The sequence below is a fragment of the Synchiropus splendidus genome, chromosome 11, assembly GCF_027744825.2.
Source record: "Synchiropus splendidus isolate RoL2022-P1 chromosome 11, RoL_Sspl_1.0, whole genome shotgun sequence".
NCBI classification, from domain to species: Eukaryota; Metazoa; Chordata; class Actinopteri; order Syngnathiformes; family Callionymidae; genus Synchiropus; species Synchiropus splendidus.
In genome coordinates, this window is record NC_071344.1 from 1,236,688 (window position 1) to 1,307,433 (window position 70,746).

At 44.7% G+C, this 70,746-nt stretch overlaps 4 protein-coding genes across 11 annotated transcripts in view; 2 read left to right on the top strand and 2 right to left on the bottom strand.

Annotated features, from left to right (window-relative positions):
• Positions 1-772, bottom strand: part of asb12b (ankyrin repeat and SOCS box-containing 12b) — a 4,067-nt gene extending 3,295 nt beyond the window's left edge. Inside the window, exons 1-2 of the mRNA XM_053879503.1 lie at positions 679-772; positions 1-74 (exon numbers count right to left, since the gene is read on the bottom strand). The exon at positions 1-74 is cut by the window's left edge and continues 358 nt beyond it. The gene's annotated coding sequence lies outside the window, so the exon portion shown is untranslated. The remainder of the gene's footprint in view (positions 75-678) is intronic.
• A 2,211-nt stretch (positions 773-2,983) lies between these two features.
• On the bottom strand, positions 2,984-14,083 carry zc4h2 (zinc finger, C4H2 domain containing). The gene is made up of 6 exons (XM_053880027.1): positions 14,065-14,083; positions 13,129-13,236; positions 12,394-12,565; positions 12,143-12,315; positions 6,997-7,159; positions 2,984-3,497 (listed from the first exon to the last, which is right to left on the bottom strand). The coding sequence occupies exons 2-6, from the start codon at positions 13,179-13,181 to the stop codon at positions 3,384-3,386; spliced, it is 675 nt and encodes a 224-aa protein (XP_053736002.1). The 5' UTR covers positions 13,182-13,236; positions 14,065-14,083; the 3' UTR covers positions 2,984-3,383.
• Positions 14,084-17,010: 2,927 nt separating this feature from the next.
• Positions 17,011-32,632, top strand: LOC128767624 (moesin-like). Of its 3 annotated transcripts, none has more exons than XM_053879795.1 (15): positions 17,043-17,134; positions 17,459-17,506; positions 17,675-17,758; positions 17,830-17,925; positions 19,404-19,526; positions 20,771-20,922; positions 20,992-21,075; positions 21,141-21,287; positions 22,376-22,472; positions 23,787-23,950; positions 24,093-24,223; positions 24,334-24,494; positions 26,048-26,140; positions 27,668-27,826; positions 32,241-32,632. In XM_053879795.1, exons 1-15 carry the CDS (start codon positions 17,126-17,128, stop codon positions 32,403-32,405), a joined length of 1,713 nt encoding a protein of 570 aa, XP_053735770.1. In that variant the 5' UTR covers positions 17,043-17,125; the 3' UTR covers positions 32,406-32,632. The 3 variants fall into 3 exon arrangements, with proteins under 3 accessions (XP_053735769.1, XP_053735770.1, XP_053735768.1); XM_053879793.1 differs by having other exon boundaries at positions 17,044-17,134; positions 27,593-27,826; XM_053879794.1 differs by lacking the exon at positions 17,459-17,506 and having other exon boundaries at positions 17,011-17,134; positions 27,593-27,826.
• Positions 32,633-35,270: 2,638 nt separating this feature from the next.
• LOC128767033 (progesterone receptor-like) lies at positions 35,271-47,577 on the top strand. 6 transcript variants are annotated; one of them, XR_008416073.1, is made up of 11 exons: positions 35,271-36,421; positions 36,985-37,121; positions 37,270-37,404; positions 37,756-37,896; positions 38,496-38,687; positions 39,053-39,197; positions 41,094-41,224; positions 41,365-41,516; positions 44,929-45,118; positions 45,774-45,837; positions 45,917-47,577. XR_008416073.1 is itself a non-coding variant. In XM_053878723.1 (10 exons), the coding sequence occupies exons 1-9, from the start codon at positions 35,598-35,600 to the stop codon at positions 45,091-45,093; spliced, it is 2,022 nt and encodes a 673-aa protein (XP_053734698.1). In that variant the 5' UTR covers positions 35,271-35,597; the 3' UTR covers positions 45,094-45,118; positions 45,774-47,577. The 6 variants fall into 6 exon arrangements, 4 of the variants coding, with proteins under 4 accessions (XP_053734698.1, XP_053734697.1, XP_053734700.1 ...); XR_008416072.1 differs by having other exon boundaries at positions 44,929-45,837; XM_053878723.1 differs by having other exon boundaries at positions 45,774-47,577.
• Positions 47,578-70,746: the final 23,169 nt, after the last annotated feature.

Sequence of the window (70,746 nt, forward strand, 5' to 3'; positions counted from 1 at the left end):
GAGCAAGGAACCCGGGGCGTGTTTGGCAGTGGTCAGTACCTGTGGGTCAGGTCTGGTGCAGGGCAAACACGAGGCTGAGAAACAAATCGTGGAGAATCATTCATCCAGACTTTGGTGGACTTTAAATTAGCATTGCTCCTGCGGGACCACAGAGATGAGCCTCGAGTTGGAGCCGTGGTGCCGTGTATTTGACTTGATAGACAAAACTACAGGTAGTTCGTCATCTCAGTTTCCCAACGTGTTAAGAGTCGGAGCTGAGAATCCCGAGGATCCCGAACGCAACAGTGGTGGAGCTCCTGTGTGGATTTATGCGTTTCCTCCAGGGACTCAGGTTTCCTCCCACTCTCCAAAACATGCAGGTTGTTTACCAACTGGAGTGGGTGTTAGTTTAGGGGGAGTGAAGCCCAGGCGGCTGGGGCCTCGGGTCAGGACTCTTGAGGGTCATTTCTGTGGGCCTTCCCAAAGCCACCTTCAACCAGAGAGCCCTCGAACCTTTAGACTTTGAAAAGAAGGATGCTCCAAAGCCTCAAGAAGCTCAGTAAAGCCCCTGGTGAGAGCAGCCAGAGAGGAGGCCCCCAGACGCCCGGCTCACCGGAGCAAGGATCGTCCGTGTTGACACATGCAGACACACATCTCAGGTAACAAACAGTCACTTCAGGCCAAACCCTGGCAACTCACCTGTTTGACGTCGCCTCCTCTGGAAGAGAAAGTTTGAAGAGAGACTTTGAAGAGACACAGACTGGAAATCCTCCAAGGGGAGCGCAGAAAAAGCGCTGCGTAAGTGTGTGTGACTTGGGAGGGCGAGAGCTTCTGAGGGGCAGGGGGCTAATTTTAGGCCACAGATGGGGCCTGGACTTCCATTCTTGGAGTGGTGAGGCCCAGTTTTATAATTAGAAAGGTGTTAGATCAGTGACTGTGAGGACAGATGGGCTCCCGGCTTGAACAAAGAGAAACGGATCATCATAACGGGACACACCAGCTCCCTTCACTAGAGAACCAGGTGACGCGTCCCATTCTCACCGAGGGGAAAACAGTGCCACTATTTTCATGCTGCAGTCATGAACCAAACCTGTGTACAACAGCAAAAAAAAAAAAAATTGAAAAATGTATTTTAATAAAGAGGGAAGTAATATATACATAGGTTTGAAGATGGCAATATAGTTCGTGTCATTATATATATATATATATATATATATATATATAAACTAATAATAAATAGGCATGAAATATATTTATAATGCTGTTAATCATACTAGTTAAAAAGAACAACAGTGTTTACAAAATTGGGTTGATATATATATATATATATATATACATACACACACACAATAGGGAATAACAGTTAAAAATATTTTAATATGTAAAACATAAATAATTAAAATAAAATGAATAAAAAATAGTCCAATAATAAATTAAGAATATTAAAATATATAACAATAATTAAAATAAAGATACTAAAACAAAAATATTAAAATAAAAATCTTTAAAAAAAAAAGCAGGGAACTACAACTATGGAACAACTAAACACAACTAACATTGTAATTGTGCAGCCCTGTACTCCAAGCTTCTGCTGTAAACAGAGCAAATGTCTGGTGTTTTTTCTGCTTATCGTGACTCCTTCACTTCCTCCGTCAGCTGCAGGAGCTCCGGAGCTGGTCAGCTGTTCCTTTCCCAGGTTTTAGCAAGGACTGGCATTCCTCCTGGCGACAGGAGGAATCTCTCCGCTTGATCCAGTTCCTCCACCACACAAGTTCCAAACACACCACCATTGGTCCCAGTCTTCTGTTGTTCTGACACAAACTGGACTCTTCAAACACTGACCTTTCAAAATCAGGTGACATGTTTGGCACAGAAATATGATCTGCTCTAACTGTTATGATCCGGCCCCGATTTTAATCTACAAAACAACATCAACAAACAAACGTGGGAGAGACGGAAACCAAGAGCGGTTCAGTGCTTCCAGATGCAGTTGAGAGGACACCGACGACAGGCACCACTTCATGTTTTGGGACAGTGGGAGAGCAGCAGATGAAGTCCACAGAAGAGACCGCAGCGGTCGCCCACCGAACACTTTTCAGATGAACGACTTCATTCTGTAAATCCCACATTTAAATGACCCTCTCCAACAGAAAGGGCGAGTCCTTGCTTCGCCACTAGAGGGCGGTGAAAGCCCACTCCCGAGAGTTCAGCCAACGAGGAGGGAGTGGTTGTTGGTGTTTGTTTTCAACAGTGAATATCTTATCGTTATTGCTGCTGGTGCAACTTCAAACAGGTTCTTTAAGTGGAGAACAGGAGTGGAAACGCAGAGGAAGGCCAGCAAAGTGCTGCAGCTGTGAGGCGGGAGGAGTCAGAGGGGGAGAAGCGGCGAGGAAGACCCACCCCGCCGCTGATGATCACAACTCAGGGGGAGACAAACTTCACCAGCTGTGAACTGAATCTCAAGCACTTGTTGTGTCTTGACGGCGGCTCCATCAATCTGCCCTTGAGAACTTCTTATCAGGAAGTGGAAGACACAACTGTCAAGTTCCAAACAGACCAAACATTAGCGGCCGCAGATTTAAATATTTGCCACCAATAACCATCAGGGGACGGTAAACAAAAAGCCCCCGCTCCGGCTCTGCTGCAACCCCCGCGCTGGATGTTGGGTGGAACCGCTTGGTGGAAATATGCAGGTCACAGCAACCTGGCGTCGCTATAGCAACGGTGAAAGAACGTGGAGTTGCCCTGGCAACAGATGAAATGAGGGGTTACCCTGACAAAAACACTACAGGAACTCATTTAGCAAGACCTCGCTGTCCTTTTCCAGACAGATAGCTGCAGACGTGACGGGCGCAGTACGAGCGTGTGTGCGCACAGAGCGGCCATGTCGTCCGAGTCATGCGCCTTCCTGTTTATCTGTTCGGCATCAGCTCCAGCGCAGGATTGTTTAGAATGAAGAGTAAAGCCGCCTGCGTCGCTCTGTTCGACAGTGACTCCAGTCAAGTACAAAAAAAAAAAAAAAGAGCTTTTACTGACTCAGTATTAAAGTTACACACAGTATGTTCAATGAAAATGCCCTTTCCTTCCAGTTACACTGTAAACATTTAAAGGTTTCGCTTAGCAATAATTAATGGCAAAACAATACAGTCATGGCAGCATGCAACTAGAAATACAGTACGATAGCCGACGAGAAAACCACACACGGAATTGGGGGCGACATTATTGCAGGGACATTTTACCGACTACAAGGGTCATCACACATCAAAGCACTGATAAAAACACGACTGGGTGGGAGCCTCCATCTGTCGCAGGTGGAGACGGACGGAGTAATACTTGTTGTTGTTCAGAAGCAGGGGTCTGGTGTTTCAGCTGCCGAGCACCTCGATCCACTCTCCTCCAGCCCTCTACTCGTCCGGCTTCCTCTTGGGCTTCTTGGGGTTGCGGGAGCGACTCTTAGCCTTGCACAGGGGGCAGATAGGAGCGTTGCGATGGATCTGCTGGTGGCAGGACAGGCAAGCCTGGGGAGGGGGCGGGGCGAGGTTTGTCAGGCGAAATGTTGCATCACAGCTCAAACATTTTTCTCCACAAGACATCGGACTTCCTCTGTGACGGACGCTCTCGCATGCGACAGCAGAGTTTGGTCAGTTGTGACCACCATGCTGAGATACAGCGGTCTGCTCTCCTACACGCACAGCTCCTCCTTTTCCACACGCAGACTTCACCTTCAGAAAGCCGTCACCAGACGCCGCATTGTGGTGGTTATTCACAGATTCTCCAATGTTTCTTCATTGATTCTGCAGCACCACCTGTCTCTCATCTAAAAGCTGTGTCGGCTTGAGCTAGTTTGGCTTGACTTTTCCACACTATTGCCTGGTGGACGGCCATAAGAGGCAGCGCCCTGGGCGCTGGCTGCCTCCGTAAAATAGAACCAAATGAGCCACCAAACTCTGCGTTTAGCATCCAGTGGCCTGGCGGAGTAAAGCCCCACCATGACAGGGGAACGTCTAAGGGTCTATCATCGACTAGATTAGAAGATTACATTTCTTCAACATAAATCATCAGCAATACAATGAAAGATTCTGACTAGGATTACTGTAATATTTGTAACAAATTCGTGAATGAAATTATTCATTAATAACCAGTAATAGTGACCTTTATTAACTGCTGCTAATAAATGTTTGACAGAAGTACATTATTTATGGCAAGATCGGAATTTAATCAACAAATACATCAACTTTATCAATAAAAAATGGTTTGTTTTAGTGAACAACATGGTAATACCAAAGCAAAACTAAAGGAAAAAATGATGAACTGCAATGCACATTCATCCATCTTTCTTTTGTTCAACTAAGAAACATCTGGAGAAACAAGTCCTACACTCAAGACCCCGATACACTATATTCAACAGAAGGCAGTTGCATAGTACATAGTGAAGCCAAGCCTCAGGCTGAGCCACTGAACCGCAGCTATCCTTGTGCAGTCTCTAAGAAGCTCCTCATTAACATTGGGTATCTGAGCCATGAGTTAAACCCGAGTCCGCTCCCCAACACGAGGACGGACTAAATCCAGACGCACTGACAGACAGGACAATCCAGTCAGAGATGAAACGGCAGCCTGTGTTGATGCTCTGGTTCGGAATGGAGCAACAAAGCTCAGTGTGAATGTCAACAGGTATCAGTCACGCAACAGAATCATCACAATGTTGGATTCAAACTCCATTCTGGGTTGGAAATGTCTTGGAATCCTTCAGTGAGTGCATGCTGGGAATAGAGCCCATGAGATTCCAGCAACAGATTTAGCGTTGTACGACTGTCATCACAGCAAGTTTGGGCTCTAACAAGAGGGACACTCCGCCGCTGCGCTTCATGGGGACAGCCTGGAGCTGGTCACCCATCCGGACACTAAAGACGGAGAATCTCTTCGAAACTCATGCACTGGGAATGTGACTTGGTCTGAGTGTACAGTCACGTCTGTCAAGTTGAAAAAAGTGGTGCATGAAACCATCAAGAGCAGCTAGTGTCAGGATCTTAGACCTGACATTGGCGGACATTTGAGTCCTAAAACATTTGTTTCTATCTTAGTAAAAAGAGCAAATAGTCCAGGAGCAAATTAACAACAGGCAGGAAACAACAAACTACTTGCCCCTTTCTGGCTCACCCGATTGGTTGGAGCTTTCTAGCAAACTACAGCCACCTAACAATGCAAATGAAAAATAACGTGGTAAGAACTCTTCTGTTTAAAAGGCAGCTGTCAGAGTCCAGTTCCTTCAACCCTACACAGGTTGCCAGACAGTTTGTCGTTATTTGTGCTTCTATACAAAAGTTGGCCAAATCTTGCAGATCACTGTTTACTCTTCTCACACCGTTGGCTCCAAGTGTTTGGCGAGCAGTTGGAATCAAATGTTGTGTGACCAAATGCAAAAGAGAAGGACAACAACACAACGGACGATAAGAATCACATTGTTACCAAGGCATGTTTCGGTCCCGAGGTACAGAAGGCGGGACGAGTCTGAGTGCGTCCTTTCAACTGTATGTTCATTCTAGAGTTCAGGCAGTTTGACTCGAATGTGCTTACGCCAACAAGGGTTAGCTAGATGAGCACATTCGTAACTCTTGTGTCCTGTAAGGTATTTTTTATGTCCTTTTGTTTGTTTTGAGGACAGGCATCAGCTGGTATCTACATATTTTTAAGGAGGACATTTGGCTGAGAGCACGGGCAAGGCTACTGCAACTATATTGCTTGGACTAAAAATAAATCATAATATAAATAAATAATCTTGGCTGTCATTAAGCCAAGAGCTCCAAAACTTAGTCCCTTTTAAAAGGCATTTTACTCAGATTCATTAATTATTGTATACAACACCGATATTAAAAGAATAAAGGTCGTCAAATTCACTTATTTTACTATTTGTCCCAATAAATAAAAATTTAATTTTCAGGAGAAAATAGTTGAGAGGAATCATCTAGTATATTTTCAGGAGTTCGGAGGAACAATTCACACAATTCCAAACATTTTTTTGGCTTACACACCGTGTCAAACTGTCATTGTGCCCCACTGAGTCATGAACCCGCCTGGCGGTGGTGTCAAACAGTGGGGGTACATGGACTCAGCTCTAACAGTCAGGGCTTGTTTAAAAAAAGAAAGGAAAAGAAAAAGCAACCTTTTGACAGAAGAAATTACAGCGGACTCGTCCTCACAGGCATCTGGCTCGCCATCAATTTGGGACTTAATCAGAGCGGTCTGTCATCAGGATGCAGTAATCCTTCTCAATAGCGAGTTTACTCACGTCTCAAAGACGACGGCGGACACATGGCCAGGTTATAAAGGGAGTGAGGAGGAGTGAGTCAGAAGAACCACAGTCTGTTTTCAAACTTCAGCAATAATAATAGTGACACTTCTGTTGCTCGTGTTTAATGGACAAAAGTATTCAAAGAAAAAGGAGAGTTGTTTTCCACTTTTACTCCTGACTATGAGAATATGGTTTTCAATACAAAAACGTTCTGAAAAGTGGTTGAGTCTACTCCATTCACGACCAACAAAGTCAGCACAGCGAATTTCCCGCCAAAAATGATCATAGAGCATAGCACAAGATAAGGTTAAACGCAAAGCAAATTTTTTAATTGAGTTTTTCCGGCGTAAAGAAAGCTTTACTGCATTTATTGACGACACAGCAGCAGCAAAGTTTGGAACTTTAAAGGGGCAGATGTTGACATATGGAACCCTGAAGCAAGATTCACAATATAAAAGTAAATTTAAATTGAAATATATTCTTCTGTATTGTCTAGAAACGCTTATTCTGACTTTAACATTTTCTGCCTAAGACCTGAGCTGTAGACTGTGTAGTCGGGACATAGTGAGATGGCTGGCATTTCCCTACGAGGTCATGAAGGGGCCTCAATAACCTGTAGCTCTTTTGGAAGTGATTCTTCTGAAGTATTAGTGAAAACCATTGCCACTTCTCTCGCTATTGATCTCCAGCATCCAAAACCACTGCAGTCTTTACAGTCAGGCTCGTACCTTCATGGGCGGAGGTTGCTGTCTGAAGGTGGCCGTCTGCCGAGCGTCCTGCTTCCTGGAAACCTGGAGTTGCTGTGCAGCTGCAGCGGCGGCCGCGAGGGACTCGGGGATGGCGGGCTCGTGAGGCTCCTTCTGCCACTCCGCTTTCTGCTTCTCAAAGTAACTGTTGCAAAGAAAGAAAAGACAGAAACCTGGCTAGCTGTGGTTCTTATTAAGAGCACATGACTGATGTCAGCCTTGAGGAGATACGTCTCTCCTCCAGCGCAGACAGATGAGGAGTGACGGTGCAAAGAGGGAAGCTGAGAAGCAGAATATTATAGTAATGACCATATTTAAGGTACGACGCTGAGCCAGAGTAGTCATTGTGCAAGTGTTTGTCTGCAATTGAGTGTTTCAGTGTGTGTGGGCTCGGGAGGCCTGGGAACAAGATCTGGCCTTGGACTTTATACCCGACTGGCCGACGTTCAAAAAAAAGAAGAAAAAAAAGTGATATCCTATTTCATTATACTCTGGTTCCCTTCAGAAAAGCTTTGTGATGAAGTAGGAGTCTGAGCATTCACAGGACTAATTTAAAGGCCTGTATTTCCTGCCTCAAATAAAAGCCCATTTCCAGGCACCACATGAAGCACCATTTGGCCATGAGTTCATTAAACATGATCAAAGTGGCTCATGTTTAAATAGTGAGCAGTCGTAGATGATTTTCATCCAATTACTGAGGTGAAGAGCGCTGCTAACATCTCACCTTCACACAGTATTGGAAAATGTTCCTCACACCCAACAGGACTATGAGGTGTGATTTCATTTACTTGAAAGCTGATCCATCGCACCTGAAAATACATTTACAGTCGCTATGATGTAAAATTACTCTAGAATTACTTTCCCCGGCAGCAAAAGATGTGCAATTGATAATTTTTGCAGCCCAGTAGATACAATCATCGGTGTCCGGCTGGGCGGAGGAAAAGGGAAGAATCTCCAGGAACATCAAGGGGCGCCTCTGCGAGCAGGGGAGAGGGAAAGTACCACCTGGACTTAAATGAACCCATCTTGGAAGCTCCCGCAGCCAAGATGAGACGCCCGCCTGCCAAGGAGTTCTGTCACCGTGAGCCGGAGCCTTGGTGATCGCCGCTGACTTTAATTTAAAACTCTCTGTTTTTCTTCTTGTTTTTACAGCTGCATGACTTAGCACTACTGTGTAGGATGATGTTTGTGCAGAGTCTGACACCATCAAACTGTTTTCGCTCCCCTAAATATATAAGAAATGTGGATGTTTTGCGTTCATACTTTTGCCAGGATGATGCCTGATAAAGTTTTTAATCAGATGCTTTTTATTCGCGGTGAAAACTTTTGAGTGCTTTTTGCGATTAAGCGGATGTTTTTGAAAGCTAAGACATGTCAAGCCGCAACACGGGGTAAATATTTACTTGAATCCATAAATTGGTGTACCATATACCTCTTGATACACTGGAGCAGCAACGCTGCACTCTGATACAGGATGAAGTCGGAGGGGTGGTGGTGCAAAGGTGGATCCAAAATACTAATCAGATAGAGCCTACTTAAAATAATGCCATGGCTCAGAGGGGTTCACGCAATTTCAAGCAGATGGACGTGGTTCATAAGTGGTACAGAGAAAGTAAATACTGGAAGGCAATATTTGCATGTTTCCACAACCACACAAATTCTGGAATATAACTGAAGCGTTTTCGCAAACATCACCTTGTTTGTGGAAATGTTCTTTTTTTTTGGAGTTTGCTGAACAGGCATTTTTGCAATTGATTTACACCTGGCACTAGATGCACCATCAAAACAAGACACACATACTCAATAAATGAGGTAATATTCGGTCTAATTTTCTGGTGGATTATTTGGTCAAATTAAAGCCCAAATGTTCTTCCTCTGAGTGCACTTGGTTGAAGGCCATACACAGTTAAAGGCCATCCATTTTGAACCCGGTCACACAAAAACAAATCTGAGTATCTATGTAGTATTAGAATAAAAAACAATGAATCAGAATCCAGATTCGACACATTTAACGTTGCTACTTGCAGCACTCTGATTCCCATTTATAGTAAATAGTCCCGTCGTGACATCAGCAACACTTGATGGATGTGATCTGCCATCCGTGTGGTCTGGCAGTCAGCCTCCTCAGTGTTGTGGATAACAAGGACATTTTAGAAGCAAAATGGTTTACTGCTTCCTGGCTTGAAAATACAGTTATGAGTGATGCTTGTGGAATTAAAGTGAGGGAGTGAGTCTGACTGGGTTTAGGAAGTAGATTTACAGACTTATTGAAAGGTTCTCAGTTCTCATTTTTTATCTTAACTTGGCATGAACTGCAGCTAGCATCGCCGTAGTCTGAAAAACAGTTATGGCTTACTCTTGCGTCGTTGTCCAAAGGAGTGCAATTTAACAATTATCTATATTCAAGTCATTTTTCCAGCTATTTAAATGTGTTAATCCCAATAATGACAACTAATCCCACTTTGGACTATGAGTGTTGATGTAGCATATTCTCGTCCATGCTTGGTTTTTAATGTTGACCGTATCCTTTATTACAGGATCAGTTAAGCTGAAAAAGTGGTTGAAATGAGCAGCAACAAGTTTGACTACTATAAACAGAACACGATTCCAAACAGCTCTTCGCTGATGAACTTAGCATTATCAAACTCAAATTGTTGACATAAACAAACATTGGTAATAGTGACAGTTGTATATTTTCTTCAGTAGAGGTCTTTGTGCGAGCACTTTCACATTTTATTGGAAAAAAAAAAAAACAACCGGAAATGAAGAAAAATGTTTTAAAATTAGGATTATTGTTTTGTTCCTGGTGTAGTTCTAACTGAATACACATGTTGAATGAATACAAATAATCAGAATTGGTGTCTACAGGGTGACTGTACTTTGTGGGCAAACTGAAGAGGAAATTCTAAACGTTGGTCCAAAGAATGGAAGCAAGTTACCTAAGAACTGTAGCTCTCCCCTTCTCAATCTCAATCTGTAATGCTGCACATGGTATATGTAGTGTATATTCAAATGGTTGGCAATGTCAACCTTATAAAATGCAGTATAAATTAATCTGTAACAGTTACAACCTGAATTGTTATGTTACATTTTCTGTGAGGTGAATACAAGCAGGTACCATGTTCTGTGGCTCCCTTGTCGCAACCAGTATCAAAAGCTGGTGTTTTCCCACGACAGAAACAGGCCACAGATCAAAGGTGCGCAGAGGCCCAATCATTTTTAATAAGAATAAAAGAACTACAGTTCCATCAGGGTTGCCATTGGCTTCCCTAAAGCAGTCGTTTATGTCGCGAATGTGTTTGCTATTTACATGTATCCATGGAATAGAAAGTGGAAGCCAGTCGGAAGTAACACAAACAAATTCATAATAAAAATAGTTTATGTCCTGTTATTGCACTGATGCAATATCAATCATGTTTGCGTCACAATGCACAGAGCAAATGACCTTTTTCAACAGCACTAGTCAGTGACCCCAAATCGATTTCCACCTTTTAAGAACAACAAAAGACATATAAATCATGGGCAGAGCCCTACAAAACCTGATATGATTCCACTTGCACTGCATGTTTTCCTTCTCCTCGTGCAGAGACAAAAAGTTACCGTATCGTATTTCCCATCTATGCTGGTATGATTCTTAATTCCTCTTGTAAGTCCCTATACATTGTCAAAATAAATGTGCGTCCCAACAGAGGGTGTAAAGTAATAAAACGTATTTGAAAGTATTCTGAAGAACAACTTTGGCAAACCACCAAGGGCTAAAAAGACTTTCCAAAATGTCAGTTACATCCTTCAAAACATACCTACGAATGAATAATACAACATAAACTAAACCTCCCAGCCTGCCAGAGTATAATCAACACTTCCACATCCACAAAAAATATCACTAGCAAATGATAGAACATGGCTGCAGCCCTAACCTGGATCAGACTAATGATGATTGCCCAGGGGTGAAAGCAGAATCTGCCAACAGCTGCGTTGAAGATCAGGTCATTTAAGAGGCTGCTATGCAAGTTGGGGTGCCACTAGCTTTCCATCCAAGGTGATGAAAAGTTCAAACTGACACTTGCTATGAGATGCTGACCCTTCTTCTTTTACTGTATCAAGGGCCGTTTCTATAATGAGCAATTAATAACGTCTGTATGTGACAAGGGAAAGCAGATCTGAGTCTCAAGAGGCACCAAAGCCAGCCAGAGGGAAGAGTGCCGGAACCAAACCACACCGCAGATGTGCATTCAGCGGAGAGACAGATCATATTCATTGGCAGGTTCTTCCTTAGGTCATCCAGTTAATTAAGACTCATAATAACTGAGTCTGAAGCCAATATTCAAATACAAATGTGAAGCATGGTAAAATATGAACATTTTAATTCATTTGGATTTTCTTATTTTTTATTATACCATGATCATTTATTTACCTTTCTAATATTTATTCCACACCTTAAATGATGCACTCTGGAATACTTTTAATAGGTAAACAATGATTTCAATTATGGCGGAGGAAAAATCTTATGACCCCCCCCCCTCCCGAGTATGAATTAGTGCTTATTATTATTTATAAAACAAAACAGCAGGAGTTTTTTAAAATCAGAAGGAACTTTTGAGCATTAAAAGCTAAATTGGTTTAACTCTACCGTGCCATTCAGCAAATACGTCAAACAAAGAGTTGAATGAGACGAAACAAAAGCAAGCTTAGCGTTTCAAAGATCAAATAAAAATTTCCAGATCCGACCACAAATGAAAGAAGTGCTTAAGTCGATTTAAGCATAAGACAATAACTCTTATTACTTCAAGATGATATTTCGAGATGTGACCCAGTGCAAACCTCAGCAAGACAACAACACAACCGTCCAAGGCATTTTTTTGGGGTGAAAATAACATTGTTAAAGCATTTATTACTATTTTTTAAATCAATGTAGATTGAGAAAAAAATTCTGATGCCAAACCACTTTTGTCCAATAAATATTCCAGAAGAAGCCTCGACCCATTTAGATAAATGAATGTTAATATGTTTCATGATCATTGCTGATGTGTAATGTGAACAGATCAAATCGGTCAACGATATGTTATATTGCTCTTGTAATATTTTCTTTTTCATTGTAAAGACTGACAGCCTGCACGTGTATACTCACTCAAGCGAGAGCTTCTCCTCTTCTTCGTTCAGGTTGGGGAGTCTGTGTAGACCTAAGGTCATCCTCAGGGCGTCAACATGCTCCTTCAGAGGTTTGTACTCGTCATGGAGACGCCGGGTGGTTTCTAACAACTTGTTCAAGTCATTCTCTGACTGTTTGATGGTGCTCTCCATCTACGGGGAACAAAACATGATGATAACCACGTTTGAGATGCGCAGCGTTACCTTTGCATTTGTTCAACACTCGCTCACCACATTGATATCGGCATGAATAAGTCGTAGCTCCTCCACGTGAGCCATCTTCTCCTGCAGAAGCAGATCCATCTCCTGTTTATACTCTTTCAGATGCTTCTCTTCAGACTCCAGAGCCTCAAACTCCATCTTCAACCGAGACTTGATCTTCTGCATCTGAATGGTCTTGTTCCTGTATCCCACAGAGACGAAAACATTGCTTCAGCGAGAAGACAAGACCCCCACCACAACTACCGGTTTATAGTCCAGCTACAATAAGATCCAACGTCATCATCGATCACCACTTGCGAAGAGAGCGCACTTGGTAATACGTGATGTCCTGACATCCATACGAGTGCGTGGAAGCGTTTTATTTGAATGGCCGCAGCGAAAGCAAACACATGTAGTTGTTTCCTGTGTTTCTCAGTGAATGACAGAGAGGCTAAAGGCTAACACTAGCTCGGAGTGATGATTAGCGGCACATCTGGTCTTTTACTGCAACACATCTGTATCCTCGACGGAGCCAGGCACCAAAACATTCCCATAAACAAGACTTTAAGTATGGTGGGTTTTATTTACAAGCCCGTAGCTATTGTTGGCGTGTCTGGATGGGTAGAATCTAACAAGCGTTGAAAGAGAGAGCCGTTCACGGGGGGGCTACTTAGCACAGCGGCTAACACGAGCTAACAAAAGCGAAGACACCGGCCAGGTGTTCCGGTAGGACAGCGGCTTAGTCGGTACACTTTTATCACCAACCTGACTTCCAGGATGTTTTCCAGTTTGCACATGATTTCTTGTTCGTCCCCCATGGCTCCGAAATTGAGGTCGGATCGGCTGAGGTCCCGCCAGGCCGCGGTGGTCTCCCTGCGGATCAAAACACAATAGGTGGCGTGAGCGCGCACGGGGGGCGCGCGCCCGCACACCGAGCATGTGACTGCAGAATTAATCGCGATTCATTTCGTTTGTTTTTCCCAAGCGTCTTCAAATCGCACCTTTTAGCCATTACACTTTTAGATAGTTAACCGTGTTTATTGACAAGATGCTTGGAAATGAGTCGAAAACCTGTCGTTAGATTCCGATGAAACTGCGAACAGTCACGCACATCATTTAGATGGAATCGTTGCTTTCAGACCGACACAACAGCATTTGAACAGGTTGTGTAAAACAACTCACAGTGATTTATCGAGACAACGATCATATTACATTTTGTTTGCAGACACATCAGAGAAAAATGAATTATCCAGGGACATTTCCTCCAAAGCGCCCAAACAGCTCTTTCAGTGTTGCGCTCCAAATCCTGAAATCTGTGTGGGTAGGATATGTGTCGTGAATCTGGAGTGCTTTTGGTGGCGCTCACATGCCAAAAAAAAAACAAAAAAAAAGTCATGCGAGTAACGTTTACTCAGCACTAACCCAAAATTCAGCAACAATATGTTCACAGCACAAGTGTCTCCCTCATCATATTAAGGTTCAATCAATCCACCTTTCTTTTGATTTCAAAGGAACAATATTGTCATTGTTTTCTGCTAAATGCGCAGCCTCATCTTAATAGTTGAACTGAGCTGCATTTTTTGGAGCGAGCGTGGCTGCGGGTGCTCTGTAATGGACTGGTGACCTTTTCGTTTTGCCCAGGTACCTTTCTCAGGTGCATCAAAAAAGTAAGAAAGGGTTGTGACATTAAATCAAAAGTACCTTCAGACACACAAAATCCAAGCGCCACTCAACATATGTCTTTTGACAAACATCGGTGCATCCATTTTCCTCAGCTTATTTGCCAGTGGGGCGCGGGGACAGCAGCCGGAGTCAAGAAGCTTAGAATCCTGTGGAGAAAACAGAGGTCAGATCAATGACATCACAGTTCAACTCTGAGTTCCTCTCGTCCACTCTTCTACAGAAGCGGTGTCAGTCTTTGGAAGCTAATGACCAGCGGTGAGAGTAGGAATGTCAGAGAGGTAAATCCCTCATAAGAACAAAGAAAAGATTTCAACATGACACAGGTTACTCCAGAACGTATGTGTATCTCTCCCCTCTTCTCTCTCATATTCTCTTCCTCAATCTAAAGGTGTCAGGTCAGTGAGGACAAAAAACACTCGCTGGGTTGCAGACGTGACCATTATTTACCAGACTCTTAATGCTCGAGGGATTCAGTTTGTCAGCTGATTCATAGATGCCGCGCACAAATTAGAAAGCCAAAAACAAAAATCTGTTTGTTATTTCCAGGAATTTCCCCATGAGCACAGGCAGAATCGTAAACGTAAAACAAACCAGGTGATTGGAGAAGAAGAAGAAAAAAAAACTTTTCTAGTGGTTCAAAGTCATGAAAAAAAAAAGCTTTGGCGTAAACAACATTGAGCAAAAGTCTAAACAACAATCAGCTGTTGTCAGGTATGAGTTGAAGTGTAGTGTTCAGTGAAGCGGACAGAGCAATATTTACCTGGGTTTGCAAACGGCGCCCTGAGACGACCTCACGGAGGGAAAGGAACCAAACAGGCCGCTCCTATGTGACACAAAAGGGTCGTCCACAGCGGCAGGTGACCGGTTTCGTGTCGCCTGGCTTGGGACATTGGTTACAGCAGATGTGTCCCGAGGTCACGAGGGAACTGAATTTGAAGCTCAGCACTTACCTCCCCCCTCTGACCACCTGAAGCACAGGCGAAGGATTAAGCAGATCATTCATTCACTGTTGACCATTCTGAAAAAAAACAACGACTTACAGCTACAACTCTACTTCCATTTTTTGATGGTGTTAGCAGTCATAGTTTGCTATTTGCTCGACAGTGACCTGGTCATTTGCCAGACATGAAATCGAATTGAAGCGGGGTTGAAACAAGAATGTTTTGTTGTGTGTGGGAACGCAACTGAAACAAACCTGAGAAGTGCACTCAGCGCAATTCGTCTTCGCTCAACCTGAAAATGGACATTTATATACCTAAAAACATCTGTTTTCCAAGGAAAAGTTGAAATTGAGCACTATGAGGCAGTAAGTCGACAGGCTTGAACCACGATCCGTCCAATTTTTCCCACTCTTCCTTGCAATGTAGGTTGAACATCACCTCAGCTTATCCTTCCTTCAACTGCCTTTGAGTCCGAGGACGCTGGAACATGACTGGTTTATTCTCTCCCCTCCTCCAAACCTTTCTTTCTAAAATGGTGAACAAAGTCAAATCACAATGAGGCAGCGTAGTAAATCAGAGAACTGTCAAGTCAAAGGCCCGTAGGGGACACAGAGTTGCTGAATGACGGCAGGAATTCACATTCTAATATTATCATATCTATAATATCCCTGCAATCGAGCAGCAATTTAGTGAGCAGGAAAACAAAACTTTGCTCTTCTTTCGAGGGAACCAGTGGGGAAATGGGGATTGACTCACTCTTCTGGAGAGCTGACAGTTTCCATACACCCTTCCCAAGCACGCCGTAATTTTCGCAGGTATTTGGATACAAATAACCAAATGATGAGCGGGCTAAAACAGAGCAATGAAGTATGTACGTGCGCCACACTTGTTCAACCTGAAATCCTTAATCCACCTCAGGCTGGGGGAGAACAGGACACGTGCAAGTCTCCAGCAGTTCCGACTGTAGCTCAGGAGGTCAAAGCAACCCAGGCAGCCCAGCAGTCGCTACCTCAACAGCATAGGTGTGGACTGGTGCCATCACTCCCAACACAAATTGTTTCCTGCCTCTTTGGCCAGCGGCCAGATTCACTGCAACCGGAAAAACAGATGACATAATAGTTGGAAGCCTGTGAGTGTATTATGTAAAAACGTTCAAGAGTGTTGGATGCTGTCATGAGACTTGGAATACCTGCAGCAGCGTTTATGGTTTTTCATATGTTGGAGTTAGAGATGACACGCAGTTTCACTTAAGGAGTCGCAGTTTATAGTGGCAATGCCTTGAGTGTAAAGGCGTAGCTCCTGGTTGATTATTAGTGTGTGAGGATCCAGAGCAAGGCCAAGAAGATTTATTTATTGTGTTAACATGATCCCAAATAATCATAATAGTAACAAATAAAGACAAACGTGTAACTGCAAATGGAGACAATGACAGTAATAGCCATTGTGCTATGAAATAAAAATACGGAAAAGAAATAAATTAATTAAAATTAAAATCTGACAAATCCCAGATAAACAATGTAATTCATATGTAATGCGATAAAAAAAACAATAGAAATTTGATATGACTGACTTTTTAAAATGTAACTTCATTTAATTCTCATGAAATCAGTGATTATGAGAGACACATGTTTTCTGTGAAAAAAGGACCGATTTGAAAGAAGAAAGGGACCATATTTCAATGCTGAAGGTAATAAATAATGACATACACAGGCATGGAGCTGTGGTTATTGTTGGTCACACCAGTGTAGGGCTTTAAAAGTCATCAATGAAATCTTAAAGTCAAAAATCCAAAAATAAGTCGAAACAGTATTGAATGGAAAAATACAGAGGAAGGTTGTATGAACCCAAATCCAGCATTTAGGAAAGCTTCATTCTCTTAAATAAAATGATCTGTGTATTCAAGCACTTCTTGACGGTGAACCCCAGCTGACGGTTGCATATGTTGAAGGTGCGTCGACGAGCAGAGCAGTTCTGCTCGAACTGCCCTCGGATTAAACACACAATAACAATGGTCCGTTTTCAGTCCCGTCTAATCCGTGCTGGTATTGCAAGCAGTTTCATATGACTGCGTGGAGAAAGGGACCACTGCAAGCCACTCTCTGACCAAGCCTTCTCTGCTGCTGAGTAGAAAAACACAAATGTCAACTGTAAGTACCAATATTTATTGTTCACATCTTGAATTTTGTTGCGTTTTGGCTGAGGATGTTTCGCCACTGCGGAGGAGACTTTTGATCCAAGAGAAACCAGCGGGAGTTTAACACACTGCAGTCTGTAGGTTGGATTGTGGTTGGATGAACAAAGACTTTGTGTGAGTGGTGTCAGCTGTCTAATAATGTTCTGGTAGCTCCCTGTCTGTGCTGATGATGTTTTTCGACGCGGCTGCAACTGTTTTGACCCGCTTGACTGACAGTCGACCCAGTATTCTCAATCAAGTCTAAAACCTTGTCTTGGGCTTCGTTTCTTGATTGTAGTCCCCACCAACCACTTGTGATTGGATGCTGCTGGTTGAACAGAAGAATGTAAGAAACACTCTCTCTTTTGTTGGATATTTTTGCTGTCAAAGAGGCGATTGTCGTCTCCACTTTATCCAGCCCGAACACTTGCTGATTCCATCTCAAGAGGCGCAAATGTTCGCCTCCTGGCGACGTGTCCAGCTCGTGTTGAAGTCTGGGTATTTTCCCTGACAGATAAATGTTCGGGTTACGACCATGGATGCTGAGCTGGAGTTCGCCATCCTGCCCAGCACCACCGGCAAGCAGCTCTTTGATCAGGTAGAGAGCGCAGCTGCACTCATCTGTATCTACGGCTTATGTCACCTTGTTTGTGCTGCGGTGCTTTTCAGATTGTGAAAACTATTGGACTGAGGGAAACCTGGTTCTTTGGACTCCAGTACCAGGACAGCAAAGGCTTCTCCACCTGGCTCAAGCTGACCAAGAGGGTGAGGATGACAGCTGAATGATGTTGGAATCTTCAAGATTCATTTCTATTCCCAAGTTACCGAGTAGCGTAGGCAGCCAAACCTGCCCAAAGTGCCATGGTTTCACCAGGAATGAAAGGCCATTAGCATCATGTTTTGTCCGTCCGAATGTACCAGCAGACAAAAGGTGGATGGATGAGATAAAAGCTAGAAGACGGATGGATGGACATGATAAAAACCAAGGAGATGGCTGGATGATGGATGGATGGATGGACAGATGAGATAAAAGCTAGAAGACGGATGGATGGACAAGAGAAAAACCTAGGAGATGGCTGGATGATGGATGGATGGATGGATGGACGGATGAGATAAAAGCTAAAAGATGGATGAATGGACAAGAGAAAAACCTAGGAGATGGCTGGATGATGGATGGATGGACAGATGAGATAAATGCTAGAGGACGGATGGATGGACAAGAGAAAAACCTAGGAGATGGCTGGATGATGGATGGATGGACAGATGAGATAAATGCTAGAAGACGGATGGATGGACAAGAGAAAAACCTAGGAGATGGCTGGATGATGGATGGATGGACAGATGAGATAAAAGCTAGAAGATGGATGGATGGACAAGAGAAAAACCTAGGAGATGGCTGGATGATGGATGGATGGATGGATGGATGGACGGATGAGATAAAAGCTAAAAGATGGATGAATGGACAAGAGAAAAACCTAGGAGATGGCTGGATGATGGATGGATGGACAGATGAGATAAATGCTAGAAGACGGATGGATGGACAAGAGAAAAACCTAGGAGATGGCTGGATGATGGATGGATGGATGGATGGATGGACGGATGAGATAAAAGCTAAAAGATGGATGAATGGACAAGAGAAAAACCTAGGAGATGGCTGGATGATGGATGGATGGACAGATGAGATAAATGCTAGAAGACGGATGGATGGACAAGAGAAAAACCTAGGAGATGGCTGGATGATGGATGGATGGACAGATGAGATAAATGCTAGAAGACGGATGGATGGACAAGAGAAAAACCTAGGAGATGGCTGGATGATGGATGGATGGATCTGACTTCTGCTGTGTTTTATTGTTTTGCAGTTTTCATCCAAAAATGCAGTGAGTCAGTCATATTTAATTTCCAGCAGCTGTATGAATGATGCAATGACAGATTTTTTTGGTTCTGAAATTCATTACAAGTTTTCAAGTGGCCATCTGGTCCACATGTGTATTGTCAGTTTGGAACTGGCGGGCGGCCCTGGAGGACATTAGTGGTAGCCACACCATTTCAGCACCAAACCTTTAAGAGTAGAAACACTGAGGACTCGGGTTCATTGCTTCGTTGAGGATGAGCCGAGTCCCTGGTGGCTGTATCGAGCTGTCAATATAAACATGGCTGTGATGAGGAATTTAATCCTTCAGCGACACCTCATCCAAGCTAATGAGCTGCCACTCCGCCACTAATCCCCCGGCTGATCCCAGGTGACCGCCCAAGACGTGAAGAGGCACAATCCTCTGCTGATCAAGTTCAGGGCCAAGTTCTACCCCGAGGATGTCGCCGAAGAACTGATCCAGGAGGCCACGCAGCGGCTCTTCTTCCTGCAGGTCCGTGACACACGCTGCGCGCCTGCTTTCAGGTGCACCCCATGTGTACGAGCAACCAAGTGATACGGTATACTCGGAGAAGAAGCTGGTCACATGCACAACTTCCAGCTGTTTTTAAACTCGATGCGCCTTCACACACTTTCACCACAGAACCATGGCAGGAGGGAGGGACGGATCCTTGTAGGACGCCAAAGACTGTCTGCACCGCGGAGCTAATAGAGGCTAACAGAGCTAACCTGATGTGTCTCACTTCACAACTTTATTCATACTCACGGACTGTTTGCTTTATTGGTTTCAAAGTTAGCGAAAACAAAATAAATGTGCTCCAAAATGTGAAGAGAGAAAGAACAATTGTTTTTATGAATCTAGTTCAGGAAAAGGAGGCTAAGGATTTGTCTGGAAACTCAAAAGTACAATGAAATCATGCAAAAGAGAAGTGATAAAATCCAAACAGCTATTTAAAGCAAGTAAATAAATCAATAACATGAATGAATTCATCATGATGAGTCACATTTTAATGTGTGACACCAGAATGATGCATTTTAGGTTGACGCTGTGCAGCTTAAACATCAGGGTGGACTCGCTCCAGTCATGAGCTGCTTAAAGTACTACGGATCTGTGTTTGAAACTTAAATTGACCTTCCGTCAGTGTGACCGACTTATTCTGGATGTTTAGGTTACGACATCACACGGAAAAACATGCTCTGTGACAGAACGTTTATACGCAATTCATTTATTATTTACATCAATTACTGACGTTCTGTCCCTGTAATGAATGAATTGAAATAAGCACATGAATATCCCAGCGCTAATATCCATACATGGAATAAGGACATGGTTCATGTATGGTGGAAAAAAGCACGATGGCATGACAGTACATGACTGAGCTTCAATATTGAATATTGTCAGCTCCAATAATTCATATCTCATTTCAGAATTTAATAATATGAATTGTATCTTTCAATTTAAAGTAGCACAAACATACTTGTACTAGCATTTTACTCATTTCATCTACTACGCAGTTAGTCCAAAAGCTAATTTGAAAAGGATGTTTTAGTGAACTGGTTACAGCTGAATTGAGCCGTCCCGTGTGCCTAGCAAGGTAAAAGTACTGCGGTTGAAAATAGAAAAACAAGTGTTCACGACGGCTGAAAAGATAGATCCCAGTGAATGAGCACTGAGCCCCGGTCTGAGACTCTCTGCCTTTAAGACCAACAGAACCAGGAGGCTTGGCTGTGTTGCAGGTGAAAGAGAGCATCCTGAATGACGACATCTACTGCCCGCCTGAGACGGCGGTGCTGCTGGCCTCCTACGCGGTCCAGGTCAAACACGGGGAGTACAAGGAGGACTACCACGTCCCGGGATACCTGTCCAAAGAGAAGCTGCTGCCGCAAAGGTTCTGTCTCCACACAAGACTTTGAATCGTCATCAGAATTCCAACTGGAGTGTCCTTTGATAAAACCAGGGTCTTAGAGCAGCACAAGCTGAATAAGGATGAGTGGGAGGAAAGAATCCAGGTGTGGCATGGAGAGCACAAGGGAATTCTGAGGTACTCAAGAGTTGCAACCAGAACTTCAACAAACTTTCCGCTCAACGGCGTCTGTTCTTCTCCAGGGAGGATGCCATGGTGGAGTACCTGAAGATGGCTCAGGATCTGGAGATGTATGGAGTCAATTACTTCAGCATCAAAAACAAGAAAGGTTCGGAGCTGTGGTTGGGAGTGGACGCTCTGGGCCTCAACATCTACGACAAGGCGGACAAGTAGGTCACGAGGGACGGAGGGGAATCTGACAGCTGGCGCAGACACATTTAGACGCGTGACTTTGCACTCAGGCATTCTGTTTTTCAACCATCGATGTTTATGGATTTGGGTGACATCGCGGCCGACTGTCGACCGCACTTTCGCTTCAGCCATTGGTTGAACCCGACCACGGAGTAGGTCCTGAAGGCACAAGAGATAACCAGTGAAAATGAGAAGATAGTCACGTCACATTTTTCACACTCAAAGATTCGAGAAGCACGACGACTGGATGAGATTGTATCATAGCACGCCGATCTCTACTTGAACCACATGTGGATCCTGTACGTTGGGATTGGATTCTATAGGCGTTTGACGTTGATAAAATGCTGACTCAGCAGATCTACTGCATAACTGCATCACAGTGAGCTGTCTCAAGAAACCCGCATTAAACGCCTGCATATTTTCTTATTCTCTGTTTAGCACTTACAAAACACAAAAAATACGATCAAATACATTTTATTACCTTTTTATTACCTTTAGATTAGTATACAATAAAACACATTATTTTCTTTTCCTACTGTTCCCACTATTTCTGCCAACCTATATTAACTCAAATTTAAATGAGTAAATAATTGTGTTTTGAGATATTTTTTAAAAGGACATCAGAATATTTAGTTGTTTTCTTATATTTCATTTAACAGACGATTGTATTAACTTTGATTCTAAAAGTGTTTTCCGCTTCAGCCTCTGCTCCAAAGTGTGTTCAGTTTTATCAAGTGGCTTTGGCTAAAATAAATAAATAACATGTATTTCACAACCTTTACAGGCTGCTACCCTCAACCGAGCCTTTTTCTGGGCCTCCTGGGATTAGCTGCGCAGAAATGTGAAGCAAGTCTGATTGTTTTTCTATTTTTAGTGCACTGTGAAAGGCCTCGCTGTTAGACAATGTTGTGATGAATAAACACATTGAACCCAAATCAAGTGGACCAGAAGTCGCTGGCTCCCCTTTGAAGGCCCAGAAGCTTCCAGAGTGGTGGATGTCTACTGTTTTAAACTTGAAAGGAAAGAGGCGCTTCAACTGTTCTGACGTTCCACAAATGTCCTGCAGGTTGACGCCGAAAATCGGCTTCCCGTGGAGCGAGATACGAAACATCTCTTTCAACGACAAGAAGTTTGTCATCAAGCCGATCGACAAGAAATCCCCGGTATGCAGCGCGGAATAGTTTGTTGTCCGAGTCGCCGTGCAGCTTGATTCTGTTTGACTGAAGACACAGAGAGGCGTGTGATTCATTAGCAGCGCTCTGTGTCTGAGAGCATGAATATTTTATGGCTGCGGCATTTTCAGACACCAGAGTCCTATGAGACTGGTGTAAACAGGTGTCAAATATTTGCCAGAAATCACCACATGAACAAATGCTTAAATGAAAACAATGGAGAAGCATATGATATTTGCATCAGGATTCTGCCCACAAACTCACACAATTAAACTTTACATTTTTTGACTGTATTTTCTCAATAATCCGGCCGTTCAACAAGGTATCGGGGACTGGGTTGAATTCTCTATTATTTCCTGAGGTCTTTTAGTCTCCCACCGTCAGTAGATATTTTTAACGAGAAGCAGGATTCATTTAAAGTGAGCCGAGCTCTCGTACAGGGGCATTTCCAGGTGATGGCCTACTGAAATCCAATACTTCCCAAGTAGGGTGGCCATACGTCCTATTTTTGAAATGATATTTGGGAATTACCGGCTCCCGCTAGTCTCTGCACTTTTTTGCTTTGCATCCTACTTCTGACTCCATTTGCCCACTGCGGGAAAACTCTTCCCAACCAAGCGTGGCTCTTCTCAGGTCAGAAACAACACAAAGCAGTATAAATAAAAAATAAATAACAACATCAAAGAGTCACAGTCGTTGATGTCGTTCAGCATGACACAAACCTGACCGTGACCAGACAGCAGAAAAGCACTCCGTGAGCGCAAACCTCCACCAAGCAGCTCATTGTTACCCATAACATTCATCCAAAAACTAGATACTTTTCCTCGCAGTAAAGTTCAAACCTACACCAGGTGGTTTGGTTCAGTTCACACACATGAAATGCAGCGACTTTCATTTGAATCAAATCCCTTTGCGTTTCCTGATTGACCCTTTGGTGCGTGACTTTTTCTCAATAGAACCTTTGTATGACAAAAACACTTTATTTTGAGAACACATTTGTTGGCGCCAGTGTTATCTAATTCCAACTCTCATCACAAGACACGTCTCATTTCCAGGAAGGCAGAATTTGAGTTAACGCTCGGTCGTCCTGCTCAAACAATGGCCACCGGCTCTGTGGCAGTGCTGCTGCAGTCGTGAGGGAGGAGACATTTTGGTCGTGAACACATGAGCCAAACCTTTGCTAAGTGCCAGCCTTCCTCGCTCGCCTTTATTTCCATGTCATCATACTCTGTCCCGAAGCAATGAAGATCCAGGTAAAAGAGAAGCCGCAAACACATATTCACTCCTTTGGTTTCTTTGTGAAAGGACTTTGTTTTCTACGTACCTCGCCTGCGCATCAACAAACGAATCCTGGCCTTGTGTATGGGCAACCATGACCTGTACATGCGCAGACGCAAGCCCGACACCATTGAGGTGCAGCAGATGAAGGCCCAGGCCAGAGAGGAGAAGAACAAGAGGCAGATGGAGAGGTGAGGTTGCGGCAGGAAATGATGAAGACTTCATCTCTTACAGTTCAGTGTGTTCCCTCTACTTTGCAGACAAAGAGCTGTCGGCGAATATGGTTTTTTTTTTCACTCTCCAATGTGTATTTATGCACAATTCTCCTGTCAGGGCGCTGCTCGAGAGCGAGAAAAAAAAGCGACAAAACGCCGAGAAGGAAACAGAGAAGATTGCTCGCGAGACCATGGAGCTGATGGAGAGATTGAGACAGATTGAGGAGCAGACAAAAAGAGCCCAGGACGGTATGACAACTCTCTCAACACAAATGTTGCTCAGCGTCTCTTGAGAAGATTAAAAGAATAGCCGAGGTGTATTTAAAAATTCTCTTTAGTGAGCATGAGTGTGTTCACAGAGCTGGAGGAGCAGACTCGCAGGGCTCTGGAGCTGGAGAAGGAGAGGACCATCGCGCAGGAGGAAGCCGAGAGCCTGGACAAGGACCGCAGAGCTGCCATGGAGGCCAAGGCTGCGCTGCTGCAACGCTCAGAGAGCCAGATGAAGAGCCAAGAGAGCCTGGTAACTTCATTTCAAAAGACAGACGAGAACTTGCTTCATCTGTGATATGTTGCTCTCCACCGCCCCTTTTGATCTCCTCCCGCTCGTGCTGACCTGACTGCTACCCTTGTCTTAGAAATGTCCATCTCCTTCCCATCTTTTTTCAACCAACGTTGCTCCATCCAAATGTGAAGTACAAGACAATGACCTTTAAATAGCGACGCACACAGAGAACATGATGCCATGTGATTGTTACTGTCTGATGCAAAAGCAACTCATTTCCATTTTACGTCAACTTATAGTCAGGATCAGAGACGGGGGCTGGATTTGCACCCCCACCAAAAAAGTCACATGACAGAAGAAAAAAAACAAGATCAATGAATAAAGTAACGTATATCAGTTGGTTGCAGAAAAAGGCAAGCCCCGCCCCCCCTGCCTTGCCTCTTTGATCACACAAAACCTGTAGGACCTTTATGGGAAAGCAGGGTGTCCGCCAGGTGTTTGAAACCATGGGGCAGCACTCCCCCCTCCCATGTGGCGTCAACACAGAGGCTATTTTTTAACAGGAGGAGTAGATCTCTCTTCAACCTGCAGCCGTCCATCTCATCATGTCTCATCTCGACTTCAGTTTCCAGAGCAACAGACTTCAGCTATGATGAGGTTTCTGCAAATAACACGGCGAAAACGTGTCACCCTTTCCCCCCCGATGTTTCCACTTTATTTATATACGTTAAGTGAAATTTCATCTTTAAAAAGACGTGGTGGCTTTCGTATAAGCCATGGCAGCTTTTACATGTAGCGGAAACCCTCCACTGCCTGTCCTTGTGCTAAATTGGTCCTTCGGGATCGCCCACATTGCCCCTAGCTAAAACCGGCCTGGGGCATGATTTCGTGCTGTGTTGCGTGACAGTATGGGACCACTCTAACTTTGCGGTGATGTGATGAAGCGGAGCGGAAAAGTAGATGCTTTTTCCGACCCCAGCTACTTTTTTAAAAGAGTGGGGGAAGTCGCTCAGGTCGCTGGGGTCCAGTTACCACCAAGCAGCGCCACAGGCCAAGGCCGAGCCACAAGTAGCAACCTGAAATCCTGACGTGAAATCCATTAGACGCCTCACACTGTGATTTGCTAACTCAGCATGTGACATTGAAGATGCAAAGGTGTAAGCGTCCACGGAAGGACTTCTCAAAATGAAAGAAAAATGCATTGGAAAAAGTATAAGCTCAACGAATATTGTCACTGAGAGATGGGAAAAGGGAGAGAATAGCCTTGATATTTGCATTCTAAATGCAGCACATACCCTGGACTCGTCCTTTACTGTAGGGCAACAGGACCCTGTGATGTCTCTGAAGAGAGAATCTGAAGTTCAGGAGTTGATACAGGGTAATCTGCTAATATAATGGCTTCAGCCTGGGTTCAACTTCCCTGTGTGTCTTTCACATTTCATGATTGGTTAGCCGTGCACACACCCACACACACGCTCACACATCCAGGCATATTGAGGCCCACGGAGCACAGCGACCTGGGATCAGGAACACACTTAATTCTTTTCCCATTTGTGTGCGCATGTGTACAGGCCACTGAGCTGGCGGAGCTTACCTCTAAGATCTCGCAGCTGGAAGACGCCAAGAAGAAAAAGGACGAGGAGGCGAAGAGATGGCAGAAAAGGGTGAGAATTAGCGAAAGTGCCCTGAGACTGATAGAGGATGAATCAAACATGAGCAAAGAGAGACATCTGACAATGGACTGGGGGAGCGAGAATCCAGGAGAAGGGCATTTCAGGAGACTTTCAGAGTCTTTCGTGGGTTTTAAGCAGCCATCACATTTGACGTGACACATCCAAATGAGTGTCGCGGCAGTTGGGACATGGCTGATAAATAGGACTAAATTCAGAAGGTTTTTTTTGTCAAGTCAGAAAGGTTGTGTGAGCCATGATCAACTCCCCAAGGGAGCCTGGACTTTGTTGGGCTGGATTCATGTTCTGGCTGTCCCTGTCTGGCCTCTTTGAAGCGAAACAGACCAGAAAACAAACTGTTGAATTTACAATTAAGTGGCAACATGGATTAACAAGGAATTCATTTTACAACAACATTGTTTTTACAAGCAAGTAAATAAAAAACGAATCCAAACTAACAGAATTATTTCCTCATTAAAACCAGATATAACAAGCTAAATATTTGTAGGGATTTGGTTTTTATGAATTTAATATTTGAACTCTCTTTTTTTTCTTAGTATATTTTATTTTCTCGAAACTAAATGATTTAAAATACTTTCTATGTAATTTTGTTGGTAGTCATGATGCTAAGTTCTGTTAAGAATAAAGCACATCTGAAAATGTGTTGACTTTATTTTTAAGCAGTTTTGATTTTTTTCCCCATGTTTTGATGAGAATTATCTGTGGCTAAATAATCTGAATCGAATAATAGTGCACTTTTCCATTTACATGAATGAAAATGGAATTTATCTGGTCAGGCCCCAAAACCCCAATTTATGATGAGCAAATAACTAAATAAAAATAGAAACATGACTAGCCCTGATTGTACATGGCCAGCGCAGGAGCATGAGTGCAGTCCGGATATTTAACAGTGGATTCCATTTTTACTTCAACTCTGATCACAGTTTTTTAGGAGCCATGCTGAGGATTAGTATAAAGCAAATTTAAAAGGGCATATCTATAATGAACGGAGTGAAAAACTGCAGGTTCTACTGAGAGTTCAAACGGAAGGGTAGCAGAAGAAAAACTGCTCCCTAAAACAGCCACACAGTCCACTTGAAAACGGTTGGGAAGTTAATACACCTGGAGTACACTCCTACTCCTAAGCAAACAGAGGCTAGGAATGGTGCTCCGAGGGCCCCAGTCTGCCCACAGGCAGCGATCTTGAGGCCCACGTCAGGAGGGATTTTTGTAATTGTTTTTTTGAGTTGGATTCAAATGAAAAAGTTGCTTCCAAACTGGTCATCAGGATTATGCAGAAATATGGGAGATGCTTCATGTGACCACATGTCGGAAATAAACACTTTAAACTGGAGAAAAAGCTGCTTCGTTTCCGACTCGCCCGGTTGGAGAGCAACGTGAGCGTCCTAACCAGGATATTTGATTGCAAGTTGTGTGTGTTGACAGGCTCTGATGGTAGAGGCTGATTTGGAGCGAACCAAAGAGGAACTGAAGACTAAACTCATGGGTGTCCACATCCAGGATTCAGTCCACTCTCATATGCACGATCACGACGAGACAGATGAGAGCAGCGCCGAGGCCAGCGCCGAGCTGACGTCTCCCGGGATGGTCCGAGACCGCAGCGAGGAGGAGAGAGTGACCGAGGCCCAGAAGAACCAGAGGCTGCAGAAAAACCTGAAGGTAGGAGCCAAAGACAATCCAAGACTTTTGTCTTCCAGCTCCATATTTATGGCTGGGAACGATCATAAACACAACTGGAAAGGCAGCGCAGAAGAAAGGAAGAACTCAGTGGCTCCGACAAATTCACAGCCTCTCAATGTGCCATTACTTTAGCGATCTCATGATTTTGGTCAGAGGAACCACGAGGTTCGAATTTCCAGATGGGGATAATTCAAAGACAGCTTGTCTGTGATGGCGATATCACGCTACTGCTCCTTCATTATTTGCGGTTGTCTTGTCTCGTAAACTGCCGTGAAACTACCAGTGAGAGCGGAGCGAGGTGGACGTGTGTCCGAGTGTCAACATTCTTCACCACACAACACATCAGACTGACCATAACTTATTCACTGGTGCCAAATATCTCGTCTGGGATCAGCTCTTTAAACGCCTCAGGTGTAGGTGTAAACCTATGCGGGGTTCAGTCATGAATACAGCCTTGTTGTGGCGTGGTTAGAAGGAATCACCGGGAGGAAGCGTTTACGAACCATTCGAAGCTGCTTCACTCAGCGTGTTTTTATCTGTTTGCCTAAACCATGTCGAATCCATTTCCACTGTCTTTTTACAAGTGGAATCACAATATAGTCCCGTTCCTCGCACGTCACCGGTTCCTCCAGCAGTGTGAAACAATGTTGCAATGTGCGATCTTCAACGATGATCTGGTTATTGCAGGGCAGAACGAATTGTGTCGCCAAAGCACTGACAGTAAAACAGCATCATTCCCGCCAAACAAGAAACCTCCCTTTGTATCCAGTCTTTTTTGGTCACATATCACCCTGGATCGGAAAACCACAGCCAAACAAATTTCTGGGCGCATTTATCTTCATTCATGACACTTATCAGGAGAGTAACAGTGGAGATCAGCTAAAGCGACTCCTTATTAATTCTGGAAATCGGATTACTTCCAATTATAGTGTGACTTTCAGATTCACTGTCACGTGTGTAGCTTCTCTGTTGCTCTTCTCTTAGTGTTGAGGAGCAGCAGAACTTTGAACCTCTCTTGAATGGCTGAGCTTCTCGTGCTGGGACGGAAACACCGTCACCCACGTCATGACGCCTCAGGATGCTACCAGCTGGTGTGATAGGGAAAAAAGGGATAAGAAGAATCTGCTGCCATGGTGGGGAAATCAAGCGCACCCCTGCACCAGTCACAACTCTGCCATGAACTCTAACGTGGACGTCAGCTGCAGGGGAAGTTGATGTTTTATCAAGCAAGATGGCCGACAGAGAAAACGGTCCCTGCCATATTCCTGTTCTGGAGACCCTAGACCCTGAACATTTGGATATCAAGAGGCAAATAAGGAGCAGTATAATGGTTACAGTTTTGGAGGTCTGAGGCCACATGGCCACCCGGATCTGCACACTTACTGTGCCTGTTTCACACTTACTGTTGCCTCGTAAAAATGAAACGGGGACCCGGATCTGCTAAAACAGGGGTCTCGAACCCCTTTTTGTTCCAACCAAAAAAGGTCACACACTTTAACCAATCAGGGGCAGCGGACACAAACAGCAGCAGCCTCACCATCAACTGGTTGCAGTCTTCAGACACCTGACTGGTTGGAACAAAAACCTGCACTCACTGAGGCCCTTTGAGGACCCGTTCGAGACCCCTGCGCTTTAACTATTGGAAACGATGTAGTACATATGCCAGGACTGCAGAGGCGCTGTAATGCACTAGCAACAATTACGTACACAACACGGCGCATGCGCAAATGAAGCTGTTGGCCAATTATTAGCACTGACAGCATAAAGAAATAAGAGGCATTGGTGTTTACTGATGAGCTTTTGTGAGCTCTGTGTGGACGGGGCCTTTATGAACTATATGAACTATGCGTTGTGAGCCTTCTCTGGAGCTCGATTCACACACTCCTTCTTTCTGAACTCTAAAGAGTAGGTTATCGTGATTCACTCATCCGCATCCCAGTGGCAGTACAGGGCACCGAAACTTGCCTCCTCCCCAACGCAAGTCTTTATATCGACAAAATAAGCATTGTAAACTAGCAACGTCTGTTGCACCAAACCAGTCTGCAGACGTTCTCCTCAAGCATTGATCTGTACAGCCGGAGGGGAAAACGCTTCAAATGTGACCTCTTTGCACCTCGCAACAATGACGTCACCGGCCTGCGCCCGGGGTTTGATCAGCGGCGGCGCCACGTAAACCCAGATTCATGAGGTGTGAAATTTCACGCATTTAAGCGCATCGACTCGTCACCCAGTAAACAGCAGCAAAGGGGAGACCCTTTTCCATCAGCAGCATTCCGTGTACACCCAGACAACAAGATGGTATTTAGATCCTTAAATCAATGATCTGTTTCCTTTAGAGAAAAGTGCGTCGTTCACAGTTGATTTTGGATTTGAGTTTGTTTGCACACTTAGAAACATCTCTGAGTCCACAGTATGTGGCATTGGAGCAATCAAAACCACATGAGCAATTTTAGCAGCTGTTACATGTTTCGTTTTCCAGATACTCTTCAATGTGACTTAGCCACGACACGCCAACTGGGTTCAAATATCCGCAATATTCCGTAATATGCTCCAGATTTGACAGTGAGTTTGTGAGGCTTCAATGCTCAAATCCCCTTTTCCTCTCTAGTGAACAACACCATGCAAAGATGGTGGTTAAACAATAGAAATACAGGGGGGAAAATGAACGCTTTTTTTAAAGGGGCCCTGCTATGATTTTCAATTTGGGGGACCGAAGTTGACGATGTCAGAGACCTATATCATCAATCTGAGAACATTCAATGCCATGTTTTGGAGTGAAAAAAAGTCTGAAAAAGAAAGTCGCAGAGACAAGGGTAGTTTTAGTTGGAGCAAAACAAGAAAGTGCATCAGACGGTGTCATATTCAGAAGAGTAATATTCATGCTATGATGGAGATTGTACAAGTGACAAGTGGCAGTGGTCGGCAGCACTGCTTCTGCGTGTAGTGAATCCTGTAGTGCGAAATATAGAATATACTCGGCTTGTTAGTCTGTTCAATACACGTCTTGTTGTACATGGTTTTCCAAAAACACATCATCACTGACTAGCGATGTGACCAGAAAAGCAAAGCGCTGTGAACTAACAACTGAATGTTTCATTTACATTGTTTTGTATCTATTTTATTCCAGACATCAATAGTGAGTGCAACAGGTGTTTTTTCTGTCTGTAAGTTAAAAAGGTAAATATATCAGACATTATCAGTTGTCATCGGAAAAGGCTGGTAGAGAACATTTCAGTAGGCAACTCAGTAGTTAACTCTTATGTGATATAGTAGAAATTTCATTTCGGAAGGAAAAAAACATGCGCAATGGGCCTCCAGTTTTTTCCAAAATGAGTAGTGTACTTACATTTGAGTACTCACCATACCGAGTACTTTACACAAAAAGTTACTTAGAGATGACTTTGATACTTTGAGACAGTCACAAGTTTCCCTGCAGTACAAACACACATATTACAAAACTGTCATAAACTGACGTTCAAAAACTGCTGCTGTAAAGTGGTATCGGTTTTGGGGTATCGCGTACTCAAGCCTAGGATCAGACCAATACCAGTATCGGTATCGGTCCCTGGTGAAAGAATGGGCAGATATTAAATACAGACATTGGAAATTCCGTCAGGCGGAAAGATTGAATTTGCATGTCCATTTTGATGGTTCACTTTAATAATCTTTGCAGCATGACTTGTAAATACGCTTTCAATATGGTGAATATTCCTCAGAATGAATGCCACTCACATAAGTCTGGTCTTGCACTGCAATTATTTAATAAGCTGAAATTAAAGCAGCTTCATTGTGAATTTGTTGTACTTTCCATCAACACAAAGGGAAGGTAATGTGTGACATTTCTGCGAACAAAAAGTGTTTTCCTCGCGTCACAACCTCCATTAGTCGTGACTTCCGCGCTCTCGCTGAGGGAATTTGATGTTCGTCAAACGGCGGCTTCATGTTACCAGGGGAAGAAGCTGAGCGGTGCCGGACGTGAAGCATGCTGATAATTTTATTTGCATTTTCACATGTGAAAGTTACGACCGCGTCGCGGAGTTGGCAGCTTAATTGTCAGCCAAAAGCGCTGCTCCACTGCAAACTAAGTGCCCTGCTCATAATTAACGTTGTTGAGGCTGCATAATCACTCACATGGTTTTATTCAAGGCACATATCTCAGCTGGGACCAGGCCTTTTTAAATGAGGCAAAATCGCTCTCTTTTCCGCAAACAAAGTGTGTACGACCAAACAGAGAAATGGCTTTAATAACTGTGCACAATGGCGTGTTTTCAGACGGGCGCTGGGTGGGGTGTGGTGGGGTGGCGTGGGGCGCGGGGGGGGGCCTCAGAGCAGCCTCCTGAAGTGGCTCAGGTGAGAGAATCTCATCTGCCGTGTCTTTTTGTTTCCCTCCCAGTTCCTGTGCGCTGAGCTGGCGGAAGCGGCAGACGAGAGCAAGAAGACCCCCAACGACCTCATCCACGCTGAGAACATGAGGGCGGGCCGCGACAAATACAAGACCCTGCGGCAGATTCGCCAGGGCAACACCAAGCAGCGCATTGATGAGTTTGAGTCCATGTGAGGTGGTCGGCGGTCCGCCGGCGCAGGATGGTAGAGCCACATAACTCGATCAATGGGGTTGGATTTAGACAACTAGGAGCTGATTTGTATGAGGATTGAATTACAGAAGAACTAGAGAACACATTTATCAGCTGCTGAACATGGTCCCTGAAAGGTCCGTTGATTCATGGGCATGTCTACAATACTATCAGCATCTTACACCTGTAATTTCTAAAATCGTTTCTCCAATAAAGTGATGATTGAAGAAGTCATCTGGTGGATTATGGTGTCTCCTTGTTATATTTGAGTGGCGCCTGGAGATACGTAATACCATACTGATCCGGCCGTAACATATCAGCCACCACTGCTTTCAAATGCTGGAACAACTTCCCCAATAAGGACAGGACATCGACAGCTCAGATCAACAGAACAGCTGATGAGGAAACTCCCCTCTGACTCAAAATGCTTTACTCAGATTAGAAATGACAGGAACAAATCAAGTGGCGAGATAACATCAGGAAATGTATGACAGCGGGATGACCAGAGCTTGAATCGGAGAATAGGACCTTTATATCGTAAAGGAGGGGGAAATGATGGACATGATGAAGATTCTTTTTTCTCACACCATCTTCATAGGTCTGGTTTCCACCCAAAGGATCCCAAGTTATCGTTCTCTCACTGCGCCATTATGTTCAGAATTATTCTGTTTAGCAAAAATACGTTCACATTTCATCACATACTCATCTCTTCTCACGTTTTCATTTGTTTGCGTTGCTAGCAATGAAGCATGTCTTTACACAGTGTTTGCAAAATAATTTGACATCATCATACTTTCCTCTCCAACGGTTCAAACATGCCCAGCTATTTTTATTCGGCAAAACTCAATGGACCGATCAGTATTGACAGGCTTGAGGCCCATTGATATGATATTGTTCATTCATACGAAATTGTTCCTATCTGCTTCAAACAATGTCACAGTCACTGATCACATGCGTCCCTGAGTTTTGTGTGTTGGTGTTGCTGTTCACAGATGTAGCCACCAGGGGGAGCGGCTCAGAGTCACAAGTTTATGACAACTACTAACTCCAAAACAAATACAGTATACAAATACAAATAAAGGCTCTGTCTGATCCGTACGTGATGTTGAGCATTAATCGGTCTGTAGGAGTAGGACGGACTGTTTACACAAACTGGCCCTCACTTTTACAGAAAAAAAAAAACCATTATCCATATTCAACTGAACGGTGACACTTGAAGCTCTGGGTCAGCCAAACCTCAATAGAAAGTAAGAAGAATGAAGAAACAGACCCAGTTGCAAATGTACAAAATAGGTTATGCTGCGATGCGTTTTAGCCTCGACAGTCCATAATCCAGACCAGACTCTGTTGATGGGACGATTATTTTGCGATTTCATGAGGAGAGTCAAGTTAAATTCTACACATGAATTTGACTTTTGATCAGAGCCAGATCTGGGTTTTTGAATGAAGCTTTGTTGTTAATTTCCCCAAGCATTTGTAAGACATTGCCAATGAAATATTTCGGCATGTCGTGATTACTGGGTAATTTAACTCTGAAGGAAACCACAAGTGGGATTGTTTTCACAATTTAGGACTAGTTTGGGCCTCAAAATTGAAGACTAAAAAATATCAAAGGAAGTGGAGGAGAAAAATGGCATGGCATCATCTGCAAAATGATGATAATAATTAGTTTAATTGGTTGTTTATAAATAGCAATAGCCCACAGGTGGATCCCCTGTTGCACTCCAATGTTTTCTCAAGGAGACATCAACTTCCTGAGCCAAACCATTTTGGACTTGCAACTTGCAGAGCAGCTTTAATCACAGGAGCGAGGATTACATTTATCCAAAAATCACGAGTTTTTACGCAATAATAAAAAGTCATTTCATGTTCAGAGCTGTAATTTTTCACATGCCAGACAAGAAGTAGACAGACAGACAGACAGACAGACAGAGAGACAGACAGACAGACAGACAGATAGATGGATCAACTTCACAGGGTCATCCCTTCCCCCAGATGAGCAGTGAGTATATAAAACAATCATTCAGGGCAAAGGTGATGCCTTAAATGGGACAAGCCAATAGCGAAGGCAGTCACAGGACGCTGCATGTTCTCATAGAACTAGAGTTGCATCCAGGTAACAAGTAGTTTTTACAATGCTTTTCTCTCATTCATTGTCAGGGCACACTGACATCTAACTCAGCTACACATGTGTCACATGTGTCTCCTGCTGCAGACCTTCGTGACCATGATCCAAGCCATGAACATCACAGCACCTGACATTAATTTCCTTTTTATTGTCACCTATTAAAGGTCTTTTTGTGCCAACATAAAACCATGGAATTAATCATTTGTATTCATATATATTACATATTTACATACATATGTAATGAAATTAGTTTTGGCTTTTTATTTTGTAGTTTATTCGATCCCCACATTTGTATTTTTGTTGTCATTTGGCAGAAGCCAAATAGAAACAAGCTCATGTATTGACTGACACTGGACATTCTGTCTTGCAATCCAAAATAAAGGCGGTCTTTGTCGTATTTGGAATATTTTGCCTGCTTTATGACCGTTCTTTCTTTCCTTGGCTGCAGGGATGTTCTTGTCAGATAATTCGAGACTTCACGTGTTTACAAACGTCTTTCTTCATTTAAAATGAATAAATGTGCCAAACCCGTCCGGCTCCGTTCCAAATCACGGAGTTGCATTTTCCCCCCCACGAAACCACAAGGCAAAAATAAAAATTTAATAAAATCGAATTTAACATCTCCGGAATAAGAGCAGCCTGTCGCCATACAGAACGACCACAGTCATCATAATAAACACGCGCTTTCTCGCGAGATTAAGGAGAGTTGCCTTCCAAAATAACGGAGGGGCGGATTAAGGATCAAAGAGTAACTTGTCACAAAGTAGTTGCGGGGTTATTTAGCGGCCGGCGCGCGGACACGGGCCATTGTTGCGCTCGCTGTTGGAGTGTGAGCGGACGCCTTTCTAAAAATAATCGCCGTCGGCGTGGATGAAGCGGCGAGCGGCGGCGGCGGCGGCGGGACGTCCCTTCCCTGCTCGGGATCTCCTCTGCTCTGAGACATGCCCGGAGTCTCTTTGGGGAGGCGGCTTCTATCCCGGAAAGTCTTGTTCTATTTGTTCCGCGCGCAAACCGCGCACTCCTTAATCTGCGAGGACGCGCCGCGAACATGGCCTTTCACTCCGCCTCGGCAGAGTTCGAGGACGCGTCAAAGACTTTAATGGCCAGTGAGTCGGTTCGCTTCAGCAGCGGCGGCGGCGGCGGGGACACCTGTCCGAGCACGGCCGAGCTCAGCAAAGCGGTGTCCGTGTCCTTGGGCTTGGACCCACTGGCTTCCCCGCTCGGCGCCAACCCGAGCGGCTCGCTGGCGGACGGCGACCCCGCCGCAGGAAGCGGCTCTTCCCGCGGGCTGGCGGCCGCCTGCGCTCTCGCACAAGGAAGCGACGGACTTTTTGAGCTGAAGGAGGACGAGTTCGGAGCCGTGTGTCGGGATTTCCAGCAGGTGAGCTGCATGGATCTGCTCAGATCGGGTGACACGGAGAGCGCGACGCGCGCCGCTCCGGTCATGTCCACGTTCGTTGGCAGAGAATCCAACTTGTTCACGGACGCCGGGACGGAGGAGCCGCCACCGCCGCAAGTGGACCAGGTCTCACCTTTGACCCCGTACTCTGCCTACTCCACGACTCCCAGCCTCTACATGGAGCCGTGGAGCGCCGCCGAGCGCGCTCAGCACGGGCGACCCGGACCCAGTGGACACCATTTGTGGTGTAAATATTGCAATTGCGAGCAAGCGACCGTGGGCTCCAGGCACGGCTGCCGCTGCGTCTGGTACAAAGGAGAGCGGCTCGTGAACGGTGGCGCACGGGCGTCGGTGGTGGCACAGTACGGCCAAATGGAAAGTTACCGAAGTGCGATCCCCCTCGGAGCCGCTGCTTACTCCAGCATCAAGAGCGAACCCTCCGTGTGGATGGACTGTGGGGACCGAGCCATCAGGTAAATAAGGCGCCTGGCTCTTTCCTGTTGGAGCCACGCACCTCCTCTCCCACCACTCACCCTGTCTCATCGTTCTGTAACGGGAAACAAAAGGCGCGTCTAGTGACCAGATTCAGTCTGCCAAGGTCCTAATGAGAGCTCCATTGTTCGACAGGGTGCCCCCCTCTGTGGTGGAGTCAGAGCCTGTCAAGTTCACTCACTGCTTTTAAAGCAGCTGCATTCATCTGGACCCTCACCTCCAGTGCTTCACAGGAGGGGCAGCAGAAACCCTGAACTCACAGTGATAAGGCTTCCGGTTTATGAGCCTCACTTTCATAAACCGTGCAGCAACATGTGCCTGAGCATCGCCACGTTTAACCATTGACTATATCAAAGTTCAACCTTTTCCGTTCCCGGCGTTGCAAATTGCAAAGCCGTGCGCCTGTTGCGTCAGCCGAAACAAAACCCCTCTTTGGTGTGTGTGTGTGTGTGTGTGTACGACTCCATTCACAATTCTGTCAGTGCATCAAAGGATCAAAGTCAGAGAAGTGCAGGCTGAGGATTCTGTGACCTGCTGTGTCCAGGCACGAGGACCTGTTCCCCGGGGTCTACCTGTCTGACAGGAGAGTGTGCCAGGTGTGCGGCGACGATGCCTCCGGATGCCACTATGGCGCCGTCACCTGTGGCAGCTGCAAAGTGTTTTTCAAGCGGGCCGCCGCCGGTGGGTGTGACTCCTGGTTTCATTTCATACACCCGCTCTCGCTCTCAGGGCGCAACGACCTGAGCCGGTTGTTATCTGCTCACGCCTACATACGGTTGCCATGAGCGCAACCCAGGGCATTGTTGAGCCGAGGTTCTCATCCCCCCAGACCCGTGTGTGCCAACAGGTAAACAGAACCACCTGTGCGCCAGCCGCAACGACTGCACCATCGACAAGCTGAGGAGGAAAAACTGCGCCTCGTGCCGCCTGAAAAGATGCTTCATGTCTGGCATGAGCCTGAAAGGTGAGCAGCTGCAGCGCAGTCTGACAAACGGAAAGTCTGGTTTGTGTTGGTGAAATCTGGGGTCATCGTGGCCAGATACCTCAAATGCACTAGATGACTAATCAGATGTTCTAGTTGTTTTTTTTTGTTTTTTTTTCCCAGCGGCAGATGATCCAAAATTTCCACAGAGGGTTTTGATGTGAAGCATTTCTGTGGCTGTTTTTTTCAAGCTTAACAGTATCCAAGCTCAGAGATGACGCAAGCTACAAATAAAAATAACACTTAAAGGTGTTGTGCGTGTGTGTGTGTGTTTGTGAGGTTTTTCTTTTTTTCCAATCATGTCTTACCGCTTCGGTGTGTTTGGAATTCCAGGCCGCAGGCTGAAGGGATCCGGGCAGACGAGGAGCGAAGAGGAGGAGCAGACCTCCTCAGCTCTCTGGGGGTCTGCAGAGAGAGGCGAGAGGAGGACGGACTTGATTCTGGAGCACAGAAGTCCAGCTTCCAAAGCTCAAGGTGCCAGAGATTACGTCCCTAAATATATTCGAGTTTGCCTGTTAAGGAAGACGTTTTTGGCCCCCGCTTTCTTTTCAGAATTTGATGGCGGAAAATAAGACACTCTTGAGGCTCATAAAGTTCTGTGGTGCATTCACCGTTTGGAATCGTCTTTTAAACGCTCCCTAAACACATGCTTAATTCAGTAGTGAAGAAATGAAACGCAGTCGCATGTTAACCAACAGTGAGATAGATGAACCTTCATTCACAGCTGTAGTAAATATCTGGAATCCGTCAATAAAGATCAGTAAAAGTTCATTTTAATGAAGTCAGATATAATTAAAAAAAGGAACAAATTGACTTTAAATGTGCCAAAACAAGACGCTTCCTGGTTTCAGTTAGCACGCTGGAGGGAAAGTGGTTGACTTATGAGGTTGATTTTTAAGTTATAAGTGTGTGGCAGCTGTTGTTTTAGCTGTCGTTAAAATGTCACTCAAAAAGTCACCTTTAAACTGTATTAGTCAAATGAAGGGGCTGTTTGGAGATGGACGGACGGATGGACGGATGGATGGATGGATGATAAGCAGATGCCACGATGTCATGATACACTGCCTCCTCAGCTTTAAGCATCCCGCCCAGCCTGCGCTCCTGCCTCTCGCTGCTCAGCATCCTCCAGGCCATCGAGCCGGCAGTGGTCAACGCGGGCCATGACCCGGCTCAGCCCGACAGCTCGGCCTCGTTGCTGACCAGTCTGAACGAGCTCGGCGAGAGACAGCTGGTGACGGTGGTGCGCTGGGCCAAAGCCATGCCAGGTGAAATCATTGGGAGCCACTCTACATAATGCGGGGCTGCTGTGACAAAGCAAAGTGCTCTCCCCTCTCACTGCCCGTCAACAGCCTTTATGGAGAGAACGGCTGACATTTGGGAGGCAAACCAGACTTAAATAAATAGATGGCACTTGGTTCCTGCAGTTTAGATGAGTGGAATATTCAGCTGAGCTGAGGGAGGCTATAAATCACCAGGACACCAGAGCTGCTCACTGGTGACCCGTACACATAACACCCACTAGAGGGGGCTCTGCTCATATGCTTCAATTTCAAAGGCGCATCCTTCAATGTCCTTGTCCGGAATCATCCTAGATCTTCGGGAATATGACCTAAATCCATGTCGTGCTCAGGTTTCCGTGACCTCCATGTGGACGATCAGATGACAGTGATCCAGTTGTCCTGGATGGGAGTGATGGTTTTCGCGCTGGGCTGGAGGAGCCACACCCTCACCAACAGCTCCATGCTCTACTTCGCTCCAGACCTGGTCTTCAACGAGTGAGTCAAGCGCAGCAGCCCGCCCCAAAAACGCTAGTCAGCTTGACGCGACCGAAAGCACAGCGGAATAGAAGTTGGAGGAAGTTAAAGCAAACAAAAGCTTGCCTGTCCTCGACAAGACGGTGAACACGTCTGATCTGTTTTCTTTGCGTCTCATATAGGAAGGACGGGCTCAGATGATTCATTCCCTTTAATCTCCCACCGAATCAAGTCCCCAAGAAGTGCGACGGCACGTCAAGTTTCCAGTCGCGCCGCAACCTCTCCCCACCTCCAGTCAAATGTTTCTGACATGCCAAGTCTGTAGTCTGAAACCGTAATGAGGTGTATTTGTCAGACTTACAGTCTATACCACAACTCACCTACAGACTTGCCAAATGAAAAAAATCAAGCTTTATCTTCGCACACAGACGCAGCTTTACTTGACAGCTATTAGAGAGTTTACAAAGTTTAGCTTCCAGCCGCCACCCAGCGCTGAGTCAGCAAGAGTCATTAGGATTGAAGCCTCTTACTTCAACACGTAATTGGATTCCCAAACAAGCATGATGACCTCGCACTCGGAGGCGCTGATCCCCAGTCCGCTGCTAACGTGCTAGCAAGCATGCTATCGTCATTGCACACGCCCAGTCAACATGTTGTTTCTCCATCTTGATTTGGAGGTTTCACTTTTATCTTGAGAGATTCAAAATTAAAACAAGCAATTTGCGTCTGGCCTGCTCCATATCAGCTAGCTACTAGCTGGCACGCTAGCTTTACAGTTGGTCCACCTCAGTGTGAAACCATTACTGTAGCTTTTGATGCACATTAAGTTGTCAGTAAAGATCCATAAATAAAAACCAAATTTAAGTCAGTTGCTGACTGGTTTGGCTTCGGTTCTCGCCCTCAATCCCGGCGACATGTTGAATATTTGATGTGTTCCACCTTGCAAATAACCGTGTCAATAAGCTAAGAACATGAAATGAACTAAGACCTTTCAATTTAATACTTATATATTTACCTTCTAAAGAATATTCCAGTGCGATATTAATAGCCGCAGCTAACAGCTCGATGTTCCCGTTGTTAATGCTTCAGTGGCATCCACCAGGATTCAACCGTAACTGGGATGTGATCATGGTGATCAGAAGTCAGTCGGGTTGAGTTCCAGCAGGGTTTCACATTCAGCCTCTTGTCATCGGATCCTCGTGCTCAACCTGTACAACGAATGCGGCTTTTGCATTTAAGAGAGACAAGAAACAAAAAGGGTGAATTGGGAGTTCCGTGGCCAGTTTTGTCGTTTTAGTGCCACATAAATACAGTTGGCCCGGGTCTGGTTCGACCAATGAGGTGTCACCAACAAGCAACAGTGTTCGAGTCTTCAGACACCTGATTGGTTGAACTGTGAGCGCTCCACTGGTTGGATCAAAGACCTGCAGCGCCCCGGCCCTTCGAGGAAGACCTCTGCTCAACATTTGTGGAGCGAGCAAACGCAACATTTTGGCTCAGTCCACGTGCTAAAGGGGTGGATGTAGAAAGAGAACGGCCGTGTCCCCGTCATTAGCAGTCCCCCCCTGCAGCAGGCGGGATGTCGCTCAGAGGCCCCGTCGGCACCGTGGGCGCATTAGAAAAACGCCGGTCCTGTAGAGCTCCCCGACCTGCATGATAATGGGTACACCTGCCCCTGTCTCTGACCCTCATTTTTCCCTGCCTCTCCATCACGCTCTCTTCCATTATCCGTCTTATTCATTTTTCTCACCTCTGCCGGCTTCTTTTTTTCCTACTCTCTTTCCCTTCCATCTGGATTAATTGTCCCTCTCCAGTGATGTTTCTCTGACCCTCTTGGCTCCTCATTTTTCTTTCCTTTTGTCACACCGCGTGCTTGTTCTTCCGCTCTCATTTGATTTCTCTTCTGCTTGGCCGCAGCCAGCGGATGCAGGTCTCCAGTATGTATGAACACTGCGTGCGGATGAAGGTGCTGTCCCAACGGTTCTGCATGCTGAAGGTCACCCAGGAGGAGTTCCTCTGCATGAAGGCCCTGGTCCTCTTCAGCATCAGTGAGTCACACACACGTCCCAAGCAATATGTTGTCTGTGGCCTCAGTCAAATGAAATGTGACTACGTGGGAGCGCAGGCGTTCTGGAGGGAATTGATGGCATGGATAAAGTCGGCCTGAGTTATTGTTGTGTGCTGGCAGTGCCGGTGGAAGGGCTGAAGAGTCAACGCTGCTTTGATGAGCTGCGGACCTCCTACATCAAGGAGCTGGACCGCTTGGCCAGCAACCGTGGGGAGACCACCCGGACGCAGAGGCTGTTTCAGCTCACCCAGCTGCTGGACTACCTACAGTCGGTAATGCACACGGGAACTCCTCACTCAGTACAAGTGGAGCTGAGCACAGGCTTTTTTAATTGTTGAAAGCCTCCCCTCCGTTGCACTGCACGCGTTTATGTTCGCAAACAAACACGGCTCGGGTCAAAATATGGATCTTTTTTTCTTACATTTTTTTATGTTTGCCTCATTTTGAGATGACCTTTTTGGGAACAATACAAGTGACAGGCACTTTTTCTAGCTCACAAAATAAAAATAGTCTTTATTTTATAAATAAGAAACTCAAAGTACATATTCCCAGATTTCCCTTTGAGTTTGAAATGTACTTTTGAATGAACCATTGTTGAGGCAGAGAAACAAATAGAAATGTCACTTTAGTTGATTAAAAAGGAACGTGAGCTGCTCTTATCAATGTCTGTATGGTGGCACCCTGTTAAAAGTGATACATTTTTAAAGACGTCATAAGTAGCCTTGGGTCTATTGGATTCCCTTTGTTCACTCAGGTTTCCTCCCTCAGTTTGCCAGCAATAATCAGGACGCGTGGCGATGTTTTGCGCAGGTCAACAGTAGTTCTACATTTATTTCAATCCTTGGTTCATTGGTGATTTTAAGAAGCACAGTAAAGTGAAAGAAACAGTTTTATTTTTCTATTATTTTTCTACTGAAAGAGAGTTTGCTTTCTTTTAGTACAGCAGATGAGCTATGATAAAAAAATAGTTAAACAAAATGATCGTGAATAAAAGAAATGAAAATATGTAAATCAAATATTCATGAATAAGGAACTTCACTCAAGCCCAGTTTCTAATAGTGACTTGCTTTACAGCAAAGTTGATGCTACATTTTTGACTTGCTACAGTTGAGAGCATCCGGCAGCAAATGGCTCCAGATCAGGTTAAATCTCGATAATGATTTGTCCGGTGTGGATCCGTGACCTCTGAGCTTGGCAGTTACTCAGTAGTCAGGAGTGTTCTGTCTTTACCATCACACGTCCCCGCTGGCGGACGTGGCTTCTGACGCCAGAATCTTCTGATTCTAGTGAGACAAAGGTGTGATAGATGGACAGTGGTTCAAGTTCCAGGCCAAGTGAAGGTGGCAGTAACTGCAGCTCAGCCACTTCTGATGAGCCACGGCTTCTGTTCATTCAGTCCACCACAACAGGAAACAGACCTTTGATGCCAAAATTAATGATTAAGTTCACCAGATGAAACAGAAAAAAACAAGCGAAAACAAGAAAAGCGGGATTCGGGAAACACCGTCACGCTGGTTCATCAAACTCGATTATCAGGGGCCGATAACTGGGAACGGCTCGACTGAGACGACAGGACGCGACGGTGATTCCTGTCACTTTCAAACGCCCGTCCTCTTCACGGGTCAGCTACTACGTTTTCTTAAATCACCGCGCTCCAGGTGCCGCTTGGCTGGAGCCCCCCCGCTGGTTCAAAATCAAACATTAACCTCACATGGCTGTTAATCTCAAACGCTGTCATTTATTCAAAGCCACTGAAGAAGATGAAAGGCAAACGCAGGACTGCCTCTTAATGTTTAGACCACGTGATTTGGCTCGACGTTGGAATACACAAAACAATCACTATTTAGCTGCTCCTTTTTGTCCAAAATTGAAATAACAAATTCAAATTCTTGAGGGAAGAAAAATGATTGTAAATCTGTTGAATATAATAAAGAAGTAAATTTAGAAAACAAGAACTTGACATGACACAACAGGAGTTTCAAGTGGGTCTCAAATATTAACATCATCCTAATAATATATTATAATAGAACAATGATTACAATTTAAAAACACTAAAATAATTATTTCAATGTAAAAAAAAAACTAAGGAATACAAATAAAATTAACTAAAATTAAATGTCAGTACAACAAAAAATATGCGTCTCAAACAGATACTTTACCAAAGTAATAATGACAACAGGTCAAATACTTTGTAAATATTAAACTATTCTGGTTTGAAAACGTGATAGATTTTTAACTCATTTGAACAATAATTTTGGGGGTCCCCTGCTCTGATACTGAAGAGTCTTGTTGGGCCGAGGAGCTGTGTCACGCAGCTTGAAACCACAGTAAAGTTGATGTAATTTTATATCAGCAAGTTAGTTGGTCAAGATTCAGAGCAGGTGTTTCGCTGGCGTGGTCTTTCTGTCAACAAGTTCCACGGCCGGCGCTCAAGGCCGAGCCGAGCATCTGCTCTGAGATACTCAAGTCCAGAATCGTAGTCGAAGATGTGTTCACTTCTCAATGTGTTATGTCTTCATGTGTTCCCACCACTTTTTTGGTTTTAGAAATCCATGAATGCATAATGGCATTCAAGACAGTTTCTGGAATGACAAACTGAATTTTAATCATATTTAAAGAAACATTACTCTTAAGTATTCTTCATAACAACAACAGTAATGGACTCGTTCAGAGTTAAGAGTAAACGGTGATATGAGCGGGTCTGCGGGAGTATTACAGCTGTTTGTCAAGCTGCGTGAGAGAGCTAGCAAGAAAATACTGCCAATTTTATCTGCAAAAACTGGCACTGATGGCTGACAAAAGGATCCTAGAGCTGCGCAACATCAGTGAGCACTCAAGTCTGCGGTTCGAAAACCAGTTAGGAGAACTGACCACTGACATTTTTATTTATTTATTTATTTTTTTAATGGTCTCTCACTTGTCTATGTAGATGGGGCCACATATTTTTTCATGACTCTGAATTGTACGGTACAAATGCCTGCATTTTAGCAACTTACATCATTAAAATGTTGAACTGAGCCACGTATTATGTGGTCAGACATTCGCTGATTCATTATCAAAACGCTTGTCCGCTAAATGTGGTCGCTACTGGGGGTGAGAGCCCACAAACACGCTCGCACCAATGCGCAGCTACGGATGTCTTTGGTCTCTGGGAGGAAACCGGAGCTCACACAGTTGCCTCAAACTGAAACTAAACCCACAATCGAATCATGTGGAGGACCGTGTGCCATTCCTCTTTGGCCCCGACGTGGCCCGCAGGCCTGGTGTTTGACGCACATATGGAAGCAGATACAGCCAGGAGATATTTCTGATCCAGTTCACAGAACTCATTAGGATAATTATCAGCAGCTCCCCGCAAGGATAAAGTTTCCTGTGTAAAAGTAGCAAGTGTTATTTGGAGTGGCGTCCTGCTCGCTGGATTTAGCCTTAAAAGGCTGAGCTTTGTCTGTGTCACACTGGCATCTTGGATGTGCTAATACCTGCTGAACTGGAGGGCAGCCAGGATTGTCTGGCGGGGACTCCTCAGACGGCGGAGCAGATTTCATCCAGGCTTTGCAGTTCAAGCCCTCGTCGGCTTTGCGCTGCCACGAGGAGCTTACGGCGTCACGACCGGCGCCGTCCTGCTGAAGTCACATCTCCCTGCCGACCTTCCTTCATGCTGTCTGTGGTCAATCTGTTTGGCAGATCGTGAGGAAGCTTCACCAGTTCACCTACGACCTGTTCATCGAAGCCCAGTCGCTGCAGACCCGGGTCAGCTTCCCAGAGATGATCTCCGAGATTGTCAGCGTGCACGTGCCCAAGATCCTGTCCGGCATGGTCAAGCCCATCCTGTTCCACAACACCGCCTAGCGTCGGCCCGTCTCGCCTCCCGACGGTGAGAGCGTAGCACGGCGTGGCAGTCCAAGGATTTGTCTGGCGACGTGTACTTTGCGGCCCAAACGCAACGCTAAGAGCATTCAAATGAAATGGATGGAGTTTGGGTCGGTGTTTGGTAATGTCCCGTTCATAAAGGAAAAAACTCAAGTCATAAATGATTTAACTATTATAGTCGCAATTTTTGATATATATATTTTAATAGTCACTGTGACGGTTGAGTTGCATTTATTTATTTTTTTTAATTATCATTTTTAAAAGTCTTAAATCCCAAAGCAAATATCCATAAATGAATTCATGATGAAAATGAAACTACATTTTTCAGTAATTTAAAGGATTTTTTTTATTTATCTTAGATCAATAAATATCTAAATAAAAAAAAAAGAAATAATGCAAATACATTATTTCCCGTATTTTGTTTCTTAAAAGAAATGAATGAAGGGAATATACATTTAAAAAATCGAAATGAAAAGTAAATGAATATCAACCAACATTTAATGAACACATCTACACTTTTAAAAAAAATAAAAACTACAAATGTGAATCGAGTGCATGAAGAAACAACATATGGAATATATATACTTCCCAAGCATCCGTAAACAAGACTATTCCAGCCTAAATCTTAAATTGACATCAAGTGTTGCATCTACTTTCAGGTAGGAAACAGGAGTTTCAGGATTTGATAAACCCAGATATCAAAACTGGGAGGTCACACAAGCAGTAAGTGAGTGAGTTAATGGTCCCAGTTTCACGTTTAGGTCCCAGTGTTTTCACAGTTTTCCTTCCGACTTGTTTTCAGTTTAGATCCAATGCAGCTTCCCCTGACAACACACCTGGCCTCAGGACAGCGCCACACTTTGGTCGAGAATATTGTCTCGATATTTGGGAGGAAATCTTCTTCTTCTCCCCCACAGCACTGCAGTGTAGCGCAGTTGGAATTAACAGTTCCATCTCCTTGGCAACAAATGTAACAGGCGCTTGGCTGACTTGTCGGAAACCACAACTCAAGTTCTGTAATCAATGTCGGCGTTTGAATGCTGCGCACGGTTTGGGAGGCTCCTGCCAAAGCACTGAAGTTGGCCCAATATTCATCTTGTTTTGTTTCTTGTCGGCATTTGCTTCCCTTCTCTCCCTGACTGGAGGCACCAGACGCCGTTACTGCTGTTCTGACGGACAACACAAAGACAATTAGCTTGGAGCGCTAATTTGGGAGCGTTGACGGGGCGCCTCTTGCAAGTCAGTTGCTATTTCACCACTGTTTCAGTCCGACAGGGAGATGCTACCTGAAGCCAGCTCTTCAGTGAAGATGAATTAAAGGGTTCAATGACAAGATAAAACATCAGTCATTTTAAGACTTTTTGTTTTTCTTGTCATCCATCAATTCTATTGCGACTTTTCCTATATTTTTATATCATTTTGAAACACTTCATGTAGCAGTTACAAACCTTGCTATAATCTGAAAACAATTGATCCACCTCAACTAGTTTTTATTAAAGATGGATGGATGGATGGATGGATGGATGGTTGGTTGGTTGGTTGGTTGGTTGGTTGGATGGATGGATGGATGGATGGATGGATGGATGGATGGTGGATGGATGGATGGATGGATGGATGGATGGACAACAAAAGTTGATAGAAAGAGCAGTTTCATCTTGAAAAGAGGGTTTAAATCTGACCCTAGTCACACTCTGCTTAAAAAAAAACCACCCAGAAAAGGTGCGCTTCTCTGTCAATGATGGCCGACGCTACATCATAAGCTTACATTGTAAGGAAATATTAACTCGCTTGACAATCTGAAGCTCATATTTATTACACACGCGATGACACATTCACTTTGCTGTGACCACGTTCCAGCGTTCAAATTTGGGCTAAAAAACAAAAACATCTTGACGAGTCAAAAGTGGACCGCAAAGTACACGGCGGACCGGCCGGAGCGGAGACACATTTCCATGCTTCTCTTTCTGAACCGTCGCGTCAAGCCCACTTCCTGTGTCAATATTCCGCTTCACGCCATCTCGCCGACGTGCATGTTCATGTGCAGTAGTACAACTTTTCAAATAGCCTTTTTGAAAAAGATTTGACTGAGTCATGTGCACCTTATCAAGCGTGGCGCGCATGCTGGAGTCGCCACTGGGTTTCTAGTGAAGACACACTGTTCCCATCTACAGACACCAGTCAGCTACTCATCAACCAGAAATGGAAATCAATTTCCGTATGGCTGAAAACGTGGGGATTACAAGCAAAATAAGAGTGTGAAAATCAGTCAATTGAGCTGACGGGCGGGTTTGTTTGTAGAAGACTTTGAATGAATTGGTTCAGAGTGGACATTTCATACTGTTGTAACTTTTCTACTGTTCTTAAAAAGTGTCCTTTTCCAGTGCTGGTTTGTGAATCATTGTGTACTTGTCGTAGCTCTTGACTGAATGTTTTTTGAACATTAAAGATTCAAACATGAGCTTCCTCACTTGTCCGACCGCCGTTCCTGATCATTGACAACCTGCAAGACAGTTGCCACACCGAGGTCTCGAGATGAGCTCGGTCGCCCAGGAGAGACTCAGAGTAGAACCACCGCTGGGTGTCAGAAGCCAGTCGAGGTGGCGTCTGATCAAGATGCCGTCTGGACGGCTTCCGAATGTGGTGTTGTCATGGCAACGTCCTGGCATTCCCACGGTTGAGCTGGAGGAGAGGCAAGTCTCGACCAGACTCGTGATCCCGGAGCTGAACTCTGCACGACACTTGTGTTTGAGCTTGGACTTGAACTGGTTGGCTGGAACTGCGCTTCGAAGCGGGTGACAAACTGCATGTCCCACAATGCACGCTGATTTATCGACTCAAACTTGACTGCTTCCTCTCTCAAAAGGCTCTCAACAACAATCGCACAATCCACTATACATTTTCCTTATTGTGCCATTTGCTTGTATTTATTCTGCATTAGGGTTTGCTGGTTCATCTGTGAGCAGAGTAACATAGAAGAAAAGTGACGAACCTGTTTCGGTGCTTTTCCGTCGGCTCATTCTGCAGTTACGGACCCCGCAGCTTCCTCCGTTTGACCCGCTGCAGTTTAAACAGGCGACAAAATGGACCCGTAAAACACAACCGAGTGACTGTGTTAAATCCACTGTCACGTGAGGTCACTGACAAAATGTGTATTGAGCGATGTTTTGAAGCGTTTCTCATTCACTTCCTGCTGAAAGAGAGCTCTTCTTTGCGTCTGTGTGCTATTGTAACTCTGTAGCGCTACTGCCATCTGCCGTACGTTTGCGCTCATTGCACTCACACTTCAACCATGACACGAATATAAAGAATAAAATACGCGTTGGACCATGATACAGGGTGGATGCAGGGAGGGCTGTTTGTTAACAGTCCCCTGTAGATGCCAATATTGTGTGAGTATAGTAATATAAGATTGAAGGCAGTGAGGAAAAGCAATGGACGTGATATAGTTTATGCATGTTACTAACCGAGTCATACATACATTACATACATACATTACATCACAAATTCACCTTTAATCTCATTCACTTTATTTATAATCTGAAAACATCAAACTTTGAGCAGACAATAAAGCGCTCATCAACAGTGAATTTGTATTTTATTTTTTTAAATCCAATCTGATTGCTCTGCAATTTCAGATCAAAGATCAACAGGCCGACGACAGGTGGCAGTAGCGCCGCGCAGGGTCTACAACAGTCACAGAAGAAGCTGCTGCGCTCGGAAGTGATTCAGAAATCGGCGAAACGTGGCTTCATTTTGTCACTGTCACGGCTCATTAAAGTAGATTACAGTGATTCAGGTCTATGTCACTGTCTCACCTTTGACTTCTCACCATGGAATTTCAACACTAAATTACCTGCTTTCTGTAGACGATTAAATAGAAGAAAGAGCATAGACCTTTTGATTGGGAAGTAATGATTCTAAAAAAAAAAAGCTGTTACTGTTGAAGCTCATACATTCGACTTGTGATGTCTTTTGATTTTAAATCATTCAAATAATACATTTAAGTGCTGGTCGTTTTTGGATGTGCCTCTTCATAAGGAACGTATGTGTTGATTTTTATTATTTATAGTTGAACAATCTCTTTCATGACAGGCTCTTTGTCGATTGATGCATTTCCATGTGAACAGCTAACACCCACAGACAGGTTTTCCCAACAGAAGGCGTCTCAGAACACTCCTGACGTGTAACGGGGTCCAGTTGAATTCCCTCTGCTCTGCCTTTTCTGTCGTAAAACCCTCTTCTGCAGCCCATTTCTAGAAAAGGAAAGCTCTGTTATATGCCACTTTGGTTAATTCGATTACCAACGTACAGCGATTTGTTCCATTTAAGCTCATTAGGCGATTAAACTGTTTGTTGCTCTCAAATGTTTGACCCTAAATCGTCCCCTGGGCCCATCACTCCTGAGCGCCATGTGACAAGCAGAGGTTTGAGCAGACCAGGAAGTGTCCGTGCAGCCACAAGCTTGTTTTCTCTTAGAAAAAAAATTACTTTGTGTGTTGGATGTTATACTTCTAATTTGACGGTGCTGAAAAATACTATACACTGCTGCAAATGTATTTTTAGTGCTCAACAGTCTCAGGCAGACAAATCCCAGAGGACTCATTTCAGGCCTGAAGCGTATGGAAAAAAAAAGAGAAGAATTCCTAATCCACGGATGTGTGTGCTGCGGTCTCCAGGGTGACAGTTGCTGCTCAGACCTGTTCAGCCATCACACACTGTCCTCCAGGCAGACTGGCTTTCTATTTATACTTCTCGACCTGTCCTCTCTTCATGGCTAAAAGTTGCCAGCCAGGAGTTCAGGCAGGCCGCCTTCACGGCAAACTCCCCCGATGCACCAGCGAGCCGCACCACTGTCCCCGATGTTGGAGTCAAGGACAAGTCCTGAGGAATTATTACATCTAAATGAAAAATGAAGAAGGTTGACAAGAGTTAAAGGGGAACTGTTGTCTCTCTGGTTTTTCCAGTCGTGAACTCAAATGTATGCAGAAAAACAGCACTTGAAAATCACACTTGAAATGTTTGTATTGACCAAGTCATGTTTGGTCCAAGTTTACAAAAGCTCAAAACACTCGTAAGATAGCAAGAGCGAGGACTGTCATGTTATGGTTTCACCCCATCACCAAAGCAGAGCACTTTCATTCATTTCAAAAGGCGTTTGTGTACATGGTAAAATCACGTTTGCGGTCAGCTTGATGACCCAACTCGTGCGGATGCATAATAGGGCTCCTCTAAACGATCACCATTCAAAGTCACCTCCTCCTCTGTTGTCACCTTGTCCTCTCCATTGCCTCATGGAGCAGGCGCATCACCCGCTCTTCTTCATCTCCAACGCGGCCTCTCCTCTCCATGTGTCCCAACCATCACTCCTCCCTACACTGTCTCCAAGCTTGACCTGCTCGTCAGAACAAAACACTGGTCAATGGGATTTCATTTAGGAACGTTTTTTAGCGTGAAACAGTTTCATCCTACTCCACCTGTCTATGTCAGTTGTTGTTTTTTTTCCACGTCCTTTATATTTGTACAACTCAACAACCTCTGTAGAAAACATGCGATGACTTTAAAAACTTCTGTTTTTTTCCTCCAGTGACAACAGCAGCCATAACATGGCAGTATTGGATTGATTCATTTATGCATGTATTTTTTTTTTTAGAAATTATCATGACAACATCATTAATACATTTTCATTTCATTTCTTTGTATACTTTTGAAACCGTTATCTCAGAAAAGCAAAGAAAATCAACAGGCGCTTTTGAAACACTGATAAGCATCATGCAACACGCTGCAAATCTGTGTCTCATTATGAGCTGTTCAAAACAGACCAACATCTTGCGACAGGTCGAAACGGTTTCTCGCTGAAACAAACCATCTTAATCGAAACCTTATGTTGGAGTGTGGGGAACGGCGACACCTGGTGGCTGAGCTGGAGACTGCAATCGTTGAATTCCTTCCTACGGTTTTGAAAACACAAGAAGTCACGACTTGTTGCTACTGTACATGAAAATGGAGTGACGTCACGAGAGGAAAACTGCAGAGCGTTTTTAACTATTGCATTATGCTATTTATTTCTTGGGTGAGAAATCAAAATTTTGATTTGTGTTTCAAACGCGTCGCATTATTATTATTGTTGTTGTTGTTATTATTAACTTATTAATTAATTTTCAGTGCATTGATTTAATGTGGCCGATACTTTAATTTAATTTCATCATAACAACCATATTCCTTTTTTATTTTTATTGTATTCATCGTTTCTAAACAGAGCAGAGTGGGTCAACACGGTTCATCCAAACACCCATCGCCACGTGCGAATGTTTGGTTGGACTGACTGAACGCGAGTCATCCACGTTGGAACGGAGCTGTTCTTCAGCTCGCGCGCTCTCGTGGGAAATGAAGCGCAGCTGCGGGCTGCGGCCTGTGGACGCTCCGCTTCTATTGTCTCCGACCGAACAGTCAACAGACAACCGTGACGGGCGCAGGAGGCCTGGTCACGTGACCGACGGCCGTCACGGGGAAGCGGGTGACATCACGACATCACAGCCACCGGAGTGGAGGCACCGCTCTGCTCTTTCGCACGATGTGGGCCTCGGACCGGGCTTCATCTGTGTCATGTCCGGGTGCAACAGGTTCATTCCGGGTGTGCGCGCGCGACTGCGTCATTCGATCATTCCGCTCCCGTGATCGGAGATCATTGGCTCTACGTTACTGCCATCTAGCGGCCGAGGTCAGAACTGCAGCCGTTGCACATGAAACGGAGCAGGCGAATTGAATTGTGGGTCAACATCTGCTGGGGCCATTGACTTTTGCTGCGTGACGGGATGTGACACAGATCCACTCCATGAATCAGCTGCAGGAGCCACGGTGCATGTGAACACGCTGGCCGCCATTCATCACCTTCCTGCTGCTGAATGCGTGAGATGAACTTGGTGCTGGAGACTTTCTGCCAAACGGATCCATTTCAAAGGTCACACTGTGATTTGCATAGACATTTAGCACAGCGTGCGACTGTCGTGAACTTCTGCTCGGCCTTTTATATAATTCAAACACCACTCAACTCAACATTGAAGACATTGGTTGATACTTATTAGAAGCTTGACTGGAAAAATATACAAGCTCTGTCAAACCATTTCACCAGATAATTGAAAAAAGAGACAGAATTAAATTAAGTCAATAAAATGTTCAGACAATGATGCAAAGTAGAATGTCAAAAGGTTAAAAATGTCATGTATAAAAACATAAAATAAGTTAGGTCTTGTCTATGAATCAGCAGCGAAACATATGGTAAAACGCTAAAAAAAAAAAAGCTATATTTTCCACTGATAGGTGTTATATTATAAGATATTGTCAAATTGTTATTAGAATAATTTTCTAAATAACAGAAAGTTTCATAAAATTATTGTTAACAATATTTTAAAACTGTGTAAAAAAGGTCCAAATAAGCAGTAGTAGCAATAGGCAGCAGTATAAATCAATTCATCGCAGAATAAATAAATCAATTCATCACTTCACTCAAATAAAAGAACCAAACAAAGGTCCTAGTACGAGAGTGCAGTCATGAAACAGAACAATAATCGAGTACAAAAGTGATGGGGGGGAAAATGTTACAGCGTTACATTTGATTTGTAGCTAAAACAAAGTCAGGCGCCACAGAGACGAGTGTTTTGGGAGGAACACCAAACAAGACTCAACAACTCTTCTGTGACACCTGAGGTGGGTGTGACACGGTGAGCCGGGGGTCACAGAGTCCAGCTGACAGCGGGTGACACGTCCCGGGCGAGCCGCCGGTTCAACACAGGACGGACACGTTCACACCTGCAGACACATTTGTCACTGACCTGATTTGACCCAAGACTTCCCTGTGAAGAAGCCACGCAAATACACTCACGGAAGCAGGAGAAACTTTGTTGCCTCCTTTGCCAGCCGCTGACTCACAAATATCACAGTAGCCGTCATGGCTCACGCATAAGTACAATTGAAGGTGCTATTGAGTTCATATTTCAGGCCTTGAGTTGAGGAACAATTGGACCCTGGATGACATCATTAGAGAATGGCCTATTTTAGCATGGAAAACTGAACAGTCGGTCTGATACCAGATCGCACGACCTCCATTAGTGAACAAAAGAAAGGATCCCAGGAGCAACATTGATGCCATTGATTCCAAGCAGAAGAAAGTGAATCAAAGCAAGTTGTCTTGGATTAAACCTATAGACCTAAAGGGTCCTACAGCCACAGGGCCGGTTCTGGTTGGCTGAGACACACAGAACTCAGAATAGTTACAGCTGGAAAAAGCGCCCTTTTAAAAATGAACTTAAAGAAAGTGGAAAGTCTTTTTTAATAAACTTCTTGTTGTTTTTTCCTCCTCTGCTACTACACTGTTGATGTTCGGCTCGCTCCACTCCAGCCAGAACTGCGGCCTTGAAATAAATATTTTGACTGTGACTCGCAGTCTTGGTTCATTAAATTTAACAGCAAAGCCCATGAATCCCCTTGAAGCAAAGAGAAGAAGAAGCCGGCCGCTAATTCTTCCAGCATCACTCGCAACTTAGCGGCTAAAACGCAGTGAAAAGTAGCAACGTGGCCCGAATAGCTCGTCGCACATGACACCCTGTCAGCCGCTACAAAGACGCTTCAGACGCAACTGCAGATTTATTTCCAGTGGAGCGCGTTTTCAAAGAGCAGCCTGGAATCCCGTCCGCTATTCTGAGTCCCATTTCCTGAACAGACCATTTGAGTTGGTCTCTCTCATAAATGAATCGGAGCCGAACGACTGAAATGTCGCTTATTTCTAAATATATTCTGCTGCAATACGCCCCTGCAGCTTCCATTAGCAGAAGTCATGGACCTGGCGCTGACGTTTGAACTTTTGATTTCTATATTCCTGCATCAGTATTGCGTGTCTGCTCTGCCTGCTGCCGGGAGGCCGCAAACAACGGTTCCTCGCGCGCACGCGGAGGAGGAAAGGATTGCGAGAAGATTGAGTTTCAACTCTGGAATTCCTTTTTGGTGAAAAAATGGACAAAATGTGAAGGCGGGGATGATAATGCAAAGGTGACGTGGGCTCCTTGAGGAGCGCTGGCGTGCGTGTAGCGCGTTTGACACTGGGGCAGCTACAACAATTAGACAGCGGAGGTGGTAAGGCGACACCTCTGAATGGGCTCTTCTGCTGGGCAGCTAATGGAAGCTGCTTCTGACCCGACGAGCAGTCCATTAACAACCAATTAAGTTCCTATTAATATTTTACCAGACAGGGCCTCTGGTCCTGATGTGTTTTAAGGAGCTTTTCCCAGGAGTGTTCGAACATGAGCAGCTTTTAGCGCAGCATAAAGAGCCCTGTGTAATGGGCTGGAGGAGGAGGAGGAGGCAACCCGATAGCATTGTGAGCCCTGCAGGGAGACAGACTTCTGCAGCTGGACCCGGCCCGGTGAGCCGGGCCAAAACTGACCCGCCATTGTGGCCGCTCGGAAACTGCTGATTTCTGTAGCTCCGTCCCAAGAAGGGACAGGAAACATGAGCATAATTGTGTTTTCATAGATAAAGCTATGACTGATGAGTTTGCCTGCACTTGTCTGGCAGCTCCGTCGCCCCGCTGCCTCCCTCCCTTCGGTTTACCTTCAAGCCATTATTTTACACTTAAACCCCGAGCTCGGCTGTTTTTTCTACAAACACTCGCGACAGCCGATTGCCCAGAAACGTTTTCTAAAGGTTCCGTATTATGGTTCCTGTGTTTTCCAACACTTCGGCGGCGTGAAAAAGATGAACAGCCGCCTTGAACAGATGAAAGGGATGAGATGTTCCAGAAGAAACAACAAACACTTGTTAACTTTGGAGAATGCACTGAGAGCTCTGATGCACACAGTAGCAACCGCATGTGCTGCCTGAATTTGAGGCAACGACATTGTTGTTATTATGAACAATAAATGAGGTGAAATATCTCTCTCTACAGCTGATATGAATAGTATTCTCGCAGCAGAAAGTCTTGACCTGAGAAGGTGTCATTTCAACGCTCATTGCTCGTGAGCATGTCGCTATGTAACTTTTTGAAGTCACACTTATATATACCACAATATGTTTTCTGGTATATATACATATATATATGTATATATACCACAAAAACTACACGAGAATAGAAAGAAATCTTAATTTTTCTTTGGCTGACTTTGGTCCTTTTCTTCTAACTTTGTCCATAATTTATCATCCTTTAAACTCCAAGGTCATCAAATAATCATCATCTGTATGAGTTAGTACCTCTCCATGAAAATATGAGGCCCTTTCTATCACAGCTGGCTTGTCTGGCTCTAGAAGAGAATGAAAACAAACGTCACTTTTGGGGGGAATTTTAGTCTAAATAAGTGACTATTCAAAAGCCTTTGGTAGATTAAAGCCAGGGGTTCAATAGCCAACATCCAACTGGTTACGATGGAACAATGAGATTATTATAACTTTATAACAAACGGGATATTTGGCCTGCAGGGAGTTGACAATACTGTAAAGACAAACGCAGACTGAAAGGATTCAGTGACACAAACAGGACAATCAGCATGTAAACACAAGTCAGGTTCCAACGTTTATATTTATGTATGAATGGTTTTGCTTTCTGTGATCCAGCTACAAAACGGCTTCTTCTTTTTTTCCGCTCCCTTCTTCATGGGACTCGAGTCCATAAGCTTCCAAAAACAAACCGGCACCAGATGACCTGGAACTACACAAACAGCTTGGGGCGCTATGGTTAACTTATTTCTCTGCCAAAAAACAAACAGGGAAAAAAAAGATTTACAGGAATATAGAACCTTGCAAATGTAAGGCCTCCACTATTTCAGGGTGGACATTAATAATATGGTTTCAGCCGGCAGAAGCCTTTTATGAAATCAAAACATGTCTTCCATAGCTTCCAGCTCGCCTTGTCTTCATGGTGGTGAAGCAGCGGTCTGCAACAGACGTGTGGTCCGGTCCGTGCCCGAACCCTGTCTGGTTCTTGCTGTTTCTGATAGACGTGTGTTTTAAATGGGGCTGCAGACAAGCCGGCGTCCTCACACTGACCCTCGGTCGAAGCCGAAAAACACCATCAACGGTCAAGCGTGCATGAGAGCGCTGGAGGAACGATGAATCTTTGACATCATGTGCCCTGTTTGGGCTTCTCAGCAGAAGCCCGGGGTCAGGCCGGGCACCCTGGTACAGGAGGTCTGAAGCATTTATTCCAGTCAGCACGGGCTGATCTCAATTTCCGTCTGCTGGAGTGAAAGCAGACATTCCAATCATTGATTGAAAGAAGCTCTTTTGATTCATACAAGCATGCGATGTTTTATTCATCAGTTTCATTTCAGCCTCCTCCGAGGTATTCTTGAGGGGGGTGAGGGTGTGTCTACATGGGACTGGAGGCGGAGAAGCTTTTGAACATCTCCCGCAGTAACCGCTACATGAATGCGGTGTGACACGCTGACCCCAACCTGCCGTGAGTGTCGAGCACATGTCACTCACTTCTCATTGCCGGTTAGTCTCCCGTGCGGACGGTGGTAGACACAGCGCCCAGATTCTTGCACATCTAGAGTGGGGCGCGCCTCAAAATCTCCCAGACTCAAGTAATATTATGGCAAAAGCAACATGACGAGATGTTTCCTCGATCGTTCCCAACGCTCTGCAAACAAAGCGTCATCAACTGAGAGAGCATTTACCCCACGGATTACTGTAAACTCTCTAAAACAATCAAAATATATACTGTACGGACAATCATCCCTCGCCAGGCTGCGGCCTGTTTGGGGGCAGGATGTTCCACTAGATCACAGTGGTCAAATGTATGACACTTGACCTCTGGGTAAAAAAAGGGAAAATAAAATATACTTCCATGGGGGAGGTGGAAGAAGTCACAAGCACCTGAAGAAGGTCCAGTTGCCCAAAGGGCCATTTATGCTCAATGATGTACGGATCTGGATACGGATGGATCCTTCAGTCTGTACTCCGTATTTCTGCACGTTTCCACAAAGCTTACCGATACGGACCAACCGAGCAGTACCACTGTGAACCATGGGGGGCAGTGTTGCTGTTACTACCTGATACGTAGCTAGGCTTGTCTGGCTCTAGAAGTGAATGAAATGAAACGTTTAGAACTACAATGACATCGACAAACAATGGTGGAAAGTCTCCGTTCTCCAGTGGCCATGTATTTCACGTCCTCACCGACCAGCGCCTCCTACAGCGCTGCCTCCGTTTCCTCTTTTGTGCCAGAGCTACATGATCAACACTGACTCCACAGTCGCCATGTTGGTTTTGGAGCTTGTTGTTGTCCTCAACAGTTGAGTCTGGGCTGCTCCCCCTGGTGGACATACTGGTGAACAGCAATAACAACGTAAAGAGGGCATGGAAGCATGTGACCCGTGATGATAACATCATTTGAAATCGACTGGAACAAGACCGTACATCAAGGGAGCATAAATGGGCCTTAACTTCCTGTCAGGACTTGCAGGGCCGGTGGGTGTTTGACTGATGTCCGGTTTACAAAGTCAAAGTTTAGGAAGTGTTCAAATAATAATACTAACAATATAATTAAAATCATTTGTAATAAACATTAAAAACAAATAGAAATGGAATAAAGCAACAAAACAGACAGACAGCGGTGGGAAAACATTTCGGTTCAGTTTTGAACCATTTGTTGATATTGACAATGTTGAGAACTGACACAGGGAAACTGTGAAAAGCCTTTAGTTTTGGCAGTTTTACCTGAAAACATTAAACAAAATATAAATCTCAGTTGTATTTGTTTGTGTCTGTGTAATGCAGACACTTTTCAAACACAAACACAAAGATTTTTCCACAATTTCTCATGAGAATATTTGCGATTGTGTCACATTTTCAGTGTGTCCCAATATGTTTTGTTTTTGTTCCTGGGGTTCTCATACGCTTGGTTTTACTGGTCATCAAAGCCTTGAGTTGTGTGAGACGTGTGTGTGAGCATTACTTCAGGTCTGTGTGTGGGCCTTAATCACGGCGCAGCGAAACGCTCCGCACATTCCTGCTGTAATCCCAATATCACAGGAAGATTCTTGTTACAGCTTGAATTTATCGTCAACTTCACCATTCTTCCTGCCTCCACAGTCAACTTCACCCATTTCACGTCCGTCGACATGTCAAAAGCAGCGGCGAGTGCAGCTTTGAATTTCCACTTTGCTGGTCATGAATGCTGAACCAGGCTGGTCTGGAGGAGATGTAAAACTAGTTAGGGGAAACTCCCAGCCCGGAGAGAAAACAAGAGCCGGCAGAGAGTGAGAGAGAGAGAGTGAGAGAGAGAGCGGGAGGCCATTATGTGACTACAGCCTCGGGCAACTCCCAACGGGTCAGGCATTTGTCTTCACTCCAAAGTTTGATTTATTTTTCCAGCAGTACGGCGGGTTATGTTTGTCACCGCACACTGAAAGGATTTTGGAAATAGCCACTGAAGCAAAAATGGGAAGGAAAGAAAAGTCTATGGGGTTGTTGTTTTTCTTCCCCCCTGATCCCGGACTTGTTTTCTCAGAGGCTTCACGTGCAAAGTGACCTGCTGTGGAGCGGCTTTCGCTCTCTGTTACGCTGAGCTCCTTCTAATTTATCAGCATCTGTGCGCGGATGATTAAGAGAAAGTGGGGGGATCAAGGTGGAAGCCAAGATGTGGTGCTATCGGGTTTCTCCACTGGGTGTAGATGTGGTCTTAGATTTCTCTCTGGGCTGCTGATTAACTGTGTGTGTGTGTGTGTGTTCAGGAGAGCAGTGAGGAGGAGAGGAACTTCAGCTTTAATTTCCCCCAGCTCCACATATTACACCCCCGCGCCCTCTGTTTTTATTGGAACACAGAGCAAAACACACCAAGTGTTTATGATGCATTAAAACGCGGCGGGGAACTACAGTGTCCAACTGTAAATCTATACATCACCACTCTGTCTCTCAGCCGCACAAGTCGTTTCTTCATCCAGGACCCTGCCTGTTTCACAAGGACGGACGAGTCTGTTGTGAGTCAGGTTCGTGATCCTGACGTGAAGGCTGGAGGAAATGGAGAAGCTTGTGGTTGCCAGCGGTGGGAGGAGCTGTTGAGTTTTTGGGGGTTACGGCACAGAAGGAAGGAATTATTCTGCATCACCCTAATGACCATTTGAAGAAACCCACGGCCGAGGAGTCCACATTACATTCTATTAACTGAGCTTTTGTCGTCGGCGAACTGTTCACGATGTACAAAGGGAGCTCCGCTGCGCCTTCCTGGACAATGCTGTCTCTCAGATTGCAATTATTCTCTGAAAAGCGGCGACGGGCTTTTAAACAGCGTTAGCTGAGTCTCATGACAGAAGGTTTTCCTCTGATGTCATGGGTCCTGCTGGTGCTGGAGCGAGCCTTGGCCAGTCGCTGCCACACAGCCGTGCTTGGTTGGAGAAGTAGTTCATGACGGTGTCAAGTCGCTCTACTTACATGTTTTCACATTCAAAAAAGTGAAAAACATTTTTCAATGGTTCACTCCACTGTGTGCACTTGAGAGAACCAAAGAAACTCAACACAGTTGTAGCCAATGAATTTAGTCTCATAAAAACCTGCAATTAAAGCGCCTTTAGCTAAAAATGAAAATATGAGTAGAATAATATATAAAAATAAATCTAGCAAAATATATATATTTTTTTATTTTATGAATACTGAAAAATGAGAACATTCTAAGAACTAATATCATTGATCATGATTTAAATCATATATACTTATTACATGCATGTTGCATACTTTTCAAAATATTCTGTACATGGGTTTGTGTGAGGTGTTGTAGATGCCACATTAATATAGTCATATTTAAGATGATTTGAATGAGCATTAAATCTTGAAATCAGCTGAAAAAAATAATGTCACAAATCTATTACAAGGTTTAGGTCTAATGTCTTTCCGTCACTTTTTAATTTTTCCATTTTTTGGTGTGAACTAGCCCATTTTCCAGGTTAGTTTTACTGATTTTGTTTTTTAAAAACAATACTTAAAGGAGAAGTCGCAGTGAAAATGAGAAATTATGAGCGGTCTAAAAACAAATACATAAAAATAAAATAAATAAATGAATGCATTGAGGTAGGACAAAAAGTCGGGAGCCTCAGGTTCGAATCTGTGATTCCTCTTGAGCAGAGTCAGAATGACGTTACCCACAACCTGCGATCAGGTAACTTCCCATCATGCCTCTGGGTGAGAGGCCACACCTCCCGAGCGACCGCCACAGTACATTAATAGAAATCTAAAATAATTCAAGGTTTTTTTCTCATTTATTTCAAAATAATCCACATTTTTTTGCCCAAAAAGAAAAGTTGGTTTGCAGTGAACATTGTGTACTTCTGACGGTTTTGCGTACAAGTCTACTGGCATTGTGCTGAAGGTGGTCCACATCTGGCCCGCGTGCTGCGCAACACAAGGTAAACGGGACGTGAAGAGGTGGATGTCCAGACGCAGCACTTGTTGACTTGCTGTTGGAACCATGGATGGGAAATCGTCAAAGCAGAAGAGGTCAAATGACATTTTCCATGTATTATTCATCACCTTAAATCAGCACGGTTCGTCCTGCAGACGGGCGTTTTTTGGACGCAAAATGCTTACTAAGGTATAAACGGCATTTGAGAGCTGAGAAAGGACGTTTTTTTTTGCTTTTAAGCGTGATATTTTTATAGAGATTTGTACAGGAGGAATTGCATGAGCATGTTTTGGATAAACGTGGGCCGTGTGCAGCCGTATGACTTTTATTTTAATCATATCTTTTATCATGTCGGCTGGTTTGTAATCCAAGCCGCTCAGTTTCCCCGCCATGTGTGGAAGCAGGGAACAGAATCCAGGGGAGGAGGCGACATCAGGCACCCACTTGAAGAAAGACGTCTGTGGGGTTCGCTCATGTGAGAGCCCGCTCTGGGAGTTCCTTAAAAGGGATTACGGGCAGAGTTACCGCCGTCTTAAGCAAACATGGTTTCTGAATGTCACTTGGAGGGTTGAGGCACAAACAGTAGCTTGAAAAAAGATGCTCAATTGGCAAACTTTGGGGGGCCGGTCATTTTATTTGCAGATATAAATGCAGCATATAAATGCTACACGTGGATTTTTTCCCCCCGAAACTCAGTGGGCTGTTGCTGCCAGCATGCAGAATCATCCCGAAAGAAAACCCACCGAAATATTGTGCTAACTCGACACAAACTGGCCTTCAATTTCACTGCTGCTTCCTCGTCTGAGTTAGATTCCACAGTCACTTCACCAGCAACAGCAACCCTCTACTTGTGAACCTTCTGCAGCCTTTAATTCTTCTCTGTCATTGTAGTATTTCATTATTCCAGAGTTTATCAGAACTATTAATTCATGTTTAAAAAGGGAGAATGAACCTGACATATTAATAATGGCAATCCTTTCAAAATGAAGAAATATGATATATGAATAATGGTTCATTGAACCCAAAAGTATTTTTGGACTTGTGGATCTACTTGCTATAAATCTTACTTATATTTGTGCTGAGTATGGTAGGTGAAGAAGAGAGTGTAGGCAGGGTGGAGCGAGTAGAACATTAAATATGTTGGCTGGTTGCTAGTAGGAAGAAATATATATATAAATATTTTTTTCTACGGATTTTGCTTAATTTCAGGTAAGCACCTCAATAACTTTCTTTTGAAATTGTTAAATTATTATTATTATTATGTTTTTGTTCCAGCAGCATTGTTTGCACCAGAGGAAAAAACAAATAAAATCACAAAAATGACAAGTGAAACGTCAGATCAAGTTTTACAGTGTTCATATGGAGCGGAGGGAGAGCAAAGTGCATCACCCGTGATCTGAAAACATCATTTAAAAAAGACGTGTTCTGCTGTTATATTACGTCTGTTAGCGTTTAATTCCAGCAGCATGTTGCGCGGCGTAATGAATCAAAGCCCCACTAGTCTAAGCCTGAATCTGGGCCTGTGTCTGATGGAGCCCAGCATCTATTTTAGCCCAGCGTTTTTCCTCCTGAACACACATGCGTCCTTCGGCTTCTTATTTCTCATTCCCCGTCCTGATCATTGCCTTCGCCTCTGCACTCAATTTGTCTGCGCCCCTCCTCGCCAGTGCTCCAGCCATCTCCCAGTTCATTACATCTGTACACAGTGTCTGTGCCCTCCGCCCCTCTGAGCCCCTCGCCGCTCCGCCGTCCCTGCCAAACGCAATGTGACAGCGCCGCCACAGTCCTCATTTACAGCCATCACAGGACAGATTTCCTCCTCCACGGCAGCCGGGCTGCGGCCTGATAGATGGCACCCCGCGTTCCCCTGCGCATGCATGTGGAGCCGCTTGTTATTTGGTGTGTGTGAGTGAGTGTGTGTGTGTGTGTCCAGCCGCTCCTCATTCATCTACGTCCCTGTCCGTGTCTGTCTGTGTGTGTGCAGCGGGCTTAAGTCGGACCTGCGGTGCTTCCTCTGTCAGTAGTCATCCTGAAAACAATGCATTATCATATCACAGGGCTTCGCCTCCATTTGTTCCCTTTGTGTTATTACATTTAATGCACTCCGCATATATTGTTTTGATTCCCTGCTTGTACTTTCCGAGAGCTGCTTAGGTTTTCTGCGTGAGACCTTCCATTTCTGCCGGCCCCTTGGGGCCTCTTTAGAGGGGGAAATGCTGCAGGAATATCACACACTTTTTGGTGTCTCCTCCCGCCTCTCCTGTTCTTTCTTACCTTTTATAATTGTAGCTGATGCCTCGGGCCTGGGCTCTCTGTCAAACTGGGAAGGTCAGAACACACACACACACACACACACACACACACACACACACATTGGTATGCTGCTCCTTGTGGGGACATTGTGAGGTTTTTCTCATTGCCGTAACCCTTTCCCCAGCCTCTCATCCTAAACCTAACCATCCAAAACTCATGGCTAACCCTAACCATGACTCTGAAACCTTATGATAGTAAACTACTTTTACTGAGGTTTTAACCCTCTAAACCTTGTGAGGACAGACCAACATGTCCTCACAGTAAGAAGACTTGCTTACACACAAGCATGGGGTCCAGCCAAATGTCTCCATGAACTCATACGGTTCTCACAAGGACAGTGTTTTGCAAGGGTCGGTCCCCACAAAGTCAGACAAGCAAGCCCCCACCACCCACAGACACACACACACACACACACACACACACACACACACACACACACACACACACACACATGCTCACAGATGTCTCATATCTCGCAGGATCCGATTGTTTTACGGGAAATCATGTCATGGGTCAAATGATTGAATTATTAATGGAAGTGTGGTGCAATAACAGTCAGCTCCTGTGTCCATTGCGATTCCAGCATGATATTCTCGCAGCCCAACTGGATACGACCATGTTACAATCCAAATCCAATAACGCCGACTCGGCAAAAGACAAGGCCCGTCTATTGTTTCAGCAGCGCGTTGCCCCGGCTGAGCGTGAGCGCGCAGCCATATCGACGACCACGCCACATTCCCAAGGACGAGGCAATGCCTTTTCATCACAGCGGTTATAGCCAAGTAATTCACCATCATAGCGCCGCTTCAACAACGCGCCGCTGCGTAGAAATGTCTGCTGTCGGCCGTGCGTGTGAGCCGCCGACTACAATGCGCGCTTGTGTGTCTTCTGGCATTCCTTTCAAAACTCTAATCTTTGTTCCCTTTTGCTGTGCCAAATATGGATTTTGATTCTAAGCCTGGCTGGAAACCACCCAAGCAAGTGGAAGTTGCATTCATGGTTCACATTATGGAAATGGAAGCGGACGACTCTGGATCTGCTCATTAGCATATATGTGACGGTGTACACCAAGACAGATACCAATACATTAACCTTTCCTTTAATACGGCCAGAAAACACGTTTATTTATTCAGCGGTTTCAGACGTGTCATTAGTCAGGAGTGCCACGCTGGGGGAACACATGCGGGTCACTCGCACATGATGCAGCCTTACTGAAGGCCTTACAGCCGCATTCACAAAGGCTCCCGTCACTTACAGAGCATCTCCACTTACCACTCGGGTCTTTGCTCCCTTTTCCTGAGCTTTAATTCCAAAATCTTTGAGTTGGTCTCATCTGTAATTCTCTCCCCTTTAGCGACACTTGACCCACTGGGACGTGTTCTTGGACCTTTGAATTATTGATCCTACTGCTAACAAATCCCCCCTCATGGCCAGTTAATGGTTTGATCCAGTCTTGTCAGGGGGGTCAGGAGGGTTTAGTCAAGACTGAAGCAGGTTTGGACAACAAAATGTGTTGGTGGTTGCTTTTTAGGGCAGTGGTGACACCTACCATGATGATGATGATCATGATGAGAGTTTGAAGAGTCAGAGGCAAAGTTTGTTATTGGGATTGACCCCACAGGACACGGTCATAAATGGGTACATCAGTTTGGAGACAAAGGGAGGCTTTGGACCAACACATCATCACCACCATGGAGTAATATATAAAAGTGGACTGACACTGGTGACACGGAAGGCAGCCTTCAGTGTGGCTTGTTGACGCGTGGTTTTCAATTGAAGCACGTTCTGCAGCATATCCTGACGCCGTGGGCAGTGAGTCAGGCAAAAGCCATGTCAAAGCCCCGCCCCTTGTCTGGAACCTTACGGAAAACATTTTTTTTATGCAATTGAAATGCCTATGCGTCACTATGTAACAGCTGCCTTTGGAGTCGGTCGTGGACGCTAAAGTCCACTTCCTAGCATCAATAGATGTTAGAGACAATGATGGAGGAAGAAAGAGAGGAGAAGAGGAAAACAACCAATGAAGCGCAAGGGTGTGGGAAAGCCTTCGGAAGGAGGACATGAAGAGGATGGATGTGACCAGTGAGGATGATCAAGGTTAGAAAAAGAAGAAGACAAAGAAGACAAAGTGAATGTTCACATGGTGTTGCTTTGGTCACAGGTCAAACCACCCGTTGTAGTCTTGACTGATTGTTGCCAACTGTCATTGGTCCAGGTGAGGACACCCTCGGGAGGTTGTTGCCCAGCAGCAAGCATGCTAGGACTACATGAAAGAACCTGCTCATTGGCTAGTTGACATTGTTGTACCGTAGGAAAGTAGAACGCCCAGGACAGGGGTCGACGGTTCCGACACGTTGCGGCTCCCTTCAGCGTTGGGGCGGTCGCGACTGTGAGAGCTCTTTTAAATGTAGCGCCTTCCTACCCTCTCCTCCCCTGAGACGTAATTCACTTGCGTTGTTACGTGCGCTGTGCATGCGCTCAGCTTCCTTTTCTCTGATCACCTGTCTCCTCATGGAGTCGAGTGTCCAGTGAGATCATCAGCAGGGTTTCCCTCCCTCCACTGATCGCATGGTTTTTTCTGAGACTTTAACCAGAATATTATTTTCGGTTTAGTCTACTTTGTCGCACAGTTCTTGTGGACTTCCGAGGAGGTTTTTTGGCGACCCCTGGACTGTAGAGGAACCCACGTGGGCTTGATTCCAGGACCTTTCATGTTGAGACGGATGCGACCCCCCCCCACTGAACTGCTGCAGGATTGTAGTATCTGTTGTTCAACTGTGATGGAGAGGCACAAACAAATATTTTTCTTTGGCAATGCGTGCTTGAATTACGCTACCACTGACACGTCCTCCGTCAAAGGAAACACAAAACTAGACGAGCAGAATTAAGGCCATTTGAAAGTGCAGCTTTGTGTATTGTGATGAATGAATGATTTCTACCAGCCGATCCACTCCAGAAAGGGCATCAAGATCTACTGTCCACCCGGTGCTGAGCTCCACTACCAGTCGCTTGTTTACTCTGTCGCGCAGTTTCAGCGGCTTCTTAGTCGTCATTCAATGGCTTATTCTTCACTCTCATATTTATTGTTTCATTCGTAATGGAAAAGAAAAAAATGAAATGTTTGATGCACATGTCGACAGATGAAGCTGCTTGCAGATGAAGTATTGTCAGACGAGACGCATGATTTTGTCAGGAATGTCCAGCTGTCTGCCTAGGAACAGATACATTCACACTGAGTCAAAGTGAATGAAATTTATGATTCCAGGTGTCGCGCCCGTCCAGGGTGTGGAAAAATCCACAACAAACACCACTTTTGTTCAACTTCCCAAAATGTATTGTTGGGGTTTAAAATCCATTGTTTTTGGGAGCCATCGTAATGATGTCAGAAAATGTAGCATCTTTTTAATGTTTTGAAGTTATGATGAGCCTCATTTTGTCGGATTTGGAAGGTCACATCTGAGGAATACACTTGTAAGTAAAAGTAACTTGCACCACCACTGAAACGTCCATGACAATAGACAACTAGTGTGATGGTACTGATGGAACTTTGTGATGGTACCCAAGTGACCCCTGGCCTCTGTGCCAACTACAGTCGTCACACTCCTCTGAGTGGGGCATTTTTGTTGGAATTACAATGAGTCACTCACAATATTTTTGAACCTTTGCCCGGTTATTTTCCTGAAATTCTACTAGACTGAAATAGGCTTTTCAATTTCCTTCTGTTTTATTTATTGACGTCCAAAATATGTCGACGAGTCAGCGCCCGCTGGGGAAATGTGGTGCGGATAAATGCTTCTTTGAAAAGTGTTTGCATTAAATCTCAGCAGAGTATGATTGAAGTACGATGAGTTGATCACAAAGCGTCCTCTTCTGATGTTAACAATTTGGAATGTCTGCGCTTCAACTTTAAAATGTTCCCCCAACCAGTGGCCGGATGAAGCCTCTCACGACAGCTAATCCATCAGGCTCTAGAATCAATCTCTGAGAATGATCATCGGCTGAAAAACAAGTCGCTATCATCAGTGTACACTCACGTCCAATTGGACTGAGCGGTGCTTTTACTGCAGCCAGAACCGACTACAACAACATGACAAAACAGCCATTAAACAAGTGCGGCTGTGGGGGTGTTAACAAGAGCCACAACATCAGACCACATCAATCCCAAAGCCTCCACGCTGGCGTCTTGTAAACGAGAGAATTGGCTTCAAAGCCTCCGTGTTTGTTTGCTTATTGGTAAATGGAACTGGAATTTATTGTGTTCCATTAATAGTGGCCTTTCAGACATCAGCTGACCTGAAGCCCCATTACTAGACCGCAGGGTGAGTCAGTGCCCAACCACAAAGATGCTGCGCAGTAAAACGCTGCCGCAACAAGCAGATCTCCGTCTGCGTGAAGACCCGTTTGCTTTCAGAGGGTATGTCACCGGCCCACGAGGCTGGTGCTCATGAGAGAGGCCCGGGATTTAGCCACCAAACCACAATCTCCTCATCTGAAATGTTCTTTCTGAGGAGTCTCAAAGAGCCTGAGAAGAGGATGAGAAAAGTCACCCTAATGACTTCCAGATGTGGAAGGAGATACTCACTGCTTTTGGAAATGTATCACCTGTGAAATTGGTTCAGTGTTGCCAGCAGTTGTAGCTTTGATTCAAGCTCAACCAGCGAATCTAAACTGTTGTGTCGTGCAACAGTGCGGTCCCGTCTTAATTAGCCGGTCAGAGCGACATTTGGCTCAAAGAATTTATTGAAAAACATCAAATAAAGCAGGAAATCATTGATACTTTCATGAGCATTCACCAAATAAAAACATACATCCCAACTGCAGGCTCCATCAAATTGAAGCCATGCAGTGGGTATTAGATCGAGACGGGAAAAGGAAAGCGGTTTGATCAAACCCAGGACGTCTCCTGTCCCCAGCCTGGCGCTCCTGAGTCTGCATAGAACGATGGGACACAACATGCTCTCCATCATGAGGAGACATAAGAAAACGTATAGATATTTTCATACTCCGGCTCAAAAGTTTCGGTTCACAAATCAAACTTCCTGCTGGAGACTGTGTGGAACCACCTGGGCGGATCATTTCCCTTTCTTCAGGGAATGTTGGGGAGAAGAATTCCAAATACCTGCCGTCAGCCGATGTTTATAGGTTGAAGACTTTGCTGGTGCCAAGTAAGAAGGCCTTAAAATAATAATAATACTGTGACTTTTGAATGCAACCAGAGGCCCAAAAGTCGCAAAACTGCGACAGGCAGCATCGCAGCATTTAGACTAGCCAATCTGTAAATATGGTGCCCGATGTAGTTACTGCTTTGCACAAGCAGATGGCGCACAGCAGTGGCTACGATCAGAGCAACATTTGAGGGCGTGTTTATGTCAAAATTATGGAGTAAAAACAAAAAAAAAAACGGTTTGAAAGCAGATCCCAGTCGTGGAGACAAGGTCAAAACGGAGCGCAAGAGAGCGAATTAGACGGCATCGGATTCAGCAGAGCAATATTCACGCTCTGATGGAGATCATGCAGTGAGGCAGAAAGTGATGGCAGCGGTCAGCAGCTCTAGTGACGGTGCACAAAGCACAAGAAGCACATTCAGGAGCCCATTCATGGTCAAATGGTGGTGGCATCATCATCATTGCTGCTCCAGAGAGGAGGATATATCAGATAAATATTCATGAAAGTCATGTAAATGACTGTGGCCGGCACCTGGTGACGTCACAATACACACATTAGAGGAGTGAATGAGTTCTCCTTCACAGTAAACCTTCATGTCAAGCTTCAGTCTCACATAATAGTGATGTCCAAGGTGAATATGTCATTGAAACATCTCTCACCTCTCAAGGAGTCAATAATACATGCAATCTGTTTCTTTTCCTCCCTTTGATCTCCTCTTTATCAGCATTAATCCATTCATAAGACATCAGACTGTATTCATAAGGCTGTATAGACGAGGCTATGAATGTTTCTAATCATGAAAAGCATGATGAGTTGTGATTCATAATAACATTGTACCACGTGGTTAAAGGTTAGGGTTAGTTTTAGTGTAATGGTTGTAATGGTTCCTAGCTCTTTATAGAGTCTTAAACTTTTCATACAGTAAGTTACCATCAGAATCAGCTTTATTGCCAAGTAGGAAAGTGCTTCGGTACAACGTGCAATAATAAAATAAAATAAAATAAAATAAAATGAAATAAAAGAATGAAAGCATAGTCTTATAAAAGCATCATGATGTCGCATGAATGTTCTAATACTGCATTATGGATGACAGCCTGAAGTACACCACACAACTATATGGAAAGTACATTCAGGTGCCGCGCACCAACCCACACTTTCGACTTCCAAGCACCGGAAGGATGTGTGAGGCGTGAGGTAGAGCAGGATCTGGCGAACAGAGCAAATTGTGATAATTGAGAGCATGAATATTAATCTTACACATAGAAAAACCCTTTTGCTCACTCAGTTGTAGTAAGTGGTGCTTAAAATGTGCTTTTTTTAGCCTAAAATGTGCTTCTCTGTGCACAAAATGGGTTGGTGGGATGCAGCAGAAATGTAGCTGCTTCGCATGCACCAGTTTTGCATCTTTGATATAGGATGAATATGGCCGTGTATTTTACATATAGACCGCGGTGGGTCATGCCAGTGCAGCTGGTGCTTGTTATTCGGAGACGGCAGTAGTTGTGTCAGTGGTATTGTTGTATGCTATGTGTATGTTTTTGTCTGACGGGGAGCGTGTAGACTGAATAGCAGAGGGCCAAAAGTTGATCCTTCAGGGACGCCACAGTCCAAGACCACGGCTGTAAAGCTTCAATCAAGTATTTGCAACTTGCATTTTAATGTTTTTCAAGCAGAGGCAGCTTCCATCCGCTCCCTCAAGCCTGGTTCTCAGAGTCGGTATGGAAATAGGTGTTATTTTAAATATCCCGGTGATGGATCTTTGACCTCGGCTCAGGAGGATTGCTCGGCCTGTTTTGAGAATGAGAGCCACATACGGGGCCAGAGCAGGAAGGTCAGCGCGCTCCGGAGCAGGAAAACATATCTCTTCCAGACGTCCTAAACATAGCACGCCGGACACACGGGCTGACAACTTTGCTTTGGAGACACATATCAAAAAGGCTTGTTAATGCAGCTGCTGAAAACAGTCCCATTAGGAGCAGTCACTGCTTTGTTTCTTCGTATCATCAGCCCTGGCCTTTCCATCCTTCTCCCCAGTTGGGACCATGGAAAACAAATGAAACATGCTCCCTTAAACATTTAATGAAGGCATTTCCATTCCACTTAGCGTTTGAAATGGATGTTACAGAAAATAAAATAAGAAGAGGGGGAGGGAAAAGGAGTCTTTTTTTCTCCGTATCAGATTCTGAAATGAAGGCGCTTCCATGTCGAGGTCTATCAAGCCTGTCTGCTTCATTACGCATTCTCGTTCGAGCTAAGCAGAAGTTTCCCATCTGGCCTAGCCAAGTCCCACTCCTTCTTTCAAAGCCCATACACATACTCCCAGGGCTAAATGAGCTTGAAGACAAAAGGAGAACTGCATATGAGGGTTTTTTTTCCCCCCAATTTGCTTTTACCCTCATTATGTTTCCTGCTTTATGGGGAATGGAAAACAAAAGACGACATATGTAATTACTGCATGACTAAAGAGTAAACATGTCTCAGGAACGGGGCAAGGCTTTCGGCAGGCAGCTGATTGTGAAGGCCCCTTTCTCCTTCAGTGCTTGAGTTATACCATCGCTCCCGGTCTGAAACATGAACACGCAAGCGCAGATTTGCACTGATGCGCTCAGTCTTTATCTTCAGAGATATAAATGTGTGTTGCTGTGGCTGAACGTTTTCATCTGTGTTGTCAACACATAACAGCCACGGACGCGACGTCCATCTGCTGCTGAAACAACTGACGGTGATGTTCCAGACCTATTGAAAAATGAAGATCGGTAATTGCAGATGAT

Excerpts from the sequence above, each read along its gene's own strand:
- zc4h2 (XM_053880027.1), bottom strand. The coding sequence starts at position 13,181 with ATGGGGGACGAACAAGAAATCATGTGCAAACTGGAAAACATCCTGGAA. Across the intron at positions 7,160-12,142 it reads GAGGAGAAGCTCTCGCTTGA|TTACTTTGAGAAGCAGAAAG; the intron begins GTGAGTATACAC and ends TCTTTGCAACAG. Across the intron at positions 3,498-6,996 it reads AGCAACCTCCGCCCATGAAG|GCTTGCCTGTCCTGCCACCA; the intron begins GTACGAGCCTGA and ends CCCCCTCCCCAG.
- LOC128767624 (XM_053879793.1), top strand. Across the intron at positions 17,507-17,674 it reads TGCTGGTTGAACAGAAGAAT|ATAAATGTTCGGGTTACGAC; the intron begins GTAAGAAACACT and ends TTTCCCTGACAG. Across the intron at positions 19,527-20,770 it reads AGCGGCTCTTCTTCCTGCAG|GTGAAAGAGAGCATCCTGAA; the intron begins GTCCGTGACACA and ends GCTGTGTTGCAG.
- LOC128767033 (XM_053878722.1), top strand. The coding sequence starts at position 35,598 with ATGGCCTTTCACTCCGCCTCGGCAGAGTTCGAGGACGCGTCAAAGACT. Across the intron at positions 37,122-37,269 it reads TTTCAAGCGGGCCGCCGCCG|ACCCGTGTGTGCCAACAGGT; the intron begins GTGGGTGTGACT and ends TCATCCCCCCAG. Across the intron at positions 37,897-38,495 it reads TCCAGCTTCCAAAGCTCAAG|CTTTAAGCATCCCGCCCAGC; the intron begins GTGCCAGAGATT and ends CTGCCTCCTCAG.